Source organism: Geotrypetes seraphini, chromosome 2, assembly GCF_902459505.1.
Source record: "Geotrypetes seraphini chromosome 2, aGeoSer1.1, whole genome shotgun sequence".
Taxonomy (NCBI): domain Eukaryota; kingdom Metazoa; phylum Chordata; class Amphibia; order Gymnophiona; family Dermophiidae; genus Geotrypetes; species Geotrypetes seraphini.
Genome location: NC_047085.1, coordinates 75,249,947 through 75,322,035, shown reverse-complemented (window position 1 = coordinate 75,322,035; position 72,089 = coordinate 75,249,947). Strand labels below are relative to the sequence as shown.

General features: G+C 44.3%; 1 protein-coding gene and 1 pseudogene across 5 annotated transcripts; both read left to right on the top strand.

Moving 5' to 3' along the window:
* Positions 1–17,866: 17,866 nt before the first annotated feature.
* On the top strand, positions 17,867–59,434 carry PDP1 (pyruvate dehyrogenase phosphatase catalytic subunit 1). 5 transcript variants are annotated; one of them, XM_033934350.1, is made up of 2 exons: positions 17,867–17,995; positions 55,856–59,434. In XM_033934350.1, exons 1-2 carry the CDS (start codon positions 17,953–17,955, stop codon positions 57,505–57,507), a joined length of 1,695 nt encoding a protein of 564 aa, XP_033790241.1. In that variant the 5' UTR covers positions 17,867–17,952; the 3' UTR covers positions 57,508–59,434. The 5 variants fall into 5 exon arrangements, with proteins under 5 accessions (XP_033790241.1, XP_033790243.1, XP_033790239.1 ...); XM_033934352.1 differs by lacking the exon at positions 17,867–17,995 and adding an exon at positions 40,693–40,858; XM_033934348.1 differs by lacking the exon at positions 17,867–17,995 and adding an exon at positions 40,693–41,188.
* Positions 42,971–43,070, top strand: LOC117356146 (annotated as a pseudogene).
* Positions 59,435–72,089: the final 12,655 nt, after the last annotated feature.

Below are 72,089 nucleotides of genomic sequence, written 5' to 3'. Positions count from 1 at the left end.
GGCGTCATGAACTTCTTCAGGCAGCAGCAATCACAATTTGCTGCTGTTGCCAGCTTCGGGCCTTCTTCTCTGTCGGGTCCTGCCTTCATGGAAACAGAAGTAGGCAGGACCCGGCGGAGAGGAAGGCCTGAAGCTGGCAACAGCAGTGAATTGTAAATGCTGATGCTAGCCGAAGAAGTTCATGACGCCAGGTCGAACACCCGGGGCAGACTGCTACTCTCCCCCCCACGACCCTCCTAACTCTCCCTCCCTCCCATCACGAGACTCTAAACAGGCTGCTTTAGGACTTTCTCCTGCCATGATTCCCTCTGGCACGTCACTGATGAGGGAAGGAGGGAGAGATAGGAGGGTCGGATCGGGCAGGATTCGGCAGATGACAGTCGGGCGGGCATCTAAATTTGCTGGGTGTTGCGCCCGCCTGCCCTGATGGCGGCCCTGTCGGTCGGGTTAGCGCCACAAAAGTAAGGGGACCTGGCCAGCTGTGCTGCACACAGGGCGGGGCGGACCGCCCCCTCCCTTGGTAGCCGCGAGGCTACTCCTCCTTACCTACCCTGCCTGCAGTACAGAGCCGAACGGAAGTCTTCCTGAGGTCAGCCCTCCCTCCCTCCGACGTCAGCGCTGACGTCGGGAAGACTTCCGTTCGGCTCTGTGCTGCAAGCAGAGCAGGTAGGGAGAAAAGCCACGCGACTTAGTACATCCAGCCCCGTTCCCGTGCAGCTCTCTATTGCGGACCTTCCCGCGTGCCAGCTGCAAGGCCTTCGCGTGCCACAGGTTCGCCATCGCTGGTTTAGCACATTTGCTTTTTTCTTATTACTCCACATAGTGGTTCATAGAAACATGACGGCAGATAAAGGCCAAATGGTCCTTCTAGTCTTCCCATCCACAGTAACATTATCTCTTGCTCTCTCTGTGAGAAATCCCGTGTGCCTATGCCAAGCCCTCTTGAATTCAGATACAGTCTCTGTTTCCAACACCTCATCTACCACCCTTTCCGTAAAAAAGTATTTCCTCAGATTACTCCGGAGCCTATCACCTCTTAACTTCATGCTATGCCCTCTCATTGCAGTTTCCTATCACCTCTTAACTTCATCCTTTGTCCTCTTATTGCAGAGTTTCCTTTCCAAATAAAAGACTCGATTCATGCACATTTATATTATATAGGTATTTAAATGATTATCATATCTCCCCTCTCCCGCCTTTCCTCCAAAGTATACAGACTGAGATCTTTAAGTCTGTCCCCATATGCCTTATCCCAAAGACCACACACCATTTTAGTAGCCTTCCTCTGGACTGACTCCAACCTTTTTATATCTTTTTAAAGGTGCAGCCTCCAGAATTGTGCACAATATTCTAAATGGAGGTCTCACCAGAGTCTTATATAGAGGCATCAATACCTCTTTTTCATCTTGGCCTATGCAACCTAGCATTCTTCTAGCTTTTGCCATCATCTATTCAAACCTGTTTGTATGTGATGATCTTAAGGTGGCCAATCACACCCAAGTCCCACTCTTCCGTTGTGCACATAAGTTCTTCACCCCCTAAACTGTACCGTTGCCTATGATTCTTGTAGCCCAAATGCATGACCTTGCATTTCTTAGCATTAAATTTTAGCTGGCAAATTTCAGACCAGTCTTCAAGCTTCGACAGGTCTTTCTTCATGTTGTTCACACCATCTGACATGTCTACTCTATTGCAGATTTTGGTATCATCCATAAAGAGGCAAATCTTATCCGACAACCCTTCAGCAATTTCATTTATTAAAATGTTAAAAAGAACAGGCCCAAGAACAGAACCTTGAGGCACACCACTGATAACATCCCTTTCCTCAGAGTGATCTCCATTGATCACTACCCTCTGTTGCCTTACAACAACCAGTTCTTAACCCAGCCTGTCTCTTTGGGACCCATCCCAAGGGCACTCATTATTTATTAGACGTCTGTGTGGAACACTGTCAACGGCTTTGCTAAAATCTAAATACACCATATCCAGTGTTCTCCCCAGCGCCTTTCAGCCGGGCGCCCCGCCCGGCTAGATTAGTTGAGCGCCCGGCTGTTATCTTGGCTGCAAATTCGCCTCCGCCTGACTTTTTTTTTTTTAAGCGCCTTTAAAAGGGTTTTCAGCTTTACTTTTTTAAACAATTTTCCTACTGCTGGTCGATTTTTGCAGTCGCAGTTGGAGGCAGGGGCTGCAGGCTCATTATGACCCAGTGCACAAACAGGAAGAAACCCGACGTCGTGTTTACTTTTGTTCTGCAGCTTATCGCACAAGACGCTCCTGCACAAAGCGAAACCAATCGGAAAGAGGAGAGGCGGAAGCTTGCAGCTGCGTGCTTCAGTAATTGCTGCTGGCTAACGGAGGGAGAAGGTACCGAAGAGAAATGAAGTAGGTCCGAGAAATAGATTCGCTACAGTCTAAGGCGGAAGATAGGGCAGGGAGGAAAGCTTACAACTTGGTGTTCTTGCTTGCTTCGGGTCTTCCTCGCTGCCGGGTCCTGCCTACTTTCTGTTTCCATGAAGGCAGGAACCAGCAGCGAGGAAGGCCCGAAGCAAGGAAGAACTCCAAGTTGTAAGCTTACCTCCGTCGCTGACCTATCTCCTGCCTTAGCCTGTAGCGAATCTGCCAACCGACGCGGGGGAGGGGGGGGAGAAGAGATGAGGGGAGAGAAATGCTGTTACTGCTGCACCCAATTAGGGGGAGAGAGAAATGCTGCTGCTGCACCCAATGGGGGGGGGAGGAAGACCAGGGAAAGGAGAGGAGAGGAAAGAGATGCCAAGACCATAGGAGGGAGGGAAAAGAAAGGAGATACCAGACTATGGGGGGGGGGGGAGAAGGAGACAGATGCCAGACCAGGGGAAAGGAAGGAAGGAGGGAGAGAAAGGAAGGAGTGGAGATTACAAGATAATGGAGGGGGTAGGGGAGAGGAGTGAGATGCCAGGGCATGGGGGAGGGGAGGGAAGGGAAACTAAGGAGACAAATGCCAGACCAGAGGGAAAGGAAAGAAAGGTGCCAGAGCAAGGAGAGGAGAGAGATTCCAGGGCATGAGGGGAGGGATAGGAAGAGAAATGCTGCTGCAGCATCCAATTGGGGAGGGGGGAGAAGAAGAGAAGTGCTGCTGCTGCACACAATTGGGGAGAGAGAGGGGAGAAGGAAGACCAGGGAAGGGAGAGGAGAGGAAAGAGATGCCAAGACCATAGGAGGGAGGGAAAGGAAAGGAGCTACCAGACCATGGAGGGGGGGAGAGATGTCAGGGCATATGGGGGGAGGGGGAGGAGACAGATGCCAGACCAGGTGAAAGGAAGGAAGGAGAGAAAGGAAGGAGAAGAGATGCCAGATAATGGAGTGGAAGGGGGAGATGGAAGGAGAGGAGAGAGATGCCAGGGCATGGGGGAGAGAAGGGGATAGAGGTGCCAGAGCATAGGGGAAGTGGTGGAGACAAAAAAATGGATAGAGGGTGAAGCTGAAATGGAGAGAAAGGGCACAGGAGTACAAAGGCACAAAGTACAAAGGTCACAGAGTACAAAGGAGAGAAAGGGCAAAGGATATACAGTTTATTGGGACATAGAAAGAGGGAAGATGTCATATGGAACAGAGAGAGGGCGGACACTGGATGGAAAGGGCAGAGAGGGTGGACACTGGATGCAAGCGAGAGAGAGAGAGAGAGGGCAGGGGCTGGGTGGAAGGGGCAAAGAGAGAAGACAGATGTTGCATGGAAGGGAGCGAGAACAAACGCTGAATAGAAAGAAGAGAGTGAAGAGAAGATGATTAAAGCAGAAACGACAAAAGGTGGAAAAAAAATTTGTTGTTGCTTTATGTAGAATCAAGTAGTATTGTAATTGTATTGATTACAGTTTATCAATAGAAAATGGAAATAAGGCAGTTTTTTGGAGACTAAACCCCTTTCCTCAGGTCAGGACAGGATACCATAACAGCAGTATACTGTACTGTCTTGAAGAAAGATTTGGCCTCTGAAAGCTAATTACTACTAATTGAAAAATGGATTAGTCCAATAAAATGGTATTTTCTTATTTCTCTCTTCCCTGTTTTATTTATATTTGTTAATTTGTAAAGTGGTGATTGTTATGTAGCAGTTTTTTCAAATTTACATCTACTGTCTTTATATTTTGCACAGTATTAGGGTACGTGTCACTGTTTCTGTGGTGTTGCATTGTATGCAGAGTCTGGTTTATTGGCGTTTCAGTTTAACTTTTGTCTACATATTTCTATTTTTAGTTTGTGATTATTCCTTATTAGGCGAGGGTGTATCTCTGTTCTGTGTGTATGAAAAGGACATGGCTTTCTGTTAGCAATGACTGTACAGGATCAATTGACTGTGCAGGATCTGGCTTGTTTAGTTTTACAATGCATGTGTTGGTGTTCTAGTGCTCACTGCAGTGTTTAAGATGCTGCCTTTTCCTAGATGCACCCGTGTTGTGTAACTCATGGATTATTACTAAAAATAACTTTTTTTATATAGAGGAGGGGGTTATTAAAAAATGATCAGCACTGGCTGTCATATATACTAGGTACGCCACTGGATTTAATGACCCTATGCTAACTTTACTGTTGAGGTAGGTGTTGTCCCCCCCCCCACACACTATAATGAATTAAATTAAAGCTGTATTAACATCAAACAGCTTTCAAATGACATTATAAGCAAATAAAAATAAAATATTTTTAATACATTGCTAATTATTACCTGCATTTTTACCTAAACTGTTTTGCCTAGCTCTCACTTTGATTTTTATCTGCTACTTTTTTATTTTGCTGTAGTGCGATCACACAGGTCTCCTTCAAATTATGTGGAAGAGGTTTGGAAGTGGGGATCGCATCTATTTCATATCCTCAGTGAGACCTCAGGAAGGAATATAGTGATCAAAATATTATTAGAGGTGCTGTAGAGATGTTTCTTGTATGAGCTATATTTATCTTTTTTTTTAGTTGTTTAAATTCATGCAGAAATAAATGGCTAGATTGAACCTAATGATTTCATTAACGCATTTCCCTTTTTTAAATTTCTATACCAGCGGTCTCAAACACGCGGCCGCGGGCCACATGCGGCCCCCCAGGAACTATTTTGCGGCCCGCGATCTGTCCTTGCAGGGGTCCCCAATCTGCTTCCCTTCCCCACTGCCCTCCCCCAAGCCACCGCAATCGGGGAACAGGTCAGCGCCCGAGGTCTTAGCTCTCCCTACATATCTTCCCCAGCTCGGAGCCGACCAATTCTCGCCACCCAACGTTCAATTCTAATGTTGGGGAGGAAGTTCTGGGCCAGCCAATTGCTGCCTGGCTGGCCTGGAAGTTCCTCCCCGACGTTAGAATTGACGTCGGGTGGCGTGAATTGGTTGGCCTGCGCTGGGGAAGATATGCAGGGAGAGTTAAGACCTCGGCACTGGCTTGTTCCCCGATGGCGGCGGCGGCCTGTTCCCCGATTGTGGTGGCGGCAGCTTGTTCCCCGATTGCAGTGGTGGCGGCCTGTTCCCCGATTGTGGCAGCGGCAGCTTGTTCCCCGATTGCAGCAGTGGCGGCCTGTTCCCCGATTGTGGCAGTAGCAGCTTGTTCCCCGATTGCGGCGGTGGCGGCCTGTTACCTGATTGCGGCGGTGGCGACCTGTTACCTGATTGCGGCGGTGGCTTGGGGGGGGGACAGAGAGACAGAAAGAAAGAAAGAAGGGAAACGGGACACAGACAGAAAGGGGCATGGAGAGAGAAAAGGCGGGCATGGAGAAAGAAAAAAAGAAAGAAAGGGGGCACGGAGAGAGAGAGAGAAAGATAGACATATAGAAAGAATGGGGGCATGGATAGAGAGAGAAAGAAAGAAGGGGGCAGGGTGAAAGAAATAAAAAGTTGGGGGAGGGAAGGAGACAGATGCCAGACCAGGGGAAAGGAAGGAAGGAGAGATGGAGAGAAAGGAAAGAAAGAGATGCAGACCATAGAAATAGGGACAGAAGAAGAGAGAGATAGAAGGGAAGGAAAGACATGGAAACATAGATTTTGAAAAGAAAGCAGAAAAATTGAATATTAAGTTAATGCCAAAGATGGATGCAAGGCAGAAAGTGAAGACGGAGAGAAAAACAGTCAAAGGACAAGAAGACCCTGGAAACATAGTTAAATGGACAGAAAAATAAAGTCGATGCACAAAAGGGAGAAAGTCCAACGTAGTCTGTAGTAAACAACAGCAACCAGAAAACATAACAGACTGCAGATAATGTACAAGATGCGGGCGTTGTTTATTAGTAAATGCAGTAACATATACAACCTTATAGCCAACCAAGGGACCCGACACGGTCCGTGTTTCGGATAACACGCCTTCCTCAGGGGTCCATGGTGGTTAAGGTATAAAGCAAACTGCATAAAAGATAACAAACACACGCCAATCACGATCAAATGGCATTGTGTAAGACTTGCTTGACCCCATTTGATCGTGATTGGCGTGTGTTTGTTATCTTTTATGCAGTTTGCTTTATACCTTAACCATCATGGACCCGTGAGGAAGGCATGTTATCCGAAACACAGACCGTGTCGGGTCCCTTGGTTGGCTATAAGGTTGTATATGTTACTGCATTTACTAATAAACAACGCCTGCATCTTTGTACATTATCTGCAGTCTGTTCGTTGTTTTCAGAAAAATAAAGTCACCAGACAACAAAGGTAGGGAAAATGATTTTATTTTCAATATAGTGATTGAAATGTGTCAGTTTTGAGAAAGGAAAGATATTAAACTTTAAATGTGAGGGCTGCAGAAAAAATAAGGTACTTGGAGGACCGCAGAAAAAATAGTTAATGACAATTTTGCATAAAGTAAAACTCTTTATAGTTTATAAATCTTTCCTTTAACTGTTAAAGGAAAGATTTATAAACTATAAAGAGTTTTACCTCATGCAAAGTTGTAATTTCTTTAATAAGACATTAACTATTTTTTCTGTGGCCCTCCAAGTACCTACAAATCCAAAATGTGGCCTCACTAAGGGTTTGAGTTTGAGACCACTGCTCTATACCATTTGAAAGAGGGCGAATATCTAATTATTCACTTCTAGAATTGGATACTTCTTAAATTTAGTAAAAATATTCTGGCACAAGTGTCAAACCTAAAAAAAAGGAAGCAATAGTGAACATTGGAAAATAATAATTAATAAAAATAGTACACATTTAGGGCTCCTTTTACAAAGGTGCACTAGTGTTTTTAGCGCACACACCGGATTAGCGTATGCTATCTGAAAAACTACCGCCTGCTTAAGAGGCGGTAGCGGCTACATGCGCGGCAATTTAGCGCACGCTATTCCGCGCATTAAGGTGCTAACGCATCTTTGTAAAAGGAGCCCTTAATTTTCCCCACCATCAAATTTCCCTGTCTCGCCCACCCCACCCAGCTACTTTTTCATGCCACCCGGCTGGAAAAAATTTCTGGGGAGAACACTGCATATCTAGTGCACATCCTCTATCCAATTCTCTGGTCACCCAGTCAAAGAAATTGATCAGATTTGTCTGACAAGACCTACCTTTAGTGAATCCATGTTGCCTCCAGTCCTGAAATCCACAGGATTCTAGAAACGACTATTCTCTGTTTTAAAAGTGTTTCCATTAATTTACTTACCACAGAAGTCAGACTTACCGGCATGTAATTCCCTACTTCTTCCTTACTTCCACTTTTGTGGAAAGCGACCACATCCACCCTGTTCCAGTCCTCCAGTACCACTCCCGACTCTAGAGACTCACTGAAAAGGTAGTCAGCGGAGCTAACAGAACTAGCACCCTTGGATATATACCATCCGGCCCCATTGTTTTTCACGTTTGCCTTTTCTTTATCAGCTTCTACATATTCCTCCCCTTCATCTTTGAGTCTCACAATTCCACTTTTGCACTTCTTCCTATCACTAATATATCTAAAAAGTGTCTTGTCTCTCCGTTTTACTGTGTCAGCTATTTTTTCTTCCACTTGCATCTTTGCTTTCCTGACTACACGACCAGCCTCTCTTAACTTTTCCAGATATTTTTCCTGTCTTCCTCTTTCTGCAATCTTTTGTAGTTTATGAAAGCTAACCTCTTATTCCTTACATTCCCAGCTACTACTTTTGAGATCCAAAGCGGTCTTCTTTTCCTCTTACTTTTACTTACTTGCCTCACAAAAAGGTTTGTTTCCCTTATAAATCGCTTTCAGTTTTGGCCACCGCATTTCCACTCCTTCCAGACATTCCCACCCAGACAATTCCTTGACCTTAACCCCCATCCGTACAAAGTTAGTTTTTTAAAGTCTAGAACCTTTGCTTTTGAATGACCCCTCTCTATACCCATCTTAATATTAAACTTTACCATGTAACATCCCACTGTAACATCAGAAACACTTTCCCTGTTTGTGAGCACTAAGTCCACTATGACCCCATCCCATGTGGATTCAATTACCAACTGCTGGAACAGTTCTCCTTGTAGAGAATCTAGGATCTCCCTACTCCTAAAAGACCCCACAATAGGTATACCCCAATCAATATCCGGCATGTTAAAATCACCTATTAGCAAGACTTCCCTGTTTTTAGATATATTCTGAATGTCTACTATTAAATCTCTATTTCTTCTGTCTGTGAAGGAGGCCTGTATATCACACCAATGTAAATATATTCACCATTCCCTCTTTCCAAATTGATCCACAGTGCCTCTTCCTTGCCCTGCAGATCCTGCAATTGTGTGGCTTTAATACGACTCTAAACTTACCAATGAATTGGAAATTCTCACCTGCAAAATATCCAAAGAGGACTGTAAAGATAATTTGATCCTTACAGTATTCTACACCCCCCCCCCTAACAAATGGAACCTAGCAAAAGAAGATCTGTATGAATTCCTCCTCACAAACTCGGTAGCCAGCACCTACAGTCTCCTCGCCGGCGATGTCAATCTATACCTCGAGCAGGAAGAGAATTCCAACGTCGCAGATCTACTTTCCTTCCTCACTTCTCTAGGCTTCTCCAAACCACCTCCGACAAAAACTCACAGGAAAGGTCACCATTTAGATCTAATCACGTTTCTTTCTAATGCCCCAACTACCCCCAGTGTAAGTCTTAAAGGTGAAACTTGGGCTAATACCCCCTGGTCAGACCACCTTCTATGTAATTTTAAATTACACTGGCTCAAAAAAACAAACTGAAAAGAATCCAAGGCCCAATCACAAAGACAAAACGATATGGACAAGAGGACAACTAAACCCAGTAGAATTTTGGTCACAATATAGCTTAACATCCATCCCCGACTTAAACCCAAATTTCATTCTAGGATGGACAAATTTCAGCAATCAGGTACTAGACGACATTGCATCATTGAAAGTACGTAAAAAATTACACGGTTCATCAGTCAGCTGGTATGATGCCGACCTATCAGCATTAAAACGAGAAGTACGTAAATTAGAAAGAATATGGTGCAAATCAGGAAAAGATAAAGACAGATATACCTGGTGATTAAAAGTTAAAGAGTACAAAAGAATGATTAAAGAAAAGCGTTGCAACTATTACTCCCAAACAATCAATTCTCCTTTGCTGAATAGTAAAGAACTCTTCAGAATAGTCAATTCCCTATTTGACACTGATCTACATAAAAGTTCCCACACAGATCTCCCACCCTCTGCTGCAAACCTAGCCGACTACTTCGCTGAAAAAATTTGTAATTTGAAAACGTCTCTTGTAGCTCCAAGCACAGTCCCATCAATCAACCTATTTGCTCTAGAAAATGAAGGCTCAACTGCCGACATGATATGGAATCATTTCAAAAACCAAAATTGTAACAAATTCCTCAAGCTCTACTCTAAATATGCAAAATCCAACTGCCTACTAGATAACTGTCCTCCGACTATCATGAAAACAGCCCCTTTCCCAATCAAAGCCGAACTTTTCAACTGGGTCTCTCTTTGCTTGTCCAATGGCTACTTCCCGTCGGAACTCGGCCACATTCTAGTGACTCCTATTATCAAAAATCCCCCAAAAAACAATCTCCTTGGCCGCCAACTACAGACCCATTGCCAATATACCTCTCTTCCTCAAACTAATGGAAGGTCTAGCTAATCTTGACCTCATGAAATACCTAGAGAAGTTTAAAATCCTATACGACTCTCAGTCAGGATTTCGCACAAGCTACGGTACGGAAACTGTAGCATCATTGACCGGCCATCTGTTCTCTCTAGGAAAAAGCGCACTGGTTCTTCAGTTTGACTTAAGTAGTGCCTTTGGCCTTGTCGACCATGACATACTATCAGATGCCTTGATTCCATTGGCATTTTGGAACAGGTACTAACCTGGTTCATAGGCTTCTTAAAAAACCGCACCTACCAGGTCCATAGCAATGGATCCTTTTCCCAATCTTGGTGTAACCCCTGGGGAGTTCCGCAGGGCTCCCCTCTCTCTCCTTCCCTGTTAAACATCTACATGGCACTACTGGGACATATGTTAGCTGACTTAAAACTGAAATCATACATATATGCAGATGATATCACAATTATCATCCTCATAATCTCACTGACACAAGAGACCGAACAACTCACCTCATCTGTTCTCACTAAGATAGAACAATGGACCACACAATTCAAACTAAAATTAAACCCAGAAAAAACTAAGCTTTTCCTGGCAAGTCCCAACCACAAACTAACGAATACTTCTCTGAAATTAAATGGGCTAACTTACCCAATCAATTCCACCATCAAAATTCTTGGAATCATCCTGGACCGATGCCTGACTTTCGAAGACCATACCAATGCTCAGGTTAAAAAATGCTTTTGCACCCTCTGGAAACTCCGTACCATCAAACACTATTTTGACTTCCTCTCCTTCCGATTACGGGTTCAGTCTCTAATCTTAAGCACCTTAGATTACTGCAATATCATATACCTGGGATCCTTCAAGAAAACCATCAAACATCTGAGAATCATCCAGAATACTGCCGTCCGTCTCATTTATGGTTTCAAAAAGTCAGACCATGTAAGCCCATACTACAGAAAACTTCACTGGTTGCCAATGGAGGCAAGGGTCATCTTAAAATTTGCCTGCCTTTGCTTCAAAACCTTAACAAGTTCATCCCCGATCTACCTGTCACACCATTTTGTATTTCCAGGCACCACTTGCACACACAATACCTATCTGTTTGCCTTCCCCTCCCTGAAAGGCTGTATCTACAAGAGATTCCTTGATAGAACACTGTCATTCCAAGCAGGCAAATGGAATAAATGTCTATCCACCCTCATTTCAAATACTCCCTCCTAACAATCCTTCAAGAAATCAATTAAAACCTATCTCTTTGATAAATTTCTCTGACTCCTTCCTGCCTTGTTGTATCACTGAAATACTTGTTGTATCTCTGACATATTTCCAATTATACCTAACTACTCTCGGCTTCCAATGTAATTGAAATATTTACTAATGTTACCTGACAATATTTACTGTACCATCACTGTATATGTACAGTCTCTTCCTCTGTAAACCGTTCCAAACTGCTTGTGGTATTGCGGTATACAAATAAAGTTATTATTATTAACATATAACGCTACTCCCCCTCCCTTTATTCCTACTCTGTCTTTCCTGAACAGATTATAGCCCTGTATAACTACATCCCAGTCATGGTTCTCCGTGAACCACGTCTCTGTGATCGCCACTATATCCAACTCCTCTTCTTCCATCACTGCTTCTAGATCCATAATCTTGTTTCCCATACTTCGAGCATTAGTATATACTGCTTTCCAGACATTGCCCCCTTTTCCCATCCATATAGAGCAGGGGTGCCCAAAACGCCGATCGCAAGGGAAACACGAGTCAATCGCGGAGCCCAGGATTTCTCCCTGCTTCCCCAATGCTTGCGCAGCAACAGGCCAGGTGCATGCAGCGGCTGCATAAGCCTTCCCCCCCCCCCCCCCCCGACGTGAATTCTGACGTCGGAGAGGAAGTTCCAGGCCAACCTGAGGGAAGGATTTAATTTCTGGACAATTCACCGATTAGGTAAAGTCGGGATTTCTTATACTTTTATTCAGTGAAAGCTGTCTCTTCCTTAGTTTCTCTACCCCCCAAGTTTCTTTCCCAATATGCACCCACTGACTGCCAGCTCAAAGCCTTGATTTGTGTTTTTGTCTGTATTTTGTCGGTCGGTCTTTACTAATTGTAAATTTGATGAAACAGCTGTTATATTTGTAAAGTGCTTAGTAGCAGTATATGATGGGGAAATAGTTGCAGCTTTTGGTTGTCTCTTCCCCTCCCTGGCACACTTCGGTTGTTCCTGGTTTCTACCAGCCACACAGATAGACAGACCCACACTTACTTTTTGGGGAGGAGGGAAGGACAATATCACTCCCCACAATCTACCATTTACAGGCTAGGATTTAGAACCCATGGGTTGATGCAGGTGTCCCTCGCCCTGTTGATGCATCAGGGAAGCTGGGAGAAATCGGCGGCAGTCACTGGGAGGGGGCAGGGTAAAAGACAGAAAGGGGGCAGGGAGAGAGAAAGAAAGACAGAAAGAAAAGGGGGCAGGGAGAGAGAAAGACAGACAGAAAAGGGGGCAAGGAGAGAGAAAGACAGAAAGAAAGGGGGCAGGGAGAGAGAAAGACAGAAAGAAAGGGGGCAGGGAGAGAGAAAGAAAGACAGAAAGAAAAAGGGGGAGAGAGAAAGACAGACAGACAGAAAGGCAGAAAGAAAGGGGGCAGGTAGAAAGAAAGAAATACAGAAAGAAAGGGGGCAGGGAGAGAGAAAGAAAGACAGACAAAGAAAGGGGGCAGGGAGAGAGAAAGAAAGACAGACAGTAAGAGAAAGAAAGAAAGGTGGCGGGGAGAGAGAAAGAAAGACAGACAGAAAGAGAAAGAAAGAAAGGGGGCAGGGAGAGAGAAAGAAAGACAGACAGACAGAAAGAAAGACAGAAAGAGAAAGAAAGAAAGGGGGCAGGGGAGAAAGAAAGACAGACAGACAGAAAGAGAAAGAAAGGGGGCGGGGGGAGAGAGAGGAAGAAAACATTAGACTCATGGAGGGGCAGAGAGAGATGTTGGTTGGGGAATAGTATGAGGCCTGGAGGAAAGGAAGCATTCAGGAGGCAGAAAGAAGGGAAGAAATATTAGATGCACAGTCAGAAGGAAGTGCAACCAGAAACTCATGAAATTACCAGACAACAAAAGGTAGGAAAAAACGATTTTATTTTCAATTTAGTGATCAAAATGTCAGTTTTGAAAATTTATATCTGCTGTCTATATTTTGCACTATATGTGTCTATTTTTATATAGTTGTTACTGAGTTAACATTGCATATTTTAAAGTCATCTGTCTTGACCTCTTTGAAAACCCTCTAAATATAAATGATAATTAGCATTTTCTCTGCGTACAGTGTTCTTTGTGTGTTTATTTTTTTTAATTTTCTTGGTAGATCATTTTGACTTGGTCATTTTAAAAGTAGCTCACAAGCCAACAAAGTGTGGCCACCCCTGGTGTAGAGGTATTCATTCAGTGATTTACTTACCTGACGGCTTATACTCACCCGGGAGCCTTCTTTCTGTCTCATAATTCCATTTTTTGCCTTCCTTCTTTCACTATTATACCTGAAAAAATTGTGTCTCCCTTTTTTATATTTCTAGCCAATTGCTCTTCCAATTGCACCAGACATATCTCTCTCTTGGCTTCTTTCAGTTTCAACTGATATTCCTTTCTGTACTCCTCTGAGTTTTTTTTATATTTCATGAATGCCAACTCCTTTTCCTTTATTTTTTCTACCACTAGTTTGGAGAACCATATTGGTTTCCTTTTTCTCTTTATTTATTTTCCTCACATAAAGATCAGTAGCCCTTTTTATTGCTCCTTTTAACTTGGATCACTGTTTTTCCACTTCACTTATGCCCTCCCATCCAATTGGTTCATTTTCCAGGTACTCCCCCATGCTACTAAAGTCCACACATTTGAAATCCAAGACTGAGTTTTGTGTGGCCGCCCTCCATAGGAGGGGCCTTTTACAACCTGGGCCAATCAGAGCCTCAGGATGCACTTGGAAGGGGGATAAGGCTCCGATTGGCCCTGACTCCTAAGGCCCCTCCTATGGGTCGTCCATGCCAGTCAGAGCCTTAGGCCCCTTCCCAGTGCATCCGGGATGGGATCTTTGGCTCTGATTGGCCCAAGTTGTAAAAGGCCCCTTCTATGGTAGGGGCCTTAAACAACCTAGGTAAATTAGAGCCTCAGGATGCACCAGCGAGGGGAAGGCCCATTTTAGAAGAGTTGGGCCAGTTGACTGGTGGGACTCCAATCAGCCATCTAAAGATACGGGGGAAGAGGGGTTGAAGGCATGGGGAGATGTGTTGTGATACAGCGGGAGAGAATGGGCATCTCTCCTGCTGCTGAAGGTGGGGTTCGCTTCGCAGCAGGAGAGAGTGGGCATTTCTTCTGCCGTAGAGATGGCGTTGTGTGGCAGTGGGAGAGATTAAACATTTCTCCCACTGTTGTGTTTTATTTTTTGGGGGGGCGTGTTTATTCTGCACATGTGTCCATCACTATCACCAGTGATGGGCACATGCAAATTTAGTGAGTCTTTGCTACTCTCCACCAACCTCATATACATGAACGTTTTTTGGAGAATAACTCGCTTTTTTAAATTTGCTAGCAGAATGGCTGCTATATCAAACCGCTGCTTTTTAATGTGGTTTTTTGAGAATCTAGGCCCTAGTTGGATAACAGAATCTCTGCCTAGCAGATTGGCTCATGCTTCAGGGATATACAAAAGGTCTCCAATTACATCTTCTGTTCCCAACTTAAGTGTAACTGCTTTGATGATGGGGGGGAGAAGACTTAAAATCCTTCCTTCACCCTAGACACAGTTAACATCTGTTCTAAAAGTTTCATTCCCCATGGAATGAAATTTAGTGATGTCCTAGCTGCTCCTATATCAACTAGGACAATTACTTCATAGTTTAAAGTTCATACTTTAAGTTTATCAAGGGCACCTGGTGAGACTCTAGAAACCCCTGACTCTCCTCTTATTCATCTTTGAATGCCATGAGAGGGATGGCTCTCCCCCTAATATCTAGGCATTAAGGCTAAACTTGGGCAGCATTTTAATTCCAAGTTTATTATATAATTTGACTAGCTGATGACCCGGCGTTGCACGTGTATTTAATTATAGCAATAACACTGTAAATGGATTCAAATAAAGATACTTTATAGTGGTGAATGAAATTATTGTTTTACAGCTTAATAAAAAGTACAATATTCAAATCATAATGTGAAATATTTGACAAAATGTATACAATACAACTAACGCAAAACGTGATTATAAACAAAATTTTTAGTTTCACCTCCAGGAGCAAGAACATATAAATTGATGGGGGAACCCACCCTTGAGCAAGCAACATAGAGTTGTGGGCCGAGAGACCCCCAGAACATATCACCCCAGGTAGTGAGGAATCTGCATACCAAGTTTCGTTCAAATCGGTCAAGCCGTTTTTGAATTACAGTGAGAATGGCAGCTTTTAACATTTTTTCCATTGACATGAATGGGTGAAATCTGATTTTCTGTTTGTAGCTCCGCCCATGTGTACAGGTGGGCCGCGAGACCCCCAGAACATATCACCCCAGGTAGTGAGGGATCTGCATACCAAGTATCGTTCAAATCGGTCAAGCCGTTTTTGAATTACAGTGAGAATGGCAGCTTTTAACATTTTTTCCATTGACATGAATGGGTGAAATCTGATTTTCTGTTTGTAGCTCCGCCCACGTGTACAGGTGGGCCGCGAGACCCCCAGAACATATCACCCCAGGTAGTGAGGGATCTGCATACCAAGTATCGTTCAAATCGGTCAAGCCGTTTTTGAATTACAGTGAGAATGGCAGCTTTTTACATTTTTTCCATTGACATGAATGGGTGAAATGTGAATTTCTGTTTGTAGCTCCGCCCACGTGTGCAGGTGGGCCGCGAGACCCCCAGAACATATCACCCCAGGTAGTGAGGGATCTGCATACCAAGTTTTGTTCAAATCGGTCAAGCCGTTTTTGAATTACTGTGAGAATGGCAGCTTTTTACATTTTTTCCATTGACATGAATGGGTGAAATATGATTTTATGTTTGTAGCTCCGCCCACGTGTGCAGGTGGGTCGTGAGACTCCCAGAACATATCATCCCAGGTAGTGAGGGATCTGCATACCAAGTTTTGTTCAAATCGGTCAAGCCGTTTTTGAGTGATCGCGGCACATACACACACACATACATACACACATACCTCCGATTTTATATATATATATATATAGAAAATAGATATAGATTAATCGCCTATCACAATTTCTAGGCGATGTACAGTTTACATAAATAATCAAATATATTCCAGTTAGGATCTATGCTAGGAATTTTTTTCTCCCCGTGGGTCCTACTTGTCCCACAGGATAAGCATTTTGCTACTATATCAGAGCAGCTCTTCTAATCATTCCCTGTTCTTTTCTGCTAAACAAAATACTGTATGTACTCGAATATAAGTCAATCCGAATACAAGTTGAGACTCCCATTTTTCCCCCCAAAAGGGAGGAAAAATGGTTGACTCAACTATAAACCGAGATTAGAAATTTAGGTGATCCTGGTGAGCCAGACTACAGAGACTAGACATCCTTGCCATAAGTTTTAACACAAATAATATTTTTATTAGTGTTAAACCACACAACGTTTACAATAACATCAATTTAAACAAATAAAAATATATTGGCCATTATGACAGATATGTTACAAAGGAGTGTTTACAAGGTCAATATACTTAAGAATAACAAAAACAGGAATAACCAATAACATATAACCAAGTCGGTCATGGGTGCTTCTGTAAAACAAAGGTCCAAAGAAATATTAGCCTGCTATAGATAGTAATTTTAGGTGACCTGTCATGACACATCAACGAAGGTGACCATATTTTTTCAAAATATTTTTTTCTATACAAAATTCCTTTAGAATCAAAAGGTTAATGTTCACATTACAATAAATATTTTACAATAAAAATTATGGTAATAGACCCTCCCCCTTAAAATAAACAAAACACTACATCAGAAACCAAAAATACCCCATGAACACCCCCTAATAGTTAGCACATACAGTGTGACCACGCAAGGAAAAGAAGAAGAAAGAATACCATACCTTAAAGACTTGTAAATTTTATCATGCTCAAAAGAAAAATATACAGTAATTACTGGTAACTCAAAGATATTACACTCCCCCTGTGTTACCAGTAAGTGCATTGCACCAATAAATCTATTGGCAATAAACCACTTAGAAATTAAAATGGGCGATATTAAAAAAAAAAATCACCTAATAAACTTAACAGCTTTACCCTTCAGGGCAGAAGACATCTATTGACTACGACGAATGCTGATTGAGTGCGGGGCCCTGAGCATCTGCGCATGCCCATAGCCTTGCAGTTCCCGCCCTCTCCGAGAATCTTAGAGGGGGCGGGAGCCAGTAGACCATAAACAGCTGCTTACCCAGCCCACCCACCGCAGTTGCTGACCTCCATGTATGGAGCCATTGACCGCTGTGCCCCCCCCCCCCCCCCCCCGGACCATTGGCGATCCGCTCTGTGCTGAGCTAGTGGGAGCCTTGAGCGTCTCTGCATGTTCAGGGTCTGCCGGTTCCCGCCTCCTCTGAGATTCTCAGAGAGGGTGTGAGCCGCTGAGACTTGGGCATGCGCAGATGCTTTGGGCCCCACCCTGGCTTAGCATGGAGTGGATTGCCGACGTACTGTGTGTGGATGTCGGCGGCTCCGGGGGGGCAAGCGCGGTGGTCGGCGGCTCCGTGCATGGAGGTCGGCGATTCCGGTGGGTAGGGTGGAGTGGGGGGAGAGGCTGGGGATAGCATGGAGGTCAGCAGTTCCGGGGAGGGGGGGGGTGGAGCGGGATGGGTTAGCGGCTTTGGGGGGTGGCCAGTCCCTTGCATGATGAAGGTCAGCGATCGGATCTGCAACGACACTAGGAGTGTATGCATATCAGTGGTTCTTGAGGATGGGCCTGTGCACGGAGGTCGGTGGCTCCGGGCAGTTGCCAGGTCAGTGTATTGGCGGTAGCAGCTGTACGGATGTCAGCTGGCTGAGCGTGTTGAGGATAGTGGTGTGGGGGGTGGGGGTAGGAGAGTGATGCAGGAGCTTAGCGGTGAACAGGAGGAGGACAGTTGTGCCAGTGGTGAGGTGGGGGCTCAAATATAAACAGAGACCCCCTTATCTCAGTTTATATTCAAGTATATACGGTACCCAGAATAGACATCATCTCTTGCCAGGCATATAAGAAAATTTAGATCCTAAGAACTGGTCAAATTGCTCAACTCAATAGGATCTTCAATTAAGGATTTCTTTTTAAAACTGTCTGACTTCAGCACTAGTTGGCAGAGAGTTTACAAATTTCATTGTTCACCCCCCCCCCCCCCCCAATCGGGACTTTTTTCCCTGAGAGGAGAATTTTTGCAGCTCCTCCCTTATTTGTTTAAGGCACTGTCCTGGCAAGAGCTTTCGTATATTCTCACTACCTGGCACCGAGACACTCGAGGGTGGGGGCAAATTCTTATGAGATCCCATGGACAGATTTTGGATCCTGTCTGTTCCCTGTCATTTTTTTTAATGCATTTATAACAGCACTCCCTAACTCACAGGGAACACTTTCTGAAATAAGGCTTCTTTTCTACATAGAGGTTTACCCCCCCCCCCCCTCTTCTATTAAACTGCGCTAGCAGTTTTTAGCGCAGAGAGCCATGCTGAATGACCCGCACTGCTCCCAACGCTCATGAGCGTTGGGAGCAGCGCGGGCCATTCAGCACGGCTCCCCGCGCTAGAAACTGCTAGCACAGTTTAATAGAAGAGGCCCTTACTATTTCACATTACTAAGCCTCATTGGCTGCATACCCTAGCCAGAACAAAGCCGGGGGTCTCACACTGTCATTTGTCCAGGTAAAATAGTAGTACTTGATTATCTGTTTCTTATTATTTTAGTCCTGTCACTGCAGTAGTTCCCTTCCTAATTTGGAAAAGGACTCCGCCTTCTCTTCTGGAGCAATAGATACAGCAGATAAATCTATCGGTTCACTTTCCTGCTGTTCTCTCACCGATACCCCCTGTCCCCCATTAGTTTTACAGGGAGGGGTAAATATTTTAGGCGACCCCATGGGCAGACTTCTACCTCTGCTGGCTCATTTTCTCTCTTCTTTGTATACATGGGAAAGAGTTTCAACCCTCCCCCTTTCCAACAGAAGTATTTTCTGCTTTCTCTGTGACTAGTGTTGCTTGCTATTCACATACAAATTTAAATTATCCCAGGACAAGCAGGCAGCATATTCCCACACATGGGTGACGTCACCGACGGAGCCCCGCAGCGGACAGCCTCGAAAGCAAACTTGCTTGAAGATCTCGATCTTTCGAGCACTGTACCGCGCATGCGCGCGTGCCTTCCCGCCCGAACTAGGGGGGCGCATCTCCTGAGAGGATCCTCAGTTCGTTTAATTCCGCGGAGACAAGAAGACACGTTTTTCTACATCTCTGCAGCATTGCCTTCTCTTCACCGCGGCTGTTTCTTTTCTTTCAGTTAAGTTCGGTCGCTGTGCTCTCCTATTTCTTTTTCGTTTTCTTTTCTTAAAAAAATAAATAAAAAATAAAAAAGTTTCAATTGTTTCTTTGATTTCGTGTCCAGCCGGTGAGCCTTGGGCCTAGGCCCATTTGCTCCTTTCGTTCGACACGGACTTTATTTTTTCCATGTCCCGGCCTCTTACCGGGTTCAAACGTTGTTGCCAGTGTAATCGTGTGATTTCGGTCACCGATCCCCACTGCCGCTGTCTACAGTGCCTGGGTCCCACTCATTCCCCAGAAGATTGTCACCGTTGTTTCACTCTTACTCCACGGGCTTTTCGACGCCGGTGCGCTCAATTTTTTCAACTTTTCGGAGACATGGAGCAACCTTCGGATTCTGCTTCGACCTCGGCGGCTGCCCTGGTCTCGAAGGCTTCGACTCCGACGACATCGACGACTACGGTCTCGAAGGCTTCGACCCAGGCTCCGGCTGGAGCTTCGGTCTCGAAGGCCTCGACCTTACCTGCTTCGGTTCCCTCGAAGACGGTGCCATCTGCAAAGTCTTCTATGGGGGGTAAGTCTCCGGGTTCTCTTTCAGGTACCGTACCCAAGAAGCCACCAGACTCCTCTGCACGTCCATCTTCCAAGCGTACCTCCAAGATAAGGGAATACTCACCTTCGAGGTCGCCCTCTTCGGAGCGTACTGCTGCACCTACGAGGTCAGAATCTTCTGTCTCAGTGCCGATGCTGGAGGACATGCTGAAATCTATACTCACCACTCAGATTTCCTCCTTAGTGGCTCAATTGGTCCCGTCCTCGACCTTGCCTCGGACTAATCAGCCTGTCACACAACCAGAGCTTCCAGTATCTCGAGGCCGATCCAGGACACCGAAGAAAATTTCTTCGTCTGATTCTTCTCCAGACTCGCCTCCTCCGAAGCACCGGTCGAAGCATTCGAGACCTATTGCTCCCAAGCTTCGGAGGGAGTCTTTGGCATTGGATACCGAGACTTCTCTGCCTCATTCTTCGAAGCAGAAGCACAGATCTCGACACCATCGCGCATCGACTCGAAGTCCTTCTCGACCGAAGACTCCACCATCGAAGCCACCCCGTCGAGACAGTTCACCATAGACCTCGACTCATTCTGTACCACGTACACCTGGTACTTCTCCATCCAGGAGCCTGAAGAGAAAACATTCTCTTACTCCACCTCACAGTGTAGCTTCTTCTGTGACTCTACGTCTAGACTCAGAACCACTTTCACCATATTCTAGAGAGGCTTCTCCCTCATACTCAGCTCTTCCTAAATCTCGCAGTGTATCTTCTGAGGAAGCGTCTGATTCCAAATCCATTTCTTTTGCCAAATTTATTTTTGATATGGGACAAGCTCTCAAACTGGATCTTCATTCAGATTCTAAATATACTCCTGAATATTTAGCAGATATGGAGCTTCCTCATCCACCGAAAGAGTCCCTCAGATTACCTATGACTCCTGTTCTGAAACAAACCTTTGTTCGTAATATCGAGACTCCTTATTCCATCACTGCCATTCCATCTAAATTGGAATCCCGTTATCGAACAGTTCCATGTAAAGGTTATGAAAAGTCTCAACTATCTCATCAATCCCTGGTAGTAGAATCCTCTTTAAAGAAAGCACATCCTTCCAAAATCTATGCTTCAGTTCCTCCAGGTAGAGAAGGTCGTACCATGGATAAGTTTGGTCGCCGTTTATACCAAAACTCTATGATGGCAAATAGAGTTCTTAATTACAGCTACATCTTTATGTCCTACTTCAACCATTTTCTGAAGATTTTACCATCTTTTTACCCGGATATCTCTACCACTCGTCTTTCAGAATTTAAACTCATCCTTAAGACTCTTTCTCAATTACGACTCTTCATGTTACAAGCCTCATATGATGCATTTGAACTCTCGTCTCGAGTATCGGCCTTTGCTGTAGCCATGCGTCGTTTAGCATGGTTACGTATTGTGGACATGGATCCCAACCTTCAAGATAGATTGGCAAATCTACCTTGTCAGGGAAATGAATTATTTGATGACTCTATTGAGGCAGCTACCAAGCGTCTTTCAGAACATGAACGCTCTTTTGCTTCCCTCATTCGACCAAAACCTAAACCTGCACCAACTAGAGGTTTCAAACAGACTCCACATCGTTATCCTCAGAAAACGACTCCTGCTTTTTCAAGACCTCCTCCTCGTTGTCCTCCTCAACAACAGCGACAACAAAAATCTCAGACTCCTGCTGCCACCAAGCCTGCTCAGTCTTTTTGACAATCTCAACATGAGCATTCAAATTTCTCTGTTTCCAAATTCTCCCCTCCCCATAGGGGGTCGCCTTTCCACATTTTATCACCAGTGGGAGCTCATTACATCAGATCTCTGGGTGCTTACCATCCTACGAGAGGGATACTCTCTTCGGCTCCTTCAGGTGCCTCCAGATCGCCATCCAAGAGAGTGTCCTTCCAATCAGTCGCATCTTCCCCTTCTTCTCCAAGAAGCTCGAGCTCTGCTTCTCCTACGAGCTGTGGAGGAAGTTCCTCTTTCCCAAAGGAACTTGGGATTCTACTCCCGTTATTTTCTAGTTCCCAAAAAGACGGGGGATTTGCGACAGATCCTGGATCTCAGAGCTCTCAACAAATATCTAGTCAAAGAGAAATTTCAAATGCTCACACTGCCAACTTTATATTCCTTAATGGACCAAGGGGATTGGATGTGTTCCTTCGATCTCAAAGAGGCGTATACTCATATCCCTATTCATCCAGCATTTCGCAAGTACCTCAGATTCCAAGTAGGAAGCCTTCATCTGCAGTACCGAGTTCTCCCCTTCGGATTGGCTTCTTCTCCCAGGGTTTTCACAAAATGTCTCGTGGTCGTGGCTGCAGCTCTTCGCAACCAGGGTCTCCAAGTATTTCCATACCTAGACGACTGGCTCATCAAGGCTCCCTCTTTTTCAGGGGTTATTGCAGCGACCCAACAGACTATTCTTTTTCTACAAAGTTTGGGATTTCACATCAACTTTCCCAAATCTCAGTTGACTCCTTCTCAGTCTCTCCAATTCATAGGAGCAACTCTGGACACTATCCATCTGAGAGCATACCTTCCACAACCACGTCAGGCCGCCCTGCTTCAGATTTCTCAACAACTCTTCCAACTTTCAACTGTTCCAGCACAAAAGATGATGGTTCTGCTCGGTCACATGGCTTCTACAGTTCATGTGATTCCTTTTGCCAGACTTCACCTTCGTATTCCTCAATGGACACTGGCATCCCAATGACAGCAATCAGTGGATCCACCAACTCGACTGATTTCCATAACTCCTTCATTGCGGAAGTCTCTCCGTTGGTGGATGCTCTCTTTAAATCTTTCCAGAGGCTTGCTGTTCCACCCTCTTCCTCATCAGAAAGTCCTCACAACCGACTCATCAATGTACGCATGGGGAGCTCATGTGGACGGTCTTCGCACTCAGGGTCTCTGGACTCAAGCAGACCGTCGGTGTCATATCAATCTATTGGAACTCAGAGCGATATTCTATGCTCTCAAAGCTTTTCAACATCTCCTTCACGACATGGTGATTCTTGTACGTACCGACAACCAGGTAGCCATGTATTATGTCAACAAACAGGGAGGGACGGGCTCTCACTCCCTCTGTCAAGAAGCTCTGAAATTGTGGCATTAGGCAATTCTTCACAACATCTTCCTCAGAGCTGTTTATATTCAGGGTCAACACAATTATTTGGCGGACAAATTGAGTCGTCTTCTACAGCCTCACGAATGGACACTCAATTCTCCTACTCTTCGCCAAATCTTTGCCCATTGGGGAACTCCACAGATAGATCTGTTTGCGTCACCTCTCAACTTCAAACTGCCTCAATTTTGCTCCCGCATCTATGCCCCTCAACGTCTCGAAGCGGATGCGTTTCTACTGGACTGGAGGAATCGGTTCCTTTATGCTTTTCCTCCATTTCCTCTGATTCTCAAGACTCTAGTCAAACTGAAGTCAGAACATGCCACCATGATTCTGATAGCTCCTCGGTGGCCCAGACAACCTTGGTTCTCCCTTCTACTTCAACTCAGCACCAGGGAGCCTCTACTTCTACCAGTATTTCCCTCTCTACTCACGCAGAGTCAAGGATCCTTGCTTCATCCCAATCTGCAGTCTCTACATTTAACAGCTTGGTACCTTTCTGCATAACAGACTTTTCTCAATTCTCTCAGTCTGTTCAAGATATCTTACTTGCTTCCAGAAAACCATCAACTAGACCAGTGGTTCCCAACCCTGTCCTGGAGGAACACCAGGCCAATTGGGTTTTCAGGCTAGCCCTAATGAATATGCATGAAGCAAATTTGCATGCCTATCACTTCCATCATATGCAAATCTCTCTCATGCATATTCATTAGGGCTAGCCTGAAAACCCGATTGGCCTGGTGTTCCTCCAGGACAGGGTTGGGAATCACTGAACTAGACAATGTTATGGCCAGAAGTGGACTAGATTCTCTGCTTGGTGTTCTACACGTCACTTGCCACCCAGATCTTCCTCCTTGACATCCGTTCTGGACTACTTACTCCATTTATCACAATCTGGACTTCAAACTACATCTATTCGAGTCCATCTTAGTGCTATAGCTGCTTTTCATCAGCCTTTGGATGGAAAACCCCTTTCTGCACATCCTATCGTTTCTCGCTTTATGAAAGGACTTCTCAATCTCCATCCACCGCTTAAACCACCTCCAGTGGTTTGGGATCTCAATGTTGTTTTAGCTCAACTTATGAAACCTCCTTTTGAACCGCTTGACAAAGCCCACCTCAAGTATCTCACTTGGAAAGCTGTGTTTTTGATTGCTCTCACTTCTGCTCGAAGAGTCAGTGAGCTACAAGCTTTAGTTGCAGATCCACCCTTCACAGTTTTTCACCATGACAAAGTGGTCCTCCGTACTCATCCTAAATTCTTACCTAAAGTTGTTTCAGAATTTCACATCAATCAGTCTATTGTTCTACCTGTGTTTTTTCCAAAGCCTCATTCTCATCCTGGAGAAGCCGCTCTTCATACCTTGGACTGTAAACGTGCTTTGGCTTTCTACCTCCAACGCACTCAACTTCACAGAACATCTCCTCAACTTTTCATCTCATTTGATCCAAACAAGTTGGGACGTCCTATATCAAAACGCACAATCTCCAACTGGATGGCTGCTTATATTTCTTTCTGCTACACTCAGGCTGGTCTTCCTCTGCAAGGTCGAGTGACGGGCCACAAAGTTAGAGCTATGGCGGCATCTGTAGCTTTCCTTCGATCAACTCCCATTGAGGAAATCTGCAAAGCTGCCACTTGGTCCTCGGTTCATACTTTCACCTCTCATTATTGTCTGGATTCCTTATCCAGGAGGGGTGGCCACTTTGGCCAATCTGTTTTGCAAAATCTTTTTTCGTAAATTGCCAACTTCCCTCCATCCCTTTTTACTTAGCTTGGAGGTCACCCATGTGTGGGAATATGCTGCCTGCTTGTCCTGGGATAAAGCACAGTTACTTACCGTAACAGTTGTTATCCAGGGACAGCAGGCAGATATTCCCACAACCCTCCCACCTCCCCTGGTTGGCTTCTTGGCTAGGTATCTGAACTGAGGATCCTCTCAGGAGATGCGCCCCCTAGTTCGGGCGGGAAGGCACGCGCGCATGCGCGGTACAGTGCTCGAAAGATCGAGATCTTCAAGCAAGTTTGCTTTCGAGGCTGTCCGCTGCGGGGCTCCGTCGGTGACGTCACCCATGTGTGGGAATATCTGCCTGCTGTCCCTGGATAACAACTGTTACGGTAAGTAACTGTGCTATATGGCATAGCCAATCTTCCTCTGGACCATAGTTTGGCCAGAAGATAGCCGGAGGTTTAATACTCTCTAGAGTCTAAAAAAAACCCAGCAATACTTAGGGCTAGATTCACTAAACCTTCCGATTTTGTACCGACGATCGCAAAACCTCCATGTAAATCATTTGCATGCAATAAAGATAGTGAATCAATCGCCGTTTTAAAAATCAGCAAGGAATTGGCCAACAACGATTGAATCGCTATCTTTAATGAATCTGGGTCTTAATCATTTGCTTCTTATCCTTTCCCTATGTGCTGGGCATACTGTTCCAACACTCCAGCATCTTCCCTAAGGGGCTTTCTGGAGGAATGCTTCCAAGGTCTCCACCACCTCCTCATTATTTCTGCTAGCTTTTCATCCCATTCTGTCCCCTAAGCCACCTTAAGCATGCAATAGATAACATGACCATTTATTTTTTTCATCAAAACGGGACATCTACTAATTGTCGGTCCTTCCCCAGCCCCACCCCCAATTTCTTCCATTCATTTTTCATGTACACATAATATCTTATTAATTAATAATGGTAACTATAAAATTTTAAAAAAACTACAAAGCACACAATACGTAGAGAAAATGTTAATTATCATTTATATTTGGGAGGGTTTCAAAGATGTCAAGACAGATGACTTTAAAATATGCAATGTCACTTCAGTAACTATAGAAAAATAGACAAATATAGTGCAAAATATAGACAGCAGATATAAATTCTCAAAACTGACACATTTTGATCACTAAATTGAAAATAAAATCAGTTTTCCTACCTTTGCTGTCTGGTGATTTCATGAGTATTTGGTTGTGTTTCCTTCTGACTGTGTATCCTTTCTTTCATTTCTTTCTTTCTGCACTCAGGCCTAACAATTATCCCTTTCTATTCCCTCCCTCCTTCCTATGTCCTTAGTGCCCCCAGTGCCTCCTTTCTATGTCCTTAGTGTCCCATTCTATGTCCTTAATGCCCCCAGTGCCTCTTTCCTATGTCCCCCTCACTGTCTTCCTGACTTTGTCCCACCCCCATCCCCGAAGCCAGCCAGCCTGCCTGCCTATCTACCTACCTACCTCCCTCCCTGCCACGCCAAAGCCAGCCTGCTTGCCTGCCTACCTCTTTCCCTCCCTGCCACACAAAAAAAGGGTTTATGACAGATTTCTGAGCTTCAGGCTGGACTCAGAGGATTTTTTAAAAATTACTTTTTAGATGAACAAAACAGCATGTTATTCAAGCAGAAAGAGCGCAGATTCAGAGATCAGTTACTGGGAATGGTGTGCGAGTGAGAGAGAAGCTCTCTGCCATTGATTTATACAGACACACTGGGAATGGTGTGCATGTATGAGCCTGGTGTGGCTGCTCATCTCAGAGCAGAGTGTTCACGTCCTCTCGGACAGGCAGGTGCTCTGTCCATTTCAGTTGCCTTCTTGTAACCCATTTGTTTAATGTCTGTTTTTTATGTTTTTTTATATCTTAGAACTGTTTCCTATCCTTTTTTATTTTTACATTTTTATTATTATATTTTTAATTGTACACCACTTAGATTTATCTTGGTTTTATTAGCGGTATATCAAATAAATTGAACTTGAACTTACACCAACTACAGTAAACTGAGGCTAACCACAAAAGCTTCCTATAAACCGATAAATCTGGGCAGTGAGTGGCTCTAGTTGGAGAGGCAGCCTGATCTCGTTTAATCCTTAATCTGTCTACAAGTGCGAGTTGCCATGGCTGGGTGGTGTCTCTCCTTTGGGAAACATCTTTATTTGATCCATGGTCTGATATCATAAACCTGCATTTCAGGACTGGCTCCTTCCTCCCCCCCCCCCCCCAGGTTCACCGCTGCTACTGCTCTCCTTACCTCCCTGCTACTGCTAATTGCCGCCTAGAAGCCTTCTTCCCAACGTCAATTCTGATGTCGGAGAGGATGTTCTGGGCTAGCCAATTGCTGCCTGGTTGGCCCGGAACATCCTCTCCGATGTCAGAATTGACGTCGGTAAGAAGGCTTCTGGGCGGCAATTTGCAGCAGCAGCAGGGAGGTAAGGAGAGTAGCAGTGGCGACAGACCAGAGGGGGGTTTGAATCGGGCGCTGGAGGGAGGCTTTTTTTTATACGTGGCAGGGAGGGACAGGAAGCAATCGCCTGTCCTGTTGTCCCCGCGCACAGCTTCGGGACGCTGTCCATGAAAATGGGACATTTCGGCATCCTGAAGCTGTGTGTGTGGGGACAATGGGACAGGGAATCTAAAAACAGGACGGTCCCGTTCAAAACGGGACGTATGGTCACCTTAGCAATAGATCCTCTTTCACTTCGTCTGTCACTAGCTGGACTCCACCCTCACTTCTTGCCAGAGGCATGGCTCACACATACACACTTGCAAAGTGCTCACAGAATGCTGCCAACCACCAAGGCAACCCCCCCCCAAAAAATTCTTACCTTGGTCCATGCACAAAGATACTGGGTTGATTAAAACATGTGCCTCCATTTTCCCCACTTACTTTACCAAAACCTCTCTTTAAAAATGGTCTCAGGATGCTTGTCAGTATATTGTGGGATCCCCGTTGGAAAATGTGAGACAACTGAACTCAACAGGATGCGTCTCCCCACTGCTTGACAATGCCAGCCCCAGCCAATGATGATGTTATTCCGGGAACGAGCCCCCAAACTATGAGAAACGCTGCCCAAGTCTGCAAAGAACTCAACAGAGGTTTTGATAAAGTAATTTTTTTAATTTTCTTTCTGGCTAGTGCCCCATTTGCATAAAAATGGCAAGGTAGGCACACTTGGTCTAATACATTCTATGAGCAGGTAAGGCCAAGTCTGGATTAGGCCAGGGCACTGACCTGGATCACCCAAAACTCGGCCGAGCGGTAAGGTGGGATATGCAAATAAAAATAAATGCTATAGCAAAACTGTTCAATGTGAATTTTATTTACTTTTTATCACAGTGCAATTCTTTTTGAGGTGGTAACCCAAAACCCCTCAATATTTGTCAGTATGCAAAAATCAAAACACACAGAAAAACACTTCTTGATTGCCAAACATCTTGTTGGCTCACGGTGCTTATTCTGTTTATGGCTCAAAACAATAGGCAGACTGCAATATCTTGCCTCTGAAGCAGCATCCCGGGGTGAAACTATAACTCACACCCCGGGCATGGGATTCTTCCTAACCCTATTTAGATCTGGGTTTTATAGATCCCCTGTGCAATCAATCCCAACTAATTCATAGCACAAAAGCAAACTTTCAGAGAGCAACTTCAAGACTGTGCTCTGCCAGAATCAAATCAAAAATAGCCTTTCAGTTTCAATACAAAAACTTGGCAACCTGCCTGCACAGGTTGGCCAGGCTGCATACCGTCCTACTACAGCTATTCCAAACTGTAGCCTTGACTTAACTTTTCTTCTCATTTTGTGAAGCATCACCACTTCTTCATAAACAGTACTTCTACTTTCACATGTTTCCATGTCCTCAACAACTCTCAATTCCTCAGGTTCCATTTCCATATCATCAACAAACAGTTCTTCTGACATTTCTACTTCATTATAGCTAGCTTCAGAAGAATTATTGGAAGCCTCACTCCAAAGGCCTCCTACCTGATTTTCCTGCAAAGTACTTGTCCTTGTCTTTTAATCTGTGATTGCTGAGGTCTGTTCTTTCCAGAGATTTCAGTAACTCTGAAGGTTTATGGCTGCCTCCACTGCCTGGAAGACACAACCTTTTCACATACTCTGGGCTGATTATCCCCAGGACCAGCTGAGATCCTAGATCTCTCTGCTCCTGAGCTCTGCAAGTTTCCCTGCTGATTAGCCCTGATTACAGCTGGACTAACTGCAGGAACTAATCCAGCCCTGAATTTATCTTTTACCTGCCTAGCCTACTGGGACTTGTGGTTTGTGAGAAGGGAGGGAGAGAGAGAGAGAGTCCTGTACAGGTGACAGGTGAAGAGCCTCCCCTAAAAAAATCCCCTAACATATTAGGCCAATAAACACAACTAAAGGCCTAAGATGGCTGAGAATGTTCTGACTAAAACTGTCAAGCCTTTGCACAATCTATGCTTGCTGAAATCAGCAAGCCAAGCGAAAAATGAGCGAGTGAAATGAAACTTATTCTTTTACATGGCAACTGGTGTTACATCTGCAGTAATGCCAGGGAAGTGGATCTAAGAAGGATGAGAACATGTCTGTGATGGGCAGGCTTTTACTGGCTGATGGCTTGAAATTGCTGACATGATAAATTAAAAAAACGGCATATGCGGGAAAAGATAGATTTTCTGGTAAACAGAACATGCGTATGGTATGACACAGATATTATGAACCAATTAATAAACTGATAAATGTAATGACGTTTGTAAGTGACCAATAAAAACTAACAATATGATATGTGCCAACGTGGCCTCAAGCTGTTAAGAATTGTATAAGAGACAGCCTTTGTGATTATGAAAACAGGACAGACATCCAGATATACTCAAGCGCTTGAGGCATACTATCTGTCAGCTCCATATGCTGTAAGATTTGTTCTTGTAACCTGTTATTGATTGTTAATAAAATAAATATATATTAATTATAACAGCATATTGAGTTTCCATGAAGCCAGTGGTATTGAAAGGCCGTAAATAGGCGGCTTTTCATTTCTTTACCCTGGTTGTTCCTAGGCTAGTATTAGGTAAGGATAAGCAGGTCATTGCGGTGCTGTCCTTCTTTTGAGGTTTGTTAAACAAGGGTGTTTCTTTTCCCTGCCTGGTTTTAGGGGCAGGTTTAGGAGCAACCACAGATGACAAGTGCTCAATATCCCTTGTTTTAGATTTAGATTCAGGGCACTGCAGGGTTTCTTCATCTATCACAGGGCTCTCCCTGTGACAATTCATTGTTTATATAGTAAGTACAAACTTTTGTTAGACCCTCCTGCCTGCCTGTTCATTGGATAGAGCAAAGACAGTTCACAACCCATCAGATTCTTTTACGCCTATTTCCTGTCTCTCCGCCCCCAATTACTTATCTCATTTGGGCACATGCTCCCCCATCATGCTACATACCTGATCTTGTAATCTGAACAAAGAAAGATTAGGTTACTCACTTCTGTTAATCTTTTTTCTTGTAAATAGCCTCTGGAAGCTTCACCATAGGGTCTTGCATCTATTCCAGCCTTGGCTGTAGAATAGAGAATGACACGATGGCTGTTACCCGCAGTAAGCCACGAGTAACACACTGAAACAGTGGAGGGGGGGGAACAGTGTTCACCATGGCTACGGGGACAAGGCCATTCACCGCCCCATGGAGCGGTGAATGGCCTTATCTCCACAGTTAAGGGAGGGAATGCGCATGATCACTGATCGCGCTCCCTCCCTCCTTACTGATAGCCGCCACCTCTGTCACGGCCCGATCGCTGCTGCCACCGCCCAAGCATCTCCCTCCTTACGGATCACTGCCGCCTGATCGCCACCGCCGCCTGAGCATCTCCCTCCCTGCCCCTTACCTTCGTGGCAGGCAATTTCTCTAAATGTGCTTCCTATGAGCAGCTGGAGCGTTGAAATTGGTGACAGGTCAAATGCGCGCAAGACAACAGCACGCGGATAAAAACGCGAAGACAAATCAGCGTTTGTAAGTGACAGGAAAAGAAACAAAGATGGGATAGTACGCCTGAAGCAATCGGACGGTAACTTTGCGGAATCAGATTCTGAGAAGGCAGAACTACTAAACAAATACTTCTGTTCAGTGTTCACCCGCGAAGCGCCGGGAGCTGGTCCACAGCTACAGACGGGAGATAACCAGAAAGACCCGTTTCAAGATTTCGAATTTACGCCCAGTAGCGTCTATGAAGAACTATCAAGACTCAAAGTAAACAAAGCCATGGGACCAGATAATCTACACCCCAGAATGCTCAGGGAGTTAAGGGAAGTCCTGGCAGAACCATTATCTGTTCTTTTCAATCTTTCTCTAAGCACAGGAAGGGTCCCCTTGGACTGGAAAACTACCAACGTAATCCCACTCCACAAAAAGGGCTGCAGGTCATAGACAGCAAACTACAGACCAGTGAGTCTCACGTCTATAGTGTGTAAACTCATGGAAACACTGATCAAACAGAATCTTGACACAATCCTAGACGAAGAAAAACTGTGTGATCCACACCAACACGGGTTCACCCAGGGTAGATCCTGCCAATCTAATCTGATTAGCTTTTTTGACTGGGTTACTAGACAACTGGACGCCGGAGAGTCACTGGACGTGGTATATTTGGACTTCAGTAAAGCATTTGATAGCGTCCCTCATCGAAGATTACTGAACAAGCTGAAATCGATAGGATTAGGAGACACTCTAACTACATGGGTTGGGGATTGGCTGAGCGGTAGACTTCAGAAGGTGGTGGTGAACGGTACCCCATCCAAAGCATCGGACGTGATCAGTGGAGTGCCGCAGGGCTTGGTTCTGGGCCCGATTCTATTTAACTTATTCATAAGAGATATGACGCAAGGACTTAGAGGAAGGGTATCACTGTTCGCCGACGCCGCCAAACTTTGCAACATAGTAGGCAAAAGCTTATTACCTGATAATATGACACACGACCTACTGTTGCTGGAACAATGGTCAACTACTTGGCAGCTAGGCTTCAATGCTAAAAAATGCAAGATAATGCACCTGGGTAAGAGAAACCCGTGTAGAACTTATGTACTAAATGGTGAGACCTTGGTTAGGACCACGGCGGAATGCGCCCTAGGGGTGATCATTAGTGAGGACATGAAAGTTGCCAATCAAGTGGAGAAGGCTTCCTCCAGGGCAAGACAAATGATGGGGTGTATCCGCAGAGGTTTCGTCAGCAGGAGACCTGAAGTTATGATGCCGTTGTACAGAGCCATGGTGAGGCCTCACTTGGAGTACTGTGTTCAGTTTTGGAGACCACACTACCGAAAGGACGTGCTGAGGATCGAGTCGGTTCAGCGAACGGCCACCAGGATGGTCTTGGGGCTCAAGGATCTCACGTATGAAGAAAGATTTAAAAAATTGCGGCTGTACTCACTTGAGGAAAGAAGAGAATAGGGAGATATGATTGAAACATATAAGTACATCACGGGACGCATCGAGTCAGAAGATGATATCTTCTGGCTCATGGGACCCTCGACCACCAGAGGGCATCCGCTGAAAATCAGGGGAGGGAAGTTTCATGGCGACTCCAGGAAGTACTTCTTCACCGAAAGAGTAATGGATCATTGGAACAGACTCCCATTCCAGGTGATAAAGGCCAGCAGCGTGACGGATTTTAAGAGAAAATGGGATACTCACGTGGGATCTTTAAGGGAGTAAATTCAGGGGAGGGGATACTTGGAATGGGCAGACTTGGTGGACTATAGCCCTTTTCTGCTGCTTTTTTCTATGTTTCTAAAGACAATAGCGCGCAAGACAATTGAGCGCAAGGATAATTCAGCGCAAGACAATTGAGCGCAAGGATAACTCAGCGCAACGACAATTCAGCACACCTCAAAATGGTGCGTGGCGAAGGGCACACGCACGTTCAGCACGTTAACACGTGATCACGTCACCACGTTATCAGTATGATTCCCTTGCCTCTTTTGCGTTTTGAATATTAGTCACGTGAATGCATTTTCGTTACTTTGGTTATGTTTCCTCTTTATATGTGTGCTCCGAACAGCCCGCCCTCCTTTCGCTGCCTGACCGTGTCCGTTATAGGTAAAGATCTGATTTTGCTAGAACTTGATCTATAACGAATATTTGTCTTGCGCGGATTTTACTCGCCTCTGGTGAGATCAACACTACTTCCAAATTTCTTCATTTGCAGGTATGTTTATATTTTCGGTTCACACGCACACGGACCGTATATTTTTATGTCGCTACTTTTGAAAGCTATATAAGATGCGCGCTACACAATCGCAAGAAAACTGAGGGTATAATAATAAAACTGAGTGAACTTGTTCAAATTAAAGTTTTGTTGATTTCTTCATTTACAGGTATGTTTATATTTTCAGTATGTTTATATTTTCGGTTCACACACACGCGGACCGTATATTTTTATGTCGCTACTTTTGAAAGCTATATAAGATGCGTGCTACACAATCGCAAGAAAACCGAGGGTATAATAATAAAACTTTGACTGTTCAAATTAAAGTTTTGTTGGTTATCATGGAACGCTTAGCGCGCATGCGTGGATCAAAGTTTCGTCATTCTTGCACCTGTCTTGCGCTCAGTTGTCCCGCATAGTAAAAGTGCGAGAAGGGTGATTTATGATATTAATATTATGTATCATGTGATGTTTGATATTAATTGTATGTATAATTGAATGCAGTTATAGAATTGAAAAGAAACATGTTTGCATGAAGTTAAAAACTCTTATGCCAGCAAGACTAGTATCTGAATATTTTTAATTTGAGTGTGCTTATGGTTTATAGTTTTATAAAGGCATTGGGTACCATTGTCTGTTTGCAAGTATCGTTCATAAGAGGATATTCACATTTACAGGTATATGCATAGCTTCATTTCTTTGTTTTGCTAAATCAGAACAGTAGGATAGGATCATTAGTCTGATGGTGGGGCTTATTGGTGTAAACTTTTTGCCTTGAGTGTGTAGTGAGGATGATTGTCTACCATTGTAGTGGGTTCTTTTTTTGGGCCTCTCTGCCTTCCTTCTGTCTGTGCTTAGGTATAATGAAGTTGTTAATCCATGATGATTGTCAAGCCATAATTCTACTATTGGAGGTATGATTTGAAAGGTAAGTACAGACATATTGGGTCCTGTTTGTCATATCTATGTGCTAACTGTATAAATTATAATCTTGCAGTGTTGCTGAAACCTGAGTGTTGTGAAGCAGTTCAATCTTGGAGGTATTATATTCAAGGTAAGTACAGAGGTATAGGGATAAGATAAGTTGCTCTGCATTTCATATTCTGCTCTTTTCACTGGTTTTCAGCATTATATCTGCTTAATTTCTCTTCTCATCTCTGTTTCTTACTAAAAAAAAAAAAAAAAAAAAAGCACAAAAAAATAAACCCTTCTCTTTCCTCTGTTAAATCTTATTTCCTCTTTCCCTTTATAGGAATAAGGGTAAGACTTATAGTCCCACCAACCCCAGGGACCACTATTCATATATAGAGACCCATATAATCAGGACTTCACAACCAATCAAGATGACCTTTATTCTATGCAATCACTGTGGTGCTTTAATTCCAAGACATACTATTTGGAGGCTTAAGGCTTGCCCCATCTGTCTTCAACTTGCCAGTATTAAGGAGGAGCTCTGCAAACTTAAACAGGAATTGAATACAATTAAAGCAGCTTCCATCACTCCACAAAATCATACCAACTTACCACCTCTACTACCTCAAAGAATAAAACAGCCCAGGAATAAATGGGTCACAGTAGGCTTAGGAAGACCGACATGTAACACAGAAACATCCACCTTCACTAATATTACCTCTACAAAATTCCTTCGCTCCACTAGTGCACTGCGATACTCAAGAAAACAGAAGGGAGGTGGGACTGGAACCAATGAAGGTAACTCAAGAAAACAAGCGCACCCTAAGTACAAATAAAAAAGCCAAAAACAGAAAACTATTACTGTTGGGGGATTCCATCATCAGAGGCATCAGAGGCATTAACCTTGGAACACAGGGCGAGGAGACCAAAATAGTGAAATGTCTTCCAGGATCCTCAGCTACCAGGAGTTCCAGGCAAATACTGACTATAATTAAGGAAGAAACTAAGGATTTTAACACTGATGTTGTTATCCATCTGGGAACAAATGACCTGGCCAACAACTCCACACTTGCAGCACAGAAAGCTTTTTGGGAGCTTGGTGAGGGCATAAAACCTTTTGTAAAGACTTTAGCTTTTTCTGAAATACTGCCTGCATATGGAAAGGGAGAGCAAAGAGTGAAAAACACAGAGGACTTTAATTAGATGGCTCAGAGCCTGGTGTCATCAAGAAGGCTTCAGGTACATAGGAGGATGGGGAAATACATGGAAGGACAAGAAGCTATATTGCACTGATGGGCTACATATTACTACAGCAGGAAAAAGTAACCTTGCAGAGAAATTTAGACAATATTTTTCTAGGCATTTAAACTAAAAGGTGGGAGTGGTGTATGTACGAAGGACAATTATAGAGACCACCCCCGGCAAAAGAAAAGATGTGATAGTAGTAAAGGCTGCAACATAAGCAATATCAGCAACGGAAAGTGAAACGACACAAAAATCCATACGAAAAAGGAGATTATCGCTGAAAAATAGCTGGAAAGCGATGACCACAAATGCTCGCAGTCTAAGCAACAAAGTTCATGATCTGCAAGCCCTGATGTTAGAGGCAGATCTAGATATTGTTGCTATCACAGAGACATGGTTCAGTGAATCACATGGATGGGATGCAAACATACCGGGATATAATCTTTTTAGGAAGGACAGAGATGGTCATAAAGGTGGAGGAGTAGCTCTCTATGTAAAGATCAATATCCAAGCGACCGAAATGCAAGGGACCTGGGGAGAGGAAGAAGCGATATGGATTGCTCTGAAAAGAGAAGATGGAACTTCTATCTACGTGGGTGTAGTCTACAGACCTCCGACTCAATCGCAGCAAATTGATAAGGATCTGATTGTGGATATCCAAAAGTTTGGAAGGAAAGAGGAGGTTCTGCTATTGGGAGATTTCAACCTGCCGGATGCAGACTGGAATGTTCCATCTGCGGAATCGGAAAGAAGTAGGGAGATTGTGGATGCCTTTCAAGAGGCTCTGCTCAGACAAATGGTGACGGAACCCACAAGGGAAAAAGCGATATTGGATCTGGTCCTCACAAATGGAGAGAGTATCTCTAATGTTCGAGTGGGTGCTCACCTGGGAAGTAGCGATCATCAAACGGTTTGGTTTGATATAACGGCTAAAGTGGAGAGCGGCCGCACGATACTTAAAGTCCTAGATTTCAAACGTACGGACTTTAATGCAATGGGAAAGTACCTGAAGAAAGAGCTGTTAGGATGGGAGAACATAAGAGAAGTGGAAAGACAGTGGTCTAAGCTGAAAGGAGCGATAAAAATGGCTACGGACCTTTATGTGAAGAAAATCAATAAAATCAAGAGAAAAAGGAAGCCGATATGGTTCTCCAACCTAGTGGCTGAGAAAATAAAGGCGAAAGAGTTGGCATTCATGAAATATAAAAAAAACCAAGAAGAGGAGAGCAGAAAGGACTACAGGGTGAAACTGAAAGAAGCCAAGAGAGAGATACGTTTGGCGAAGGCACAGGCGGAAGAACAAATGGCTAAAAATGTAAAAAAGGGAGATAAAAATTTTTTCAGATATATTAGTGAAAGGAGGAAGATAAAAAATGGAATTGCTAGGCTAAAAGATGCTGGGAACAAATATGTGGAGAGTGATGAGGAGAAAGCAAATGTGCTAAACAAATACTTCTGTTCTGTGTTCACAGAAGAAAATCCTGGAGAAGGACCGAGATTGTCTGGCAAAGTTACACGAGAAAATGGAGTAGATTCTGCGCCGTTCACGGAGGAGGGTGTTTATGAGCAACTTGAAAAACTGAAGGTGGACAAAGCGATGGGACCAGACGGGATCCATCCCAGGATACTAAGGGAGCTCAGAGAGGTTCTGGCGAGTCCTTATAAAGACTTGTTCAACAAATCTCTGGAGACGGGAGTGATTCCTGGGGATTGGAGGAGAGCGGATGTGGTCCCTATTCATAAAAGTGGTCACAGGGATGAAGCAGGAAACTACAGGCCGGTGAGCCTCACTTCAGTTGTTGGAAAAATAATGGAAGTGTTGCTGAAAGAAAGGATAGTGTATTTCCTTGAATCTAATGGGTTACAGGATCCGAGGCAACATGGCTTTACAAAAGGTAAATCGTGCCAAACGAACCTGATTGAATTTTTTGATTGAGTGACCAGAGAGCTGGATCGAGGACATATGCTAGATGTAATTTACTTGGATTTCAGCAAAGCCTTTGATACAGTTCCTCATAGGAGGCTGTTGAACAAACTTGAAGGGCTGAAGTTAGGACCCAAAGTGGTGAACTGGGTCAGAAACTGGCTGTCGGACAGACGCCAGAGGGTGGTGGTTAATGGAAGTCGCTCGAAGGAAGGAAAGGTGACTAGTGGAGTCCCTCAGGGTTCGGTGCTGGGGCCAGTCCTGTTCAATATGTATGTAAGTGACATTGCTGAAGGGTTAGAAGGAAAAGTGTGCCTTTTTGCAGATGATACCAAGATTTGTAACAGAGTAGACACCGAAGAGGGAGTGGAGAATATGAAAAAGGATCTGCAAAAGTTAGAGGAATGGTCTAATGCCTGGCAACTAAAATTCAATGCAAAGAAATGCAGAGTAATGTATTTGGGGATTAATAATAGGAAGGAACCGTATATGCTGGGAGGAGAGAAGCTGATATGCACGGACGGGGAGAGGGACCTTGGGGTGATAGTGTCCGAAGATCTAAAGGCGAAAAAACAGTGTGACAAGGCAGTGGCTGCTGCCAGAAGGATTCTGGGCTGTATAAAGAGAAGCGTAGTCAGTAGAAGGAAGAAGGTGTTGATGCCCCTGTACAGGTCATTGGTGAGGCCCCACTTGGAGTATTGTGTTCAGTTTTGGAGACCGTATCTGGCGAAAGACGTAAGAAGACTTGAGGCGGTCCAGAGGAGGGCGACGAAAATGATAGGAGGCTTGCGCCAGAAGACGTATGAGGAGAGACTGGAAGCCCTGAATATGTATACCCTAGAGGAAAGGAGAGACAGGGGAGATATGATTCAGACGTTCAAATACTTAAAGGGTATTAACATAGAACAAAATCTTTTCCAGAGAAAGGAAAATGGTAAAACCAGAGGACATAATTTGAGGTTGAGGGGTGGTAGATTCAGGGGCAATGTTAGGAAATTCTACTTTACGGAGAGGATGGTGGATGCCTGGAATGCGCTCCCGAGAGAGGTGGTGGAGAGTAAAACTGTGACTGAGTTCAAAGAAGCTTGGGATGAACACAGAAGATTTAGAATCAGAAAATAATATTAAATATTGAACTAGGCCAGTTACTGGGCAGACTTGCACGGTCTGTGTCTGTGTATGGCCGTTTGGTGGAGGATGGGCAGGGGAGGGCTTCAATGGCTGGGAGGGTGTAGATGGGCTGGAGTAAGTCTTAACAGAGATTTCGGCAGTTGGAACCCAAGCATAGTACTGGGTAAAGCTTTGGATTCTTGCCCAGAAATAGGTAAGAAGAAAAAATTAAAAAAAAAAAAAATTAAATTGAATCAGGTTGGGCAGACTGGATGGACCATTCGGGTCTTTATCTGCCGTCATCTATTATGTTACTATGACTCAGACTTGGAACGCTTAGAAGATTTATGAGACTTTTCCACGGAACTGTGCTTGCATTTTGCGGAAGCGCTCTCTGCGCCCAAATTAGGCATCCCAGACACTGTAATCGCGTCACTGGTGGAATCGGAAGGTAGGGCCTCTCCGGAGAGTGGAAGTGCAGAAACCACGCACGGTTCACCCCCCTCATGGGCCGCAGCGCACGTTATACACAGCTGCAATCCATCCATCCGTCACATTTACAGCATGAATCCATGCTATCCTGTCTTGAGGAGGCCATCTGTGAAGTTTGGAGCAAAAATGAAACTTCTAAGTCCAAAAAATACACTTTTAAAAACTTTAAAGAAAATCCAAGATCTCTGCTGCAGGGAACCGTGATAAACAGCGACTTTATGATTATACAGGTGTGTGTGTAGGGGGGAACCACCCAAAACCCTGATTTCAGCACCCCCTAAAATTGCCAAACTCAAAGGCACACAGACACCTCAAAGACATGTGCTGCAATGCATTTCTATAGCAGCCAGCAATACACAGTGCAAGCAAGGGAGATCAGTTATCTCAGGAGCTGATAAAACTGGATTTTCAAGTCTTCTGGCCACATCACCTTCCCTGCCACTTCAGATCACAACCAATCAGAGGATTTAGGGAAGATAAGTGGTCCGGTCCCGATCCTGGTGAACCTCCACAGAACCGCAGTAGCCTGTGCTCTACCCCTCAGCGGACGAACCCGTGGAGAGATGGCTCCTGATCTGATCTGCAAGCTGGCTGGAGGGTTTATTGCAAGTTCTGCTAACAGGGCACCCCCCGAAGCAGACAATCTTTAAGGAAAAGTCTGCAATCTCCCGCCAAAGGATCACTCCCCCAGAGTGAATCAGCAGCACTTGGGCAATACCCGTGCCACCGAACAAAATAAAAGACTAGGAATTGAGAAATAAAATCACGAGCAGAATAACTAGAAGTTCACAGCAAGGCTGCAGAAACAAACTAAGCTTAGAGGGGAGTGTATATAATGCCTCTTTGTATTTGCGCTTTTCATATTATTGTTTTTCCTGATACCCGGTTGTACCCTTTCTAATAAAAATGAATTAAAAAAAAAGAGGGGAGTGTCTTGAAGCTTCCAGAGGTTATTATCCAAGAATAGCCCTTATGGCTCGTTCTGCAGACACCTGTAATTCAATGTTCACTTCACTGCAGGCATTGTATTCAGTGTCCCAGGAATGCTGCCTCTCCCACCTTTTGAGTCAGCAATATTTCTTACTGTTATGTGCACACAGTGTTAGACAAATTCCTTCTGCTGGAATTTTACCAGTATTTCATTTAGTTTTTATTACCACTTATTAATATATCCTTATTTGTATGTTACCTCCTCAGGGAATTTATTATATGACACTCTGCCTTATTAGAATTATATGTTTTAATAATATTTTAGTTTAGTTTATCTGCCTTTGGTTTGTCACATCTGGTTAAATGTATTATATATAACCTTTAATGCGTTCACCCCTTTGTGTTATTCTGCAATAATTAACATCATTAGAAAATATTAGTATTTTCATTTCTCACAAGGAGGACCGAATAGAATTATTCTGATAATCTACAAAATATTCACGTACTGTCTAATAGCGTAGCACAAGGGAATAATGGAGTGAAAAAAGGCATCTTTCACTTTTAAGATCGTGGTCATGACTCAATCATTAACGTAAAAGTTCACGCATCACCTCCCCTCCTCCTTGAAAATGCGCGTCACCACAATAGGAGAGATTCTATCCTCACAACGGGATCTTCTATCTGTTTATCTTCCAGCTACCACTAGCCGCCTCCTTCCACCACTCAGAAGCCTCGTACATCAACACACAGTCCGTCAGAATCCATCTACGTCACAATGCGCGTACTATCGGCAAATGCCCATTGCCGTTGTCAGCCAGAAACCAATCAGAGAGGCCGCAGGGGCGGTGAACGCCCGTGGGTGGGAGGGGGCGGGGTAGGGTGAGGGGGTCTGGGGGATCCTAGGGAAATAGAAGATTCGCGCGCCACAGCCGATCTGGAGGGAAGAGGGGTGGGGAGGTGTATGCGCGCGGCCGCAGCCTAACAGCACTTGGAATTTCGAACGGAAAGAAGAATTAATATTCGCCGTTGTCGTCACAGAAGAGGATTTTTTTTTGCAGCTGCAGTTCCCCCCTCCGCCTCTTCCCCGCAAACGCTACCGGTGTGTATATCCAGTAACCGTCGCCATCATACGCTTGCCATGCAGAACTGAGTTACTCGAGCGCCCTGGGAGCGGTGGCTGCTGCAGCGTCTATGCAGTGCGTGATAGCGCTGCCGCTCTCCAGGGTGACCCCTGGAGACTGTAGCTGAAAGGGTGCCGGGCTGCTCGCTACTTCCGCCCCGGTTTTTCTGGTGCCTTTGGGCTTGGGCTGGCCCGCTGCAGTTCTCTGTCTGCTGCATGCTCGATGCGCACCGGCTGGGCGCCCTTTGTGGATGTCCGCGGCTTGTTGTGGCGGGAGAATGTGTGTGTGTCCCGGGCCAGGGTGTATCGGTATGTATCCGGCAGGGCGAGCATCGGGAGCCGCTGCCCAGAAAGCCAGGGAGCCGTCTGAAATGGTTTTATGTATCTTTCCCAGTGTGTTTATATATAATCTACAAATACTTTATCTGTTTTTGTCTAAAGAATTGCTAAAGCTAATCGACTCCCTTACCCCCTCTTTTTTTTTTTTTTTTTTTTCTTTTTTTTTAATAATGTGAGGTGCTTGGAATGGATTTTGTAATAGTTTTGATAGATGGCAGGCCTTTATTTCTTTTAAAGTTTTTCTTTCAGATATTTTGGTCCAGTGTATTGGCTTGACTAAAAAAAAATATATATATATATATATCTTCCCTGCAGATTATATAATACCTACAGTTTATTCAGTAACAACAAATATTCGTTTTCCCAGTGCAAAAGGAACACGAGTCTTGACAAGTAGATTCCTTTCCTTTACCCACGGGGATTGCAGAAGACATCTACATTTTTCAGCTCCACCTCCTTGTGTTACTAGGCAGTGCCTCAGCCTCTTAATTTTTTTCTTCTTCTGCATGCCAGTTGAGAAGATGTCTTTTTATCTGCTCTGCTTTAGTTTTGGGTTTTTTTTTTCCATCTGAATTTTGAGACTTCCGTTTCAGGGGCTCTGCCTGGGAGAAGACACAGCCTTTATGTTCAGAGGGCTGTAGCTGGGGTGGCAACCCTTTTGCAGGGCATCAACCTAGCTGGCCTACACTGACTTTTAAAGCAGCTCGGTGAGAGTACCCTTCGGAGCTTAGCTTGCCCCCCTTATTTATCAGGCACTTAAGCACAGGCTGTGTGGCCCTATGTTGGGCCAGCGATTTATCAGGCACTTGGAGCACAGGCTGTGTGGCCCCATGTTGGGCCAGTGATTTATCAGGCACTTGAGCACAAGCTGAATTGCCCCGTGTTGGGCCAGAGTAGTGTGTTGCAAACTTTTAAAGCTGTGGCTGGAGGGCACTCAGAAATGTGTGGACGTTGACACGATGACATCACGCCGATGTCCGCGGCCCTGATCCTCTTATTACCGTTGGTGGGGAAGTGCTGCAGAGTGAGAGATTATGGAAGGAACAGACGCGCCAGCTGACTGACTACAAGACTTGTCTCTTGCGTCAAGAAGCGCATCCTGTAAGCAGTCAGCCAGCACCTTCTCCTCGTCATCTCTAGGTACACCTGGAATCTGCTAGGGGACACAATTTGCAATGCACTGGGCCAGTGGAGTTTAGCGGGTGTTAGCTGCGTCCCGTTCCCCTCCCCCCAAAGACACAGAGGAGTTGAGGGTTTCAGAATCGCAGGGTCTGACTAAAAGGCAGCCAGCCCAAAGAGACAAACCTGGAGGAATTTACAGACCTATCTGAGGCAGAAATCTCCATAATCCAGCTGCAGTGGGAGCTGATGCAGGTACAGCACCATCCAGTTCTGTGAGTACAGTTCATTGCTGTCTATGGGAGACATTGGGGTGGTCCTAAAATTAACCTTTTTGAGGTTTTCTGGGGCTTCCTCTTAAAAAAATAACAAAAAACTAAAACACTTACCTGAATTTTTGGAACTTTAATATTGCTCTCCTGGGCTATTTTTTGGTGGTAAACACAAAAGTGTAAAGCAACTACAGGTGTTAATGTTAAAATAGTATAAACCAAAAATATCTGTATAAACAGAGCACATTTAGATACACAACAAAAGGAGAAAAACACCTCAGACCTTTATGGCAACAACACTGCTTAATATAAATGAATGTGGCAGGTCATGTTTTGATCATTGTTCAAAAATCTCCATGATGCTAAATAAACTTCGGCAGAGCAAACACTAAAATTGGAACGATAGAGAAGATTATCATGGCCCCTGCGCAAGGATGACACGCAAAGCGTTCCATATTTAAAAAAAAAAAAACTTAACAATTAAGATAGCGCCAACATTCTACTGAAAGTTGTAGATAAATGCCACACTAACACACCAACACTGCTTTTTTATGCCCTCCGTCTCCTTCAGATGAGGCTTCATCTGGGGAAGTGCTACAGTACTTAGGCAACATTTTTTGAATGACTATCTCTAAGTACTGCAGCAATTCCCCAGGTGAAGCCTTGTTCGTGAAGGAGAAACGGAGGCCCCGTAGGGCATGAAAAAGCCACATGCTGCGGAGCATGTGAGGGGATGGGAGTGCTGGGCCCTCCAGGATCTCGATCACATAAATCTCATTTGTTGGGACATAAATCCCTCCTAGATCCCTTGAATGGCGACTTGGTATTGGCAAAATGCAAATGCTTAGATGCTTCTGAACTATAAGGAGACAGTATCCTGCAGAGATCCGGGGCAGGGATTTGACTGATTTTCTAAGTTCGGTGTTTGAAGCCTATGCACAGTCTGCAGTGTCAGCAGTGGTTGCGCATGGGGGTTTACCTTCACAAAGCACAGTTCCCCAGTGGAAAGGTATGCCATAGGAACCAGAGATCCAGTTGGAAAAGGACTAGGATGGCTGGTGTTCAGGGTCAATGCCTTTACTACTTCAAAGTGAGTCCTTAGGTTTAGAGGATTCTAGGTCTCAGGTGGGTGCTACCAGCCAAGAGTTTGGCAACACTAGGCTAGGAAGAAGATCCAACAGTGTGCAGACATTTTAAGCGAGTGGATTTGATGGAAGCCATTACAGTATCTTTGTGGGCAATGACTTTGGAACCTCTGCAGACTTCCATGGCTTAAATTTCACTTATAGCTAAGACCATGTCCACAGTTTTTCCTTCCTATCCAGAGATCACTATGATGCTGAAGGAGCACTGGGAGGCGCCAGAGGACCCTCTGAAGGTTGCCAAGGCTATGATAAAATTATACCCAATGGCTCCTGATTTCCAACATTTATTTGCTCCATCTAAGATGGATTCGTTAGTAGTGCAACTAACTAAGCGTGATTTTAAAGGATGCATCAAATTTTTTTTAACTGGACCTCTTTGTGGATTCACTGGCCAGAAGGCCAGAGAAAGTGGTCAAAGTCCGAACGACGGTAAAACGGCTTCAGGAGATTCAGGATGTAGTCGGTACTGGATGCAGAATCGGGCTTCTCACTATACTTTATCGTGTCCAAGAAAGGCTCAGAAGACTGGAGACCAATCCTGGAGCTGAAGTCTGTTAATGCAACACGGTAGGTGCCCAGTTTCCAAATGGAGTCTTTGTATTTGGTCATATCCTCGGTAGTGCCGGGGGAATTCTTGGCTTCGCTGGATTTGACGTAGACTTACATATTCCTATTTTCCCGAAACACCCAAAGTTTCTCAGGTTCCATGTTTTAGAGAGACATTTGCAGTTTGTGGTGCTCCCTTTTTGGGTTGGTAACGGTACCTGGCACCTTTACAAAGGTGATAGTTGCAGCACCACACCTACACAAAGCTTGGATTCAGGTTCATCCATACTTTGCCAATTGGCTATTTGGAGCTCTGTCCAAAGCTGATGGTCGTAAGACAGTAGCACAAGTTGTTCAGCTCCTGCAGGACTTGGGATGGATTATTAATTTCCAGAAGTCACCTGGACCCAGTCCAATCCTTGGAGTATTTAGGGATTCATTTCAGCACGGCAGAAAACCATGTTTTCCTTCCGGAATCTCGCAAACTGAAGCTTAAGACTCCAGATTTTGGAGATCATGGCTTTGCACTACCTGCAGTTACTGGGGTCCATGATAGCAATCAAAGAGGTGATACCCTGGGTGAAAGTTCATCTATGCTCTACTCAGAATGCAGTACTATCCTGCTGGTCTCTGCAAACGAATCTGCTCCAGATGCAGTTGCCCTGGATGGCGGAAGCGCATAAACTTGCACTGGTGGCTCCGGGCAGAGGTGTCGTCCAAGGGCTTGCCTCCCTGCATTTCCTCATGCGTGATACTGATGATGGATGCTAGACTTTATGACTGGAGAGGTCTTTGTTAGAGCCACCCGGTTCAGGGCCACTGGTTACTTTCTCAGAGAAACTAGTCCACCAACAGATTGGAACTGAGAGCCATTCAGCTAGTGCTGTAGTCCTTGAAAAGACCCTGGAGGTCAGTTTTCCCGGACAATGCCACGGCTATGACGTACTTCAACAGACAGGGATGCACCAAGAATACTCTGGAACTGGAGGTCCAGTTGCTTGATGGGTGGAAGCACACCTAGAAGCCATGCTAGCGACGCATGTAGTGAGAGTGAACAATGTGCAAGCCAACTCGGTTGCTAGACCCTGGATACGGGAGAGTGGGGTCTGGCATAGAAGGCTTTCAGCAGCATTGTGCTGGGGGAGGCCAACCATTAGCCGGAAATGTGAGTCTGGAAGCACCAGTGTGGACGCCTTAGTCTAGGGGTGAGAAATAAGGCCCACAATCCATTCGAGTTTTCAGGATTTTCCAACAAATATGCATGAGATCTATTTGCACGCACAGCCTCCATTTCATGCAACTAGATCTCATGCATATTTATTAGGAAATTCCAGAAAACCCAACTGAATTGCGGCCCTCGTTCCCAACCCCTGCCTTAATCCAGTCTTGTCCAACAAAGGAACTGTTGTACATATTTCCCCTGTGACCAATAGTAGGCAAAGTCATTCGAAGAATAGCATATATTGATACACCATTTTAGTCAATTGTGTTTTTCATAATTAGTCGTGAAAAAATTAGGACACCCCATGAAATATTCAGTTGTTTTTTAAGAAATATTCACATATCAATGACAAATCATTTTATTTTTCTCTGGAAAAGAAAGTGATGTAATTGCAGGTAAACAACAAAAAATTTCCTTCATTTACTCATGAAACAAAAGATATCCACAAAATGTGTATTCTAACGAATAAATTAGAACACCTTACACCCTAATAGCTAGTCTTATCCCAGGACAAGCAGGCAGGTATTCTCACTAGTGGGTGACATCATCCAACGGAGCCCCGATGCGGACATCTCACAAGCATACTTGCTTGTAGAAACTTTAAGACGTTTCGAGTTGCCCACACCGCGCATGTGCGAGTGCCTTCCCGCCCGATGCACCGGGCGTGTCTCCTCAGTTCTTTCTCTTCCGCGGAGCTAAGAAGTTTGCCTTCGAAACTCTCTGCACGAAGTTCCTTTACTTGTGCCTTCTGTGCCTGCGGTTTTGAGTTTTTTTCTGGGCTCATTATCATTGGCTCACGTTGCGTTTTATTGTTAAAAAAAAAAAATTTCTTTCGATTGTTCGACCGGGCAGGTCGCATGGCCGCGGCCCCGTGGCTTCGATCTTGCGGCGGAGCTTTTTCGGCCTATGTCCCGGCCTGTTACCGGTTTTAAAAAGTGTGTCAAGTACCAGCGCGCGATTTCGTTGACGGACCCTCATCGACGCTGTCTTCAGTGTCTGGGGCCTCAACATCTTCCAAAATCGTGCTGGCCTTGCTCCACTCTTACAGCACGTGCTTTTAAGCGTCGCTATATTTTGTGGGAGTCGCTGTTTGGCATGGTGCTGCCTTCTTCGCAGAGCACCATGCCTTCGACTTCAGATTCAACATCTTCGGCCTCGAGTCTGCTCAAGCCTGCCTCGTTCGTGCCGGCTTCGACTCCGACGCCTGCTGCGGTGCCTTCCGCTGTCTCCTCAGGTCAGGTAGCGCAGTCTCCCATTCCTCCAGTGGTGCTTAAGGTGCCCAAGGCCTCTAAGTCCAAGCCCCCTGGCGGCTGAGTTAGCGATGTCTGTGCAGGAGGTCCCATTGCTGATGCGGGTCCCTCTTTGCCGGCTTCGTTCCATGCCATGCTGGAGAAGCGATTTGTCGAGCTCTTTACCAAGATTGGGCCGACGCTTCTCTCCCAGATCCAGCCTGGGCACGCGGAAGCCTCCCGCGAGGTTGATCCGCCTCCGGTGCCTCCTCGGCGCACACTTGCTGCTGGGAGCAGAGTCTCGGCAAGTGTCTGGTCTGACTTCGGGGCATGCCTCGCAAGGAGCAGAGTCTTTGCCCATGCCACCTTTGGAACCGATACCCTCGATGCATGGCTTGCCTGGACCGGAGCCTTCCTCCGCGATGCCGAACCTCGAGCCATGGGGAGCGCCTCGGGGGGCCTCGTCTCAGCCTCTGCTGCTTCGATCCACAGCCTCCAGTCCCATCTACTCGGTGGCTGCCTTGTCTGGGCTTTGCTCGTCTCGACGCTCAAGGCCTGCTTCTCGACACAGCTCCGGTTGTCAATCGAGGCATTCATTGAGGCATGCCTTGCCTCGTCGAAAGCAACCTTTTCGGGAGTTTTCCCCGGAGTACTCGCCTCCTCCTCCGATGCCTGAACTCGAGGACTGCGGGGGTTCGTTCTCCCCTTGCTGGTCCTCGACCTCGGCAGACCAGGCCGCCTCATCTTCTTCGAGCCCGACTCGAGGCCTGGCCCTGGCGGACCAGTTGTCATTCTCGTCCTTCCTGAGGCAGATGGCGGTGGATCTGGACATCACCTTGGATTCGGGTTCCAAGTTTTCTAAGGAATATCTGGAGACGATGCATCTTCCTCAACCTCCTGCTGATTCTCTCCGTCTGCCTCTCCATAAGCTTCTGGACCAGACTTTCATGAGGTGCTTCGAGACCCCATACTCCATCCCTGCGGTCCCAGGGAAGTTGGATGCTAGGTACCGCATGGTGCACCATAAGGGCTTCGACGGGGCACAGCTCTCTCACCAGTCCCTTTTGGTTGAATCCTCTCTGAAGCGGTCTCATCCTTCCCAGATCTATGCCTCCACTCCTGGCTGGGAGGGCAAAACCATGGACAGATTTGGCAGGCGCATCTACCAGAACTCGATGATGGCTTTTCAAGTCCTGAATTACAGCTTTCATTTTGCGACCTATTTTGAGTTTTTTCTATCCATTCTTCAAAAGTTTTTGCCCTATCTGGACTCTCAGGCTCACTTCGAGTACTTGGAGGTACTGGCGTCATTGTCCCAACTCTGCCTGCAGATGATGCAATCGTCTTACGACGCTTTTGAGCTCTTGGCCAGAGCGGCTGCTTGTTCGGTGGCCATGAGACACTTGGCGTGGCTTCGGACCATTGATATGGACCCGAATCTCCAGGACAGGCTGGCGAACGTTCCCTATGCGGGAGCGGACCTTTTCGACAAGTCCATTGAGGCGGCGACGGAGAAGCTGTCCAAACATGAAAAATCTTTTCAATCTATTCTCCGCCAGAAACCCAAGCCTGCTATCTCTCGACCGTCTCGTCCGCCTATGATTTATCAGAGGCGCTACCCACCGAAGTGGGCCCCCACCATCCGGCCGCCTGTGAAGAGGCAGCACCAGCAGAAGCCTCAACAAAAACCTCAGCCTTCTGCTGTCCCCAAGGCTCCCCAGCCTTTTTGACTGTCTCGTAGGGAGCATAACTTCCAACGTTCTGCCCTTCCCGCTTTTTCCCATCGGAGGTCGTCTCTATCATTTTTACCATCGATGGACGACTATTACCACCGACCTCTGGGTCCTTTCCATCGTAAGAGAGGAATACTCTCTTCAGTTCCATCATGTTCCTCCGGAACATTCTCCAAGAGAGTATCCTTCCAACTTAACCCAGACCGCTCTTCTTCAGGAAGCTCAGGCTTTGCTCCGGCTTTGTGCCGTCGAGCCGGTCCCTGTGGACCAACAGAACAGGGTTTTTTACTCCCGGTACTTCCTTGTTCCGAAGAAGATGGGCGACCTGCGTCCTATTTTGGACCTCAGGGTGCTCAACAAGTTTCTGGTCAGGGAGAAGTTTTGCATGTTGACCCTGGCTTCACTCTATCCCCTCCTCGAGCAGAACAACTGATTATGCTCCCTGGATCTCAAGGAGGCCTACACTCATATTCCCATCCATCCGGCCTCCCGTCAATACCTCAGATTTCGGGTGGGACACCTTCATCTTCAGTACAGAGTGCTCCCTTTCGGCCTCGCTTCGTCTCCCAGAGTCTTCACCAAATACCTGGTTGTGGTGGCCGCAGCACTCGGGAACCATGGTCTGCAGGTGTTTCCCTACCTCGACGACTGGCTCATCAAGGATTCCACGTCTCAGGGGGCCGTCCGGACCATTCAGAGGACAATCTGGTTTCTGCAGAGTCTGGGATTCGAGATCAACTTTCCCAAATCCCATCTTCAACCTTCACAGTCTCTCCCCTTCATCGGAGCTGTTCTGGATACTATTCAACTCAGAGCGTTCTTCCTCCTCAGCGCCTGGCGGCTCTTCTTCATCTTTGTCACTCGGTCTCTTCTCGTCCGTCCATCTCAGCGAGACACATGATGGTGCTCCTGGGCCACATGGCCTCTACGGTTCATGTGACGCCTTTTGCCAGACTTCACCTGCAGATTCCTCAGTGGACCCTGGCTTCTCAATGGTTGCAGATCTCCGACCCTCTGACTCGTCACATTCAGGTCACTCCTGCTCTGCTGCAGTCGCTTCGCTGGTGGATGTTCTCTTCCAATCTTTCCAGAGGTTTGCTGTTTCACATGCCTACCCATCAGAAGGTCCTCATGACTGACTCCTCGACCTATGTTTGGGGGGCTCATCTGGACGGTCTCCGCACCCAGGGCTATTGGACGAGTGCGGATAGTCTGTGCCATATCTCCTGGAACTCAGGGCGATTTTCAATGCTCTCACTGCTTTTCAGCATCTACTTCACGGCATGGTGGTCCTCATTCGTACGGACAATCAGGTCGCCATGTATTATGTCTACAAGCAGGGAGGCACTCCCTCTGTCAGGAAGCTCTGAGAGTTTGGGATTGGGCGATTCACCACAACGCCTTCCTCAAAGCTGTCTACATTCAGGGGGCGGATAATGCCCTGGCGGACAACTTGAGTCGTCTTCTACAGCCTCACGAGTGGACTCTCCTTTCCACACCCCTTCATCAAATCTCCCTGTGGGGAACGCCTCAGATAGACCTCTTTGCAGCTCCCCACAACTTCAAACTGCCTCAGTTCTGCTCCAGGATCTACACTCCTCATCGTCTCGAAGCAGATGCTTTTCTTCTGAACTGGGGAAATTTCTTTCTGTATGCGTTTCCTCCGTTTCCTCTCATTCACAAGACTCTGATCAAGCTCAAGTCCAACCGGGCCACCATGATTCTGATTGCTCCTCGGTGGCCCAGACAACCTTGGTACTCCCTCCTTCTGCAACTCAGCAGCCGGGAGCCCTTCCTTCTGCCAGTGTTTCCATCTCTGCTTACGCAGCATCGGGGATCTCTGCTTCATCTTAACCTGCAGTCGCTACACCTGACAGCTTGGTTCCTCTCAGCGTAACTCCCCTTCAGTTTTCACCAGCTTAGCGGGATGTTTTGGAAGCTTCAAGGAAGCCTGCTACTCCAATGTGCTATTCCCAGAAATGGACTAGATTCTCTACGTGGTGTTTTTCTCATCACAAGGAGCCTCAACATTCCCCCTTGTCCTCTGTTTTGGACTATCTTTTGCACCTGTCTCAGTCTGACCTCAAGTCTACATCGATCAGAGTCCATCTTAGTGCACTTGCTGCTTTCCACCAGCCTCTTCAGGGGAAACCTCTTTCTGCACATCCTGTGGTTTCCAGATTCATGAAAGGACTTTTCCATGTCAATCCTCCCATCAAACCACCCCCATTGGTTTGGGACCTCAATGTTGTTCTTTCTCAGCTTATGAAGCCTCCATTTGAACCTCTTAACAAGGCTGCTCTGAAATTTCTCACTTGGAAAGTGGTGCTTCTCATTGGCCTCACTTCTGCCCGTCGAGTGAGTGAACTTCAAGCATTGGTTGCGGATCCGCCCTTTACAGTGTTTCATTATGACAAGGTGGTCCTTCGCACTCATCCCAAATTCCTCCCCAAGGTGGTCTTGGAATTTCATCTGAATCAATCCATTGTTCTTCCTGTGTCTTTTCCGAAGCCGCATTCTCATCCTGGAGAATCAGCTCTTCACACTCTGGACTGTAAGCGTGCTTTGGCTTTCTACCTGGAACGCACCAAGCCTCATAGGACTGCTCCTCAACTTTTCATCTCCTTCAATCCGAACAAGTTGGAACGCCCTATCTCTAAGCGCACCATCTCCAACTGGATGGCGGCTTGTATCTCTTTCTGCTATGCCCAGGCTGGATTACCCCTTCACAGTAAAGTCACAGTCCATAGGGTCAGAGCAATGGCAGCCTCCGTAGCTTTCCTCAGATCGACACCGATTGAGAAGATTTGTAAAGCTGCCACTTGGTCCTCGGTTCATACCTTCACCTCTCACTATTGTCTGGATACCTTCTCCAGACGGGATGGACAGTTTGGCCAAACAGTGTTACAAAATTTGTTCTCCTATGTTGCCAACTCTCCCTCCATCCCATTGTGGTAAGCTTGGAGGTCACCCACTAGTGAGAATACCTGCCTGCTTGTCCTGGGATAAAGCAATGTTACTTATCGTAACAGTTGTTATCCAGGGACAGCAGGCAGCTATTCTCACGTCCCACCCACCTCCCCTGGGTTGGCTTCTCTGCTGGCTATCTGAACTGAGGAGACACGCCCGGTGCATCGGGCGGGAAGGCACTCGCGCATGCACGGTGTGGGCAACTCAAAACTTCTAAAAGTTTCTACAAGCAAGTATGCTTGTGAGATGTCCGCATCGGGGCTCCGTTGGATGATGTCACCCACTAGTGAGAATAGCTCCCTGGATAACAACTGTTACGGTAAGTAACATTGCTCCCCTTTGTAACATAGTAACATATAGTAACATAGTATTATTGAGGTAAGAACCACACCAAATCTATCCATACAAAGCAACCAGCATAAGAACAGTAGGGAACTTGGACTAAAGGCGCGTATATTCTGAGTAGATGCAAAAAATAAAATAGGGTGGCTATGATGCTTATTATTCTCTATCTCTAGACTCTGAAGGATAAAATGCTTGTGCTTAGAGCTTTATCTCCCTCATTAGTTATTTTTACATGTTTGGTATGGCTTGTGCTCATAGGTACCTGTACCATATATGTTAATATCTATCATGATATTTATCATTATATGGCAATAATCAATATACAGTATTATATGATACAGAATAGATTTTTTTGTAATGTTGTTACATTACATGTTGTTTGTAATGATACTGTGATTGATCTGTTAAACCTCCCTTCGTAAGCCCCAGAGGTAACAAAGAAAATAGAAGTGTAGCTTGAGAAATTATTGCAATAATTAATAAAAATGAGAGAGAAAAATTTGGTACAACTGGTTAATGTATAACTGGAGGCAAAATATATATTTCAAAACCTGATCACATACCTAAATTCTGCTAGGTTCTCTTTCTCCTCTTACGTTATTAAATGTGTGTTCACATAATTTAAAAGTGCACCAATTCCTCAGATTCTATACTCGGTAACTTTAAACTATAAATCAAAGGAAAAATTGAATTACCCAAGTGTGTTGCTCAGATTGGCACCCAAGCTTCAAGGAAGCCTGCTCAAAAGAAAAAAGGAAGAAACAGCTTCCCCATCCCTTAACTCAGGGTCTTTTATATCTTAAACCAAACAGCTATTTGAATAGACCCCCAAATTTAATGCCCTTATGACCTAAGGCTAGCTGATTCAGTCTTCTGGGGGGTCGGGTGGGGGGGAGCTCAGCACAGGATATCAGCCCTTTCCCCAAAACTTATTAGCTTAACTGGGTCACTCTGAGCTTCATAACCTTAAGATACTAGGTTGTACACAGAGGAAAATGTCATGTCGCCCTGCAACATGTGTCTCACGTTAACTAGCTTTGGTTCTTCTTGAACATGTACTAAATTGGGGGGGGGGGGGTTCTAAGTTAAATTGTGTGATTTTGAAAAAACAGAATAGCAGTCAAAAGTGAATGCCATTCTAAATAGAAGCCTAGGCTATTTAGACAGATCAGCCATCTCAGAGAGAAACAATTTCACTGCATCCATTTTAAAATTCACATCTTTCTCACTATCCCCTATTATTCCAAAATTCATAAAGAGAGATGCTTATAAATTTGGTCCTAACAGCAAGTGAAGACAAAATTGGCCCATCCAGTCTGCTCATTTGAGTTTCATCCATTTTTAGGTAGATGATATTGTGTTGCATGTAGGAATGAATGTGTATGCTCAGCTCTCCAATCCCTTGTGGCTTTTACCTGAGCCTGACTTTTCAACCTCGTTGTTTCCACTGGTCTCTGCATCTCTCCCAAACATGTACAGAATCTTAGTGATTTCAGGCCCTACAAAAACAAATATTTAGGTCAACACTCAGGTCCCCTTCTATGTTTTATCATTTAGCAAGATTAGTGAGGCTGTTTAAAACAATAATTTTTAGGTGCTCCTCCCCCAATGCTCCTTTCAAGTTTGGATTTTTATAGTAGTCTTGCCACGGAAGTCACCATAATTTTTTTGCAAGGCCACTGCTATTGTACTACTGCTGCTCTGTGTAGGTTACTCTCCAGAGCTTTCTCAGAAGCCAGATGCAAGTCATACCACTGTTTTAGGATTGTAGATGTCAACAGTAGGACTGTTACGAGTAGACAGTGTAAGTGATTTTAGGCATATTAATGTAGTCTTGTATAAGTGCTTGTTTATGGACTCTTTGTACTGTAATTTCATTGTAGTATGGATTTTTGTTAAGGTTAAATATGTGTGTGAGAAATACCTATGCAGAAAAGATGTGATATGTAATGATTGTACAAAAGCAAATAGCTGAAAGAATTGCCCCATAAGAAACATGCAACTACACCAGTGCTCTTGACTAGAACTCTAGGCAGAAATGTGTGAAGCCTGCTGAATATGAATAAAAAGGTCACATTTCTGTGAGTTGATTTTGGCAATCTTAGGGATGGACTTGAGGATAATGACGCATATGTAGTGGCTCTTCATGTTGTTTCCTCACACTCAATTTTTAAACTTTTTTTTCCAAATATTTTTGTATATTTTATAAACAGTAGCTGTTTGACACAAATTTGGTTATTTCCTAGTGTTTGTCAGTTTAATGTTGGAGAAAATATTTATTCACTTAATGTGTAATTAAATACTGGAATTTGTCAGAGAATGTGATGAAAGCAATTAGCTTAGCAGGGTTTAAAAAAAGGTTTGGATAAATTCCTAAAACAGAAATAAAACAACAACATAAATGGAAAAAAATACCTTTTTATTGGACTAGCGTACCCCCACTTTTACAAAATAGCAAAAGCAATTTTTAGCGCCAGCTGGCACGCTGAATTCTCTACACTGTGCCTGACATTGAGAGTTCCTATGAGCATCGGGAGCAGTGCAGAGCATTCAGCGTGCCAGCCTGCGCTAAAAACCGCTTCCATGGTTTTGTAAAAGGGAGAGGGTATGTAGTTTGATTAGCTTTCAAAGGTAACACCTTTGTCATCAGATCAGAAACAAGCAAATGTTGGCAACATCAGTATATATAATAAAAAACATGAAAGCATTTCATTGTTGGAGACACAGAGGTAACAAAACAGTCTGAGGGGAAGATTCTCAAAACCCACTGTGTCTTTAACAATGGTCATAAACCAGTTCCAGCCAGTTTAGCATAGAAGTATGCTGCTGGCCAATTTTCAAAAGGGCTTACTGTGGTCTTTTCTGAGCTTTCTAGCAGACTCTGACTCTGCCTTGCAAATGTATTACAACAAGGTCTTTAATATTTAAACGCGCACTATGGGCGATTCTCCATTATCAACGGATGATTCTCTAACCTCGCTGTCTCACATTTGCAGACAAAATTTTCTGGCCAGTCTAAGCTGTTGTAGCTTTACTTTCTGGTCAATGCCTGAACACTTATTTGGCTCAGGCATTGACAAGAAAGTAAGGCTTGACAGCTCAGACCTACCAGAAAATTTTGCTCGTCCCCCTGATACCCCCAACTGGAGGGATGCCCACTCTCTCCTTCTGCAGCTGTCAAGCCCATTCCCCGGCAGCGGGAAGCATGCCCACTCCCACTGCTGCCATAAGCAGACCTCCTGCCCTCGGCAGCAGGAGAGATATCTACTCCTACTGCCATGCCCCCAATGATGCACCAGGGAGGGGCCTAAGGCTCTGATTGGCCCAGGTTGCTTAAAGACCCTCCTATGGGAGGGGTCTTAGGTGTCTGGGCCACTCAGAGCCTTAGACTCCTCCCTAGCGCATCCCAGGGATCTTGGCTTTCAAATAAATAGAAACTGCTTTGCACCTCTGTCTCCAACTACTGCTAAAATGCTTTCATGTTTCCCTTATATTTACTGATGATGCCAACATTTGCTTATTTCTGATCTGTTGAAGAAGGTGGTTACCTTTGAAAGCTATACAACAAAGAACTTTGTTAAATGGTTATTTAAATACTATAGGATCTGAATTGAAAGTCCACTAACCAGTCTAATTTGTTTAATGGTTTTTGTCATATTTATATTTACCTTTGAAAGCTAGTCATAAACTACATTAAGTTAGTCTAATAAAAATGGTATTTTTTTCCTTTATGTTCTTGTTTTATTTTTACATATTAACATGGCCACCACACCTTTTCTTAAAAAAAAGTTCATAAACAGTTAAGATGGCTTGGGGAAATCACTCCTTATTCCTAGGATAAGCAAGATCAAATCTGTTTTTCTCATTGCGTTCTTGGCAGATACTTGTGACCTGGGTGGCCACTGTTGGAAATGGGATACTGGGTTTGATGGACCTTTGGTCTGTCCCAGTATGGCAATTCTTATGTTCTTAACAAATTAGAATAAATTAAGCTCAGTATATTTGACAAATTCTTCTGGAATTTAAACTTACTGAACCTTTTTTATTCTTTTACAGAAATACCAGGCAGAAGCTCCACACCAACATTATTTTTTGGTGCAATGTCAGCACCAACTCAACTGTTGTTTCCCTTAATTCGCAAGAGTGATCTTGGACGGATATGTAGTACTGCATGCTACTGTCATCGCAAACACCTGTGTTGTTCACCTCACTTGATTCAGAGTCCCTGGAGATACACACCCCCGAAGAGAAATCTTGCAGCTTGTTGTCACCCAAAAGACAGTTTTAGCCATTTTAATCAGGTGAGAAGATGTGTTACTACACCACAGAGATTTTACCTCACTCCACCACAAGTCAACAGCATTCTGAAAGCTAACGAATACAACTTCAAAGTTCCTGAATTTGATGGCAAAAATGTGAGTTCAATTCTTGGCTTTGATAGCAACCAGCTGCCTGCTAATGCCCCGATTGAAGATAGGCGGAGTGCAGCCACATGTTTACAGACCAGAGGAATGTTGTTGGGTGTCTTTGATGGTCATGCTGGTTGTGCCTGTGCTCAGGCGGTTAGTGAACGGCTCTTTTACTATATCGCCGTGTCTCTCTTACCTCATGAAACCTTGCTTGAAATTGAGAATGCTGTGGAAAGTGGTAGAGCACTTTTGCCCATCTTGCAATGGCACAAGCATCCTAACGACTACTTTAGTAAAGAAGCTTCCAAACTGTACTTCAGTAGTTTAAGAACTTATTGGCAAGAACTCATAGATCTCAACACTAATGAAACTACAGATGTCAAAGAAGCATTGATTAATGCATTCAAGAGACTTGACAATGATCTTTCTTTAGAAGCTCAAGTAGGAGATACTAACTCTTTCCTTAACTACTGGGTTCTGCGAGTAGCATTTTCAGGTGCCACTGCCTGTGTGGCACACATTGATGGTGTTGATTTGCATGTTGCAAATACTGGAGACAGTAGGGCTTTGCTGGGTGTACAAGAAGATGATGGCTCGTGGACTGCAGTTCCACTGTCTAATGATCACAATGCACAAAATGAAAATGAAGTAGAACGGGTTAAATCAGAGCATCCAAGAAACGAAGAAAAGAGCGTTGTTAAGCAAGATCGCTTATTGGGTTTACTGATGCCCCTCAGAGCTTTTGGAGATGTCAAATTCAAATGGAGTATTGATCTGCAGAAGAGAGTGGTAGAATCTGGACCTGATCAACTGAATGACAATGAGTACACAAAATTTATTCCTCCTAACTACCATAGTCCTCCTTACCTTACTGCAGAGCCAGAAGTTATATATCACAGATTGCGGCCACAAGATAAGTTCCTAGTGTTGGCTACAGATGGGCTCTGGGAGACTATGCATAAGCAGGATGTGGTTAGGATTGTGGGAGAGTATCTAACCGGTGTTCATCATCAACAGCCAATAGCTGTTGGTGGTTACAAAGTAACTCTAGGTCAGATGCAAGGCCTCCTCATGGAAAGGAGAGCCAGAATATCATCTGTATTTGAAGATCAGAATGCAGCTACTCATCTCATAAGGCATGCAGTAGGCAATAATGAGTTTGGTGTGGTGGATCATGATCGGCTATCCAAGATGCTGAGTCTTCCAGAAGAACTAGCTCGGATGTACAGAGATGACATTACAATCATTGTGGTGCAGTTTAATTCCCATGTCATCGGTGCTTATCAAAACCAGGAGTAGTGAATGAAATGTAACACACCTTAGATACCAAAGCTGCATAAAATAAAATAACAAGCCTGATGTGCTCTGAGAAAAAATAAATAAATCATCCATTGTGCAATTGAAAACTGACTTCATAGGTTGGACAGTCAGCCTACCTGGTTTACTGAACCTTGGAGAAGTTCAGACATGAGTGTTTACTCAATGCAATACTCAGACTAATAGTGCAAATATATTTCTAGTTCCTGGTGGGCAAATTCCTGTTGGTTTCCAATGGGGAAAAGCAGAAAGTTTGAGTAATATAGTGCACTTTTTGGATTGGCCAAAACTGTATTTGGGAAAAGGGTGGGCTACTAGGTAGACTCAATTTTTGGTACATACTGCTTATTTCTATCAACATTGCAAGATCAGGTAGGATGAATCCGAGGGAGTATAAAGCTTTCTCTCTTCACTGTTTGAACTAAAGTGACATGTTACAAGCTCAATATATTTTGTGGCCTGTTTTCATTTATTTTCAATACCAAACCTACTTGTTGATATGTTAAATTATCCATTCTCCATTTTTGTATCAGAAGTGTTGACCTTAATTGTGCAAAATCTAAAGCCATGAAGAATACAAAAAGAAAGGTGTTTGCACTTTACTAGACCTCAACTGCAAGAGATCTTCTGCAATCCAGATTCTGTTGCTACATTTTTTAATGCAATATATAGAGTAATGATGGCTTACATGAAAGGCATATAGCCAGTCTTACCTTCTATATTCTTAAATGTGAGGATTTTTCTCTGCTACTGAAGAAGATAGGAAAATGTTTTAGTCTTGTGAAGTAGCCTGTGCCTAGTGGGAGATTTCCACTTTACTGTTTCACATCTCGTATTCCCTGATACATACAATGTGCCACCTGTGATTTATGAATAGTTGCATGTCTGTCATGGAAAAAAATTTAAAAAGTTTCTCGCAGGAGCAACTGTATCGCTAATGAATTAATTTTGTACATATCGTGACAGTAATGGTTTCTTGGGGCAAGTTCTCCAAATGGATTATTTCATACTTACCATGACATTTCTTGTAGAGTGTATTCGTGATGTTGCAAGCTATCAAAAAATATCCATTGATTATTTATTAACTTTCAAGCAATTTCCTCTTGATGTAAGATGAATTCACTTACCACGTTTGGTATGGCTTTGATAGCTGTTTTAAAAAGTAAGTACTGAAAAATAAGAATCTTCAGCTAAGTTACACATCTGTCATTTGTCAGGTGTTCTTCCTTGCTGTTCATTTTCCCCAAACATTTGCAGACAGAACTGTACCTTTTATTATAAAAATTAATAAGTTTATCTTAAATATAAGAATCCAGATTGAATACTTTAGGTTTGTAATATAATAGCGCATAAATTACATTTTGCACATTATAAAGCAACCTCCACTGGCAGTTTAAATAAGATATATTGTTAAAATGAATATCCTCTGTAAAGGTTGTGTTGGGAGCTTTGGTAACAAACATGAAAAGTTGCAGTGCGAGATGTTTCCCATGTATGTACAAGCGCATAATTGGGAGAGCTCTATTGTAACAAATGTGAGAACTAGGAAGAAAAGTTGCACCTTGGATTGTGTGTTTTCTATTGTATAACTGCATTCTAATTCTGTAATTTTAGTATGGTGTGGTCAGGATGTAGTCTTACTATGTTAAGTGACTGATTTCTTCTTGTCCCCAAAGGAAATTTAAAAATTTCTATTCCATTGTTTGTGTGTTTTCAACAGCAATTGTTTCTGATGACCATATGATTACTTTATTCATATCTGCTATCCAGTGCCATCTTGGAAAGTAGAAGCAATTACCGTATTTTCACTCATATATTGCGCACCCGTGTAAAACGCACACACAGGTATAACACGCGGGAAACTGTAATTTATGTAAATAAATTTTTATATACCGCGCACACCCGTACACCGCGCATGCCGCCCCGACTCTCCTTTCGGCCGCCCCGACTCTCCTCTCCCCCTTGAAGTCCTGTCCCCACCCTGAAAGCCTGATGCCCCCCCTGACGTCCGATTCACCCCCCCCCCGCAGGACCGCTCGCACCCCCACAGCCTCCCGACCCCCCCCCCCCATCATGTAGAAGCTCCTACCGTTGTCCTGCTGCTTCTTCTTCCGGCGGTCCCGGCCCTTCTGTGAGCCCTGCGTCTGCGCTGCTTCCTCTTCCGGCGGTCCCGCCCTTTCTCTGATGTCAGAGAAAGGGCGGGACCGCCGGAAGAGGAAGCAGCAGGACAACGGTAGGAGCTTCTACATGATGGGGGGGTCGGGAGGCTGTGGGGGTGCGAGCGGTCCTTCGGGGTGGGGGTCCGGATGCGAGTGCATGCGAGCGGTCCTTCAGGGTGGGGGTGCAAGCGGTCCTGCGGGGTGAATCGGACGTCGGGACGTCGGGGGTGGGGGGAACGATATAAAAAAAAATTTATACAACGCGCAAGGTTATGCGCGGTTTTTAAAATCGTGTATAACGCGCGTGTTATATGCGTGAAAATACGGTAGTCTCACATTGTATAACAATCTAGAACTTACTTTTGCTGAAGGGATCTACTATTAAGATACATAATGTAGTGTATTAAGAAGTCAGCTGTGTGTTGTTTTTTCAATGAAACTCCAATGATAATATATGCCTACTTTTCAGTTAAAATATCTAAAATAGCTTACATTATACAACTATAAATTTTCAACCTGCTTATAATTCCATGGTGTTGGCCACACCTAAATATTTTTAATTAACGACAAAAGTTGAGACAACCTGGTATTTTCCTGCTGGATATTAATTACACAACATTTGTGTAAGGGGGGGGGAAATTCAACGGAATGTACAGTAACTGAAGATTTAATCCAGCACAGCACTCTTGCTGTTCCCTAAATGGAGAGTCCCATTTTTTTCTACATTCTAGTCTTATTATCAATCTATTTTATAAACCCTTAATATGAGAACAAAGGGCCATATTCTGTAAATGGGCGCCATAAGTTAGGTGGCGGTAGGCACACTACTATTGCCTAACTTAATTGGTTTAATCGGTGCAGTAATTGACTACACTGTTTAAAAACCAATTAAAAATCCATTAAAAAAGGTAGGCGTTGAAATCATGGCTAGGTCATGGCACCTAAAATCAAAGTAGGCATGGTTATGGCTGAAAATGACCTTTAGGAGCCATTAGTCGTGAATCTCCCATCAAACTTAGGTGCCGATAATGTAGGCCTTTAAAACACTGGCCTTCATTAATGGCACCTAAGTTGGATGTAAGCTGTGATTCTGGTAACGGCGCCTAGGTGTGATTCACATGCAGTTATTAATTTTTTTGAAGCACCGGCCGACGATGTAGGTGCCGTTTCCAAAATCTGGGCCAAAGGTTTCAACCACCCAACTAGAATAGCAACTGATTAGTAGGTCTTAATGGGGATCTGTATCTATTATTCTAGATTATTTCTTGCATTTAACTCTATTAATTTGCACATCTTGGAACACAGTATTTGAACTTCTGTTTTCAAAATATGCTGAATACAAGAAATTATTTGTCAGTTTTTAAAAATGTTGCAAATTTGTGGATGTGATTGTGTTCTGTATTCTGAAAGGGAATAACAAAACAACTTTTCTTTCTCTTGGAGGTATAGTGAATCTTAGCCTTCTTTGTTTACACTTGTTGTAATTCTGAATTCATTACTGTATGGAGTCATAACTAATTGCTGCTTATCTGTAGTAATTAGTTTTCTGTGATCTTCCAAGAAATTCATGTACTAGACTAGAACTGATGGTACACAGCCTCCCGCATCTGCTAATTGGAAAATAAAAGTGTTGGCTATAAATTCTAACAAAAAAGTTGAACCAAATCTCGAGAAAAAAACAATTCAGAAAGTGAAGGAAAAAGTGTAATCAACAACTGGGGGATGTATAATAAAAACACAAAGTCTCAAGTAATACTTCCGCTGAAACTTTATTGAGGTAAGTATTCCCTTATAGGTATGACAACTTCCATTCTGTATCAACTGGACCATCATAAGTCGGTTATCCTAATTTCGTTAGATCTTTCTGCAGCATTTGATACAATCAATCACAACTTGCTTTTGTGGCGTCTACAATCAATTGGCATAACAGAACAGATTTTGGATTGGTAACTCAACAGTTACCTTTAATAAAACAGTTACCTTTAATAAAACAGGTAACTCAACAGTTACCTTTAATAAAACATCATCTAAGCAGTTTAAAAATTATTTTGGGATTCCACAAGGGTCAATTCTTTCCCCTTTATCTATAAATAAATGAAGTTCAGATTGTCAATGTTGTCAATCAGTTGCCCTTCACAAAGGCATAACTTTTGAAGAGTATAGAAAGAGGAGAAAAGGAAAAATGAACTAAACATGATGGCTAGGTATCAGGGCTTGAAGGGCATATGACTGCTGTCATAATAATGGGAAGTTGGGGGAACAAAAGATAGGAGAGACAGAATGAGAAGAAATGGAAACTTAACAGGATTATTCAAATTTCTGTCAATATTAAATGGAAAAACTGTTCAATGAAACATAACATTTAAAAATATAAGCATGTATAAAACCTCAGGTGTTGAATGCTTATTTGTAAAAATCAACCATAATCAAAAATTGTTTTTCTTTTTTCTAATTATTTAATATCTTCCTTGCTCCGCTGTTAACATTAGAACAATCAATCGGTTTCTCAATCTACGCCTATGCCGATGATATTCAATTAGTTCATGTCTTAGATCCCGAAAATTCAGGTACACAGGAGATCAATTCAAAAATGGAATTAATTAGTAATTGGTTGAGCAAGAACATGTTATCACTGAATGTCAAGAAATCCAAAGCTATCCTTTTTATAAACAAAAAGGGACTTCAACTTTCTTGCCCTCTCCAAACGAAATCCACACCATTAAAGATTGTTAAAACAAAATTACTGGGTGTAATATTTGACACAAGCTTCTCATACCATGAACAAAGTGCTGTTAGGAAATGTTTCTATAGAATGAGAATGATCCGCTCACTGTCAAAAATTCTAGACGCTACAGCTATTAATATACTAATACTCTCACTTGTAATCTCCAGTGTCGACTAATGTAATGGTCTTTACAATAGCATTACATAGAAAGAGCTTTGTTGCCTCTAAATCATTCAAAACACTTAAATAAAAATTATCACCAACTCAAAAAAAAATATGATCATGTTAACCCCATTATTGAAAAGGGCACACTGGTTACCAATCGGACACAGAATAACGTATAAAATTCTTCTTTTGACATTTAAAACGTGTACCACTAACTGTCCCGAATTCATAGACTTCTGATACCCTACAATCCCTCAAGAGTCCTGCATTCATCTTCAACTCACCTTCTATCCATTCCCTCTCTTAACTATAAGCCCGTTACATTAATGGGTGCTAGAATAGATGTGTCTGTCTTTCTTTCTGTCTCTCTCTCCTTGGCCACTGTCTGTCTTTTTTTTTTTTTGTCTCTCCTTGGCTGCTGTCTTTCTGTCTCTTTCTCTCACTGGCAGCTGTCTGTCTTTCTGTCTCTCTCGTTGGCTGCTGTCTGTCTTTCTGTCTCCTTGGTCCCTGTCTATCCTTGGCCGTTGTCTGTGTGTCTTTCTGTCTCTTTCCCTTCCTCCCGTTCCCCGCTAGCACCCCACCTCCTCTCTGCGGCGGTGCCACCAGCCAATAAACAAATCCTCATCCTCGACCCGCCCTACGAACTCAAATTCAGAGGTATAGGGTGTTGATTCACTGCCGGGCGAGCAGAGAGCGCAGCTCCGAGCTGCAACGGTACTCTGACCCAGAGGGGAGAGTGGAGGCAGAGGGAGAAGGCCATGAGACCAGGGAGCGGCAGAGGTGGCCTTCCCCCCCCCCCCCTAGCTCAGTAGCTCGGTCGCTACCGCTCCTCTCCTTCAGCTCCGAATATGTGCACGCACTCTGAACGTGCGCACACTCTGCACCCTTTACCATTCTGCCGGCCACGGAGCTACAGATCACGCAGGTAGGAGTACGCGCTTAGGGTTTTATTATTAGTGATATACACATTACGCATATCTATCTTCTCAGTCGCTGCTCTATCTCTTTGGAATGCTGCTCCCTTGGATCTAAGAACCATCACTGGATCGGTTCAAATCATCTAAATTAAAAACTTTTATTCAGAGATGCATTTAATGTTTGAGCGTCCTTTTCAGGACATCGTATGACTTAATTTTTAATCCTTATTAGCTGAACTTTGGACACTATTTGCTCCCCTTCCTCTTGTTCTTCAGGTTTATGTTCTTTCCTATTTTTATATTGTAGTTCTTCCCCTTTCTACCCTATTGAATCAATCCATCTTCAGTCTCTGTTTTGTAAGTCCTTAAATGTTCGTCTTTGTAAAAACAAAAATTAAACCTATTGGTTGTTTTTTGTTCATCGCCTTGAAACCTTGTCAAGGCGATTAATCAAATTTTTAATAAAACTTTGGAACTTGGAATATACTTGCCTCAGTTTCATTAGAAGAAATACTTGAGACTTTGTGTTTTTATCATACATTCCCAGATGCTGATTACACTTTTTCTCCATTTTCTGGATTGTTGCTATAAGTTCTACCTGATGCCAGTGAAGACGTTTAGTACTGTATATTTGTTTTTGTAGGCTGTAGTGGAAAGCTAAGTTATACATATCTATAAGTTCCATACCTATGCATTTTAAACTTGGTATCAGTTCTTGAGACTTAAGACCCATATTACTTAGCCTTTTTCCCCTTTCCTCTTAATGAGAATTAGTCTCCATTTGTACTGCCTTAATATTTCCTGTTTTCAAAATTTTTTTTTTCTGTATTGAGCTTTATACTTCTCATATAGTAAATAGTTATGAACTTCTGCAGGAGATCATATAATCTTAGGTAGAAAGTGGGATGCATGAGTGTGCTATATACTATCATAGGTTGTGGGGTGGTTTTTTAGTACACAATTGCCCTTTGTACATTAAACATAAGTCAATATGAAATGTCTTGTATAATGTATGTTATATAGGTCGAGGCTTATGGTTATTTTCACATTTAAAATGTAAGCTCTAAGCTGTTACAGTATGTAGCTATAACTTTTATACTCAACTGTAGAAACATGCATTCAAGTATTTATATGTCTGTTGTACTTGTCTCAACCATTTGGCAACTAGGTGAGCAGAAAACTAGTACTGTATATAGCACTTGTTAAAAGGATTTTTTTGTAATTTGAAGAATGTACATAAATCACAACAGTATTTGTGTGTTGGAAAACTATCAAACTTTGAAATGCCTGCAGTTACCTGATTGGTGTGTTCAGTCTGCTGGAAATGTTTAAAAAGAGTTACAGAATTAATATCTTTTTGATATACTTTCAATAAAAGATTTTATAAACATTTATTTTGGTGTGCTGTTTTTAGCAACATAGGTCTCTAGAGCTTTCATTAGCGCACTGCGCCAATCTCACTCTTAGGTTTTAGGAATAATGGCAACTGCACGAATATTTGCTAGTCGGTTATTTTTTATTAGTTTTATCAAAAATATCTTTCGGAAGGTATTCAGTGCAGTGGAGACCCTCAGGCGTGAAATTTGCCCGTCTCCTGAAACAAGGCATGGTCTCAGTCTATACTGGTGCGTTCCTTTTATACCTTCACACTGACCAGTATGACATCATACTTGTCAACCAATCAGCCAACAGAGGTTGTCCTTAGGTTTGAACAAAGAAAATTCCTCAACATAGAAAAAGTTTTACAAATCATATTTTTGTTTACATCGGTTTCTTGAATGCACAACACATAACATACCCAATGGAACACTTTGTCATTCTCGAACAAGTTTAAATGAAACAGCCTTTCTGTGTTTGCAGAACCCATGCTTGGGGAAACCAACAGCTTCAAGTATCACTGACGCACACAAACAGAAAAACCCCAGACCCCCCTTCCTATGCTGGAGGTCAACCTAGCTGACCTTTGCCGGACCTCTAGAAGGTTTCCATGGTAACCATTCCTTCACTCTTGTCCTAACTAACTCCAGATGTTGCTCTTAGGCTCCCTTAAAGTTTCTTGAATCTTGTATATGTAAAATATTTGAAATTAAATACAAATCATTCTATCACACATCCTGCATTCCACACATCACACATTCAGGGCCCCAAATATTCATAGATCCATATGACATATTTCATTCATATTTAATACAAGAAAACTTCTATACCCAGCATTGGAATGCCAGGACCATCTGTTAATATTTAGGCCATGAGGTTTCTCTTATTCCCCCTGGGCACTGCAGTCCACACAAAGAACATTAGAATCCCGGGCCTTTTTTAAGCGGGGAAAACTTCAGTATTTTTTTCCCCCAAGAAGAGACACAAAGAAAGACAGAAGCCAACGTGGAGGAAAATTAATACAAAATAGAGTCATTAATACCTCTAGAAGTATGTTACGCATTACCTGATTTCCCTTATGGTCTTGCGTCACCTAGCAATTCACATAAATATGAAATTCCCATTTTCCTACGCTACACATCGATTGACTGGTCTTTTATTAATTATCCTGACTTCTCAAAGTTTTAAATGTGTTTGCATGTATATAAGACCTTCTGATCAGGACTAGAAAGATCTCTGTTACGCCCTGCTAATGCTTCTGCATAGTTTGCGCCAAACCAGGCCTATACAGCTTGTATAAAAGGTCTTGAAATACAATACTAGTCAGTTTCATTTGTCCAAATAGTTTTGCTAAAATCTTTGGAATTAATGCCATGTGCAATCTCTTCATAAAGATGATTAATAAATGCAAATAAATACGCAGATAAAAAGCTTAAGGTGAATAGGGGTCTTAACCTTCATTTGGTGGTAGATGTATAGGGGCTCATAATAAAAAACCAAAATATTCAAAAAGTGGCCTAAATCGGTACTTGAATGATCAAAAAGACAGATCATCCAAGTACCGATAAAGCTGGTTTTAGATGTATCTAAAACCAGCTTAGGCCTTTACCCTGCCTCTAAACACCTAGAGTGAAAAGAGGTGTTGAGGAGGGGAAAGGACAGGAGGTGCCGACCTAGACTTAGTCGTTCAGCAACTATAACCAAAACTTTAACAAGGTTGCCCAGTCGGAACTTATAGATTTTGACTTAGACCAAGTCAAAACAGGTATAATTCCAAATAGGGGCCGCTGAGCTGATCGCGGCTGCCCCGGCAACCTGCCCATTCCCTACTGCAATGATCATAGTAGGAGAGATGCCTAATCTCCCCTGCCATGAACCGCGACAGGAGAGATGCTCAATCTCTCCTATCGCGATCCACCAAACCCTGACAATATTGGCAGGAGGAAGCCCAAGCCCTCATGCCGAGGCGAACCCTCATGATTGCCAAACCCAACACCCCCTCCCGATGCAGCACCGCGAATTCCCGCACGAATACCGGCAAGAGGGAGCCCAAGCGCTCCTGTCCCACCCTATGAATACTGGCAGGAGGGAGCCCAACCCCGACACCCCCCTCAACTTACTTTAAGTTGGACGGATGGGTCCGTAGCCTGGCAGGCCTGCCATCCTCCGAATGGCAGGCCTAGGGCCTGATTGGGCCAGGCGCCTAAGGCCCCTCCTGTTGGGACCCGTTCCTCTGGCCACCTTAAAGTAAGTTAAGGGGGGTGTTGGGGTTGGGGGTGTCTGTTAGGGGGCGTCGCGGGGGATGCACCTCAGCAGGAGGAGTTGGGCGCCCTCCTGCCTGTATTGTTGGGGTTTGGGGAGGTGAATTGTGATTGTGGCAGGAGAGATTGGGCATCTCTCATGTTGCGGTTTGCGGCTGTTCGGGGCGATCGCGGCAGGAGAGATTAAGCATCTCCTGCTGCGATTGAGGGGGGGATTCTGTAACTGGTGTTTTTGACAGATGTCGATTACAGAATCCTGCTTTTAGGTGAAGGACTGGCCCCTCCTTCCCCTAAAAGGTCTTGATTTGGGACTTGGGCAATTTTTGGTTGATAATGTGTTCCAAGGATAGATGTAGTGTGGTCTGGGTGATTAAACTACTGGACTTAGAGGCAGGCCAGTCCCAAAAAAAACCCTCATTTTGGATGTTTGTTTGTTTTTTAGAATGGACATTTTCCCTGCTACTTTCAGCATTTAGGGGCTTAGGCCAAAAGAGGACTTAGATGTTGTTGTTTTTTTTATTTTGCCCCTCATAACTTTTTACATGGATATGGTAAACTCTTGCTGTATAAAAGTTTTCACTCACTGCTGTGTATATTTTGGATGTGTGAGATTGATTTCTAATAACTTTAAACATTAATGGCCAGGGCCACGTGGTCCACGCCATCTAACCATATGTGTGGGGTGCCAACTCTGCGGCAGCTTAGTGAATTTCAGCAAAAAACACTCAACTCCTGCTTCTAAGATCTGTAGCATGCTGATATCAGGAAAGCCTAGCAGCACTGGCGGTGGATTCCTGGCATGGTAGTGCGTGGCATGCCAGTAAAAATCAAGAAACCGAGGCACAAGACCTAATCTAAAGATGGTGGCCACTATGAATTCAGCTCCTAGTTTAGTGAGTGAATGGGCGCAGGAGCTCTCTTGCTCGGTCATAACGGCACTGGCTGGTAGGCTCATTAAGCTATGGTAATGTGAAGCCCTGCACAACTATAGCTCACTATGTGAACTGGACAGTCAAGGAGAGGCTGTTGAAGGCATATGAGCTGCTGAATCAGCTTGAATATGAGGGGCATAAGATCTTGCTCTTTAATGACTTTTAATCGTGGCGCTGCAGAGGAGTAAAATGGAGAACACTGCACTGCAAGGGACTTTGATGTGCTCTATTGTATCTAACACGGATTAGTATTGATGGTACATCTCAATTACTGGAAGACAGAGTTACTGCCTAAAGGCTTTTGAACAGTATAAATGTGGATAATGAGACAATAAGCTCAGGCTACACAGGAGGCGTACTATAGAGTAGAGGTGGACTTGTTGAGTTTTTGACAATGCTTCTCTTGCGGGTTAGTGGTTGAAGCTTTTCACCACTTTGTTCTATGCTAAGGGTAAGAAATCTTGGGTTGGATGCTTTAATATAACATGCTCCATACTCTAATTAGATTTGGAGGATCTAAAGTCGCTGCAGTCACTACGTGTAGACTGCATCTATTTCATACAATTGTCACGAATGCTGGAGTCAGTGGGATGGCCTGGAGCCAGAGAGGCCTTGACACTTTACTACATTCACCGGAGAAAAGTGGAATTGCTACTTGGTATAACATGGCCAAAGATAGCGGGATGGTTCAGGAAACTGATAAATTTGTTCTCCAGTGCCTGAATGTTATACACGGATCTTAGTACCGTAAGAAATTAATATGCAACTCCAGATGTTAAATCCATGGGATCCTGCTGATAATCACTTCAATGACCCCCAACCCACCTAGAAGAGATCACAATGCCCCACACAGAAAAAGAATTGGCTGCGGCAGACAGAACTTGGGTCCCACTTCCCCACTATACAATGGTCCAACCTTAACAAACTACAAAAAATACAGCCACGCATCCGGCGACCTCAACCACTGTCCTCCATACCTATTAAAATCCTCCAGTACCAAATTCCGCGTACTCCTCTTACAATGGATACAAACCATGCTCGCAGATGGCCTTTTCCTGCAAGACCTCAACGAAATCGTCACCCCAATCCTAAAAGACCATAAAGAAGCAATGGATCAACCATCCAACTACAGATCCATAACCTTGGTACCATTCTATGTCAAACTAATGGAAGGCCTGGTAGCCAAACTCCTCACCAACTATCTAGAAGACCACAACATACTCCATCCTACACAATCTGGTTTCAGAACCAACTACAGCACAGAGACACTACTGGGTTCCCTCAGACACAGCTAGACAACACCTTAGTACAGATAGAAAAATGCTGATTATACAACTGGATCTCAACGCAATATTTGACCTGGTGGACCACAACATCCTACTACAAATACTAGATACATAGGAATCACAGACAAGGTACACACATGGTTTCAAGGATTCCTACAATTCAGAACTTACAGAGTAAAGTTGAACAAAGAAAATTCAGAACCATGGTCCAACCCCTGCGGCATACCCCAAGGATCTCCACTATCCCCAACTCTCTTCAATCTCTACATTGCATCCCTCGGCACCTACCTGGACAATTTAGGCTTAACCTCCTATAGCTATGCAGACGACATCACCATTCTTTCTTTTGACCAACCAACGGCCATGACAGACACATTACACAGGACACTTGAAGCAGTAGCAACATGGATGAAAAATCACAAACTGAAACTGAACCCAGACAAGACAAAATTCATTCTCGACAATAATAAAATCCCAACCATAACAAATCTAGTAATAAACTCAATCACATACCCCATACAACCACTCTAAAACTTCTAGGAATGACGATAGACAGATGCTGTACTATGCAACCACAAATCAAAACAATACAAAAATCATTTACAGTCATGAGAAACTTGAGGCAAGTTTGAAAATTCTTCGACAGAACACAATTCCAGCTCTTGGTCCAGTCCCTAGTCCTAGGTCTTCTAGACTACTTCAACATACTCTATCTTCCCTGCCCCGCAACCATGATAAAACAACTACAAACAGTTCAAAGCAATGTGCTAAGACTTGTCTATTCTTTGAGGAAACAACCACATCACGGCGCGTACCTTGACTCACACTGGCTCCCAATATAAGCAAGAGTACAATTCAAATTCTACTGCCTGCTATTTAAAACCATAAATGGAGACAGCCCAGCCTACCTAAACAACTGCCTAATCCAAACTACCTCAGCCACATACAAAAACACGTCGGGATGCTGTGGAGCAAAACAAAAGGGGAGACCCGTTCTTGAAAAAGCCTTTGGGCGAAACTGAACCTTAAGGTCCTTCCCAAGATCTAAAAAAAGAATGAAGAAATAGCTAAAGCTAAGTACAAAAGTTTTAAAGTTGTATAAAAAAAGTTTATCGATTTGCAAATAACATAGAATATAGAGCGCAAGCACTTTAAAAACAAACAAACAGAGGGTCACGTGATGTCGAGCTGCTGAGCAGACGTCGGTGGGGTAGGCTCCCGATCCCGTTCCCACCTTCAGCGCATTTTGAACCCCCGAGAGCCGCGATTTTGCCTCTGTTGTCCGGTGCTTGGGTCGCGGTTGCCTTCCACCTGCATCTTTTTGCCAGCTAGGGGCTTTATGACCAGCAGATTGCCCCGTCGGGAGAGGGATCGCGGCCGTGCGGGTGATTCCAAGATGGCCGACCGCGAGTCCCCCCCCCGCCGCTCCAGGCGCTGACCGCGTGGGTCTCAGAGATCGTGGCCGAGGTAAAGCTTCTCCTGGAAGGATCTTTGACCTCGAAATTGCAGCCGATCGTGGACAAACTAAAAACGGTGGATACTCGCCTGGAAACATTGCAGGGTGAGTTTTCTTCCTTCCAGCACCGTTTTACTGCCTTGGAGGATCGAGTACAGCAACGTGAGGGGGACCATCAGCAACTCCGTGCTCAACTCGTTACTATGGAGGCTAAGATTGAGGATCTTGAGAATAGGTCCCGCCGGGGAAACCTGCGTCTGGTTGGCCTGCCTGAGTCGGTGAAGGATGGTGAGCTCCATTCCGTTTTGGAATCTTGGCTGCAGCGCACTCTGAATCTAACCACAGCGCATGGTCCCCTGAGAATTGAACGTGCTCATCGTTTGGGCCCGCTGGGTGAGCCTGGCTCGAGAGCTCGCACCGTTATTCTTAAGCTGTTGAACTCAGCCCACAAACAAGAGATTTTGCGAGCTATTCGTACTTCGGGCCCCCTGATGTATGACAACTCCAGGGTGCTGTGTTTCCAGGATTATTCTCCAGCTTTGCAAGCCAAGAGGAAGGAATTCACCCCATCTGTTCCCAGCTGTTTCGGAAGAAAGTGCCTTTTGCCTTACTGTATCCAGCCCGTTTGCGGATCAGACATGCTGGTCAGACCCACTTCTTCACTGTGGCGGATGATGCTCTTCGATTTCTCCAGTCCATGCAGGCACCGGAACCGGCTCCTTGACTGATTTGGGTTTAGTCACTCTGTTTTAGGTTGGAATCTTGTTTGGAGCATGGAACCCTGTGTACTGCCTCAGATTGTTGTCTCCTGGAGGTCTTCGCACCTGGCAGACCGCTCACGAGGGGGCCTGATCGATGCTGTGCCTTCTTTTTGCTGGCTTGAAGGCCCTGTTCCGGAGCCTGGGGCGCTGGATTGCTCAGGACTTTTTTGAGACAATTTCTTATCCTTCCTCTTGGACAGTGTGGATGGCAGGGGGGGGGGGGGGTGGGCCTGTGTGTGTTGGTGGGGCTGCCATGCTTTTCAACGGAGGGGGGGGTACCTATTTCTTGAGGATGTTGTCTGGTTGAGGGAGGGGTGTGCATGAGTCTGACAAGGGTGGGAGTGTTTGCATGCTGGGTGGGTGATTTTGGAGGCACAAGTGGAGGATCTTAGAGCCATTATGTACTGTTCTCTAGTATATTACCTGGTTGGATTTGTGGATATCCGATTTTGCTGCCCAGCCTGCTCTTGGACATTTTACATGTTGTGGGAATTGTGTATGTACTGGTTGGGTGGGATTTCTGGA

Bases quoted from the DNA above. Each gene is read 5' to 3' on its own strand.
- PDP1 (XM_033934348.1), top strand. From the start codon at position 41,131: ATGTCCGCGGCTTGTTGTGGCGGGAGAATGTGTGTGTGTCCCGGGCCA. The intron at 41,189-55,855 runs GTATGTATCCGG...ATTCTTTTACAG, and splicing joins TCCCGGGCCAGGGTGTATCG to AAATACCAGGCAGAAGCTCC.